The sequence below is a fragment of the Conger conger genome, chromosome 19 (assembly GCF_963514075.1).
Source record: "Conger conger chromosome 19, fConCon1.1, whole genome shotgun sequence".
NCBI classification, from domain to species: domain Eukaryota; kingdom Metazoa; phylum Chordata; class Actinopteri; order Anguilliformes; family Congridae; genus Conger; species Conger conger.
In genome coordinates, this window is record NC_083778.1 from 9,583,920 (window position 1) to 9,653,645 (window position 69,726).

Consider the following 69,726-nt stretch of genomic DNA (forward strand, 5'->3'; position numbering starts at 1 on the left):
TTGTCTGGAGGGGAGGGGGGAGTTCTTCATTCCGGTAAAATATATATATAATAATTTAGCAGTGTTTCTGTGTGGTTCGCCTCGTTGTACTGAAGTGTTTTATCCTCTGGCTTCACCCTGTGGTGACGGAGGTGAATTGCTGCGATGTCTCAGTGGTGTTGCTGCTTCAGCGATATTGAGGCCCAGTGGTCAAAGAGAAGTCATAAAAGAATGTGGTCAAACGTCAGAAAAGTACACTTTGAATTCACGGTTGATTTGACGAGCTACTCTGAACAGGTACAGAGCCCATTTGAGGTCTTTACCATACAGAAACGCTGCATCATTCGCCAGCATGTATTGATGACATTGTGACTCATGAGACATGACAATGAACTATTAATATTCTGTTCTTGCTCTTGCTCTCATTTTATAATAATCTCATAATCTGATTAGGATGTCATGTTCTTCCCTGTGGTAGGTCTACTCAGACAGGACAGACCTAGCTAGCTAGCTTTCAAGTCTAATGTATCCAATTACTTCATTAATTTATTTATATGTCATATCTTGCAAGTCATTGTGATTCAAACAGAGAACAAGCCTACATTTTTAGATATTGCTTTTCTTTGTACATAGGCTATAGTGTATTCAGTGTCAATGATGCTGTGACATGTAAGTTCTCTTATTAGCAGCGATACAATGAACACAGACGCTGAAGACTAAATTACAAATTATTTGTAGGCTTATGGCTCCACCTGGTGGCGACTTAGAGGTAATGCTGGGGGAGGGAAAATATCTTCCCTGAGATGAAGTGAAATTCTAAACCACTGAAATGGGGAACTATTTGTTCCTAATCTTCAGCGGTCACCCCCAAGTGTCCTGCAGCAGCATCTGTTCCACGGACAAATCCTCCATGAGCACCCTGCCCGAATGCAAGGGTGCCCACTCCCGCCCTTCGGAGAAGCTCCAGTTTCTCCGCTGCGATTATTTATCGGATGTTATTTGTATTTGTAACTTTTTTTTACTTTTGTCATTTTGTCATTTTTATGACTGGTGAATGCTTTTGTTGATAATTGCCACGCGCTGCACATTCCTAATCCATGTCAATGTGAAATAAAGTTGATTTGATTTTGATTTCATGCTAACACAGGCTGTGCGTCGCATGTTACTTCGCTGACTTTACAGAATCTGCTTATTTTTTCTGTCATTTTTAAATCATTTTCCCACATTATTATTATTATTGCTGACTTATACACAAGCCCAATTGTCTTGTAACCTGTAAACTTAATGTTGGTCTAATTCACCTGCGAGTCGTGTAACAATTTAGCTTTAGCAGTCGGTTTGTTGCGTCGAGTGCTTAACAAGTAATCGTGTGGCCAATTAACTCAAGACAGCTTGCTTGTCTTCATGTTGGCCTAATTCACCTACAGGGGACCGAAGGCTGGATTTTACAAGTACATAATTGGTCATGAATCGCAGATTACTCCAATCAAGATATCCATATAGGCTACACCAGGAACATGTAAATCTAATGGCCTCTTTTACAGCGATTTTAAAAGTTTGCAGCTTTGTTGATGAAGGCGTTTAATAGGTCATCTGAAAGGCGAGAGTAATCCTCTGATTGGTGAAGGAGTTCAATAAAGCCCTTGTGTGACTGAGCAGGTGTTCTAATTGTTGTTACATCGTTCTGCCACTAGATGGGGCTAAATGACCAAGAATTTGCTGTGTCAAGGCGGTTCTTTAAATTTCCCTTCATTAACTTGTTCCACTTGACGTCTCGAGTGCCTCGCTGGTGTGGTGTCCACGTTTGCCAATTACGGGAGTATTGATTCACCTGCGTCTGCTTGAATCAGTTTATGCCCCTTATCATTATTTGCTGTTTAGCGCAATGGGTTTTCGAAGCATTTTATTTTTCTGGCGATGTTGCTTCAGGGGGTAAATGCCTTAACCCAGGGCGGCTAAACCATGTTTCTAAGGTCCTATAGATTTGCTACGATCCTAATAACGCACACTTCAACCACCATCCATTACAATGCATCGAACTACCAATGTATCCAACTCCTCAAAATGATAAGTAATTGGAACATTACGTGATAGAAGTCAGTGCAGTTCAGTATTCTTTTTCCGACGTTGTACCTATAATTTTGTTGCTATGATTGCAGTTTTTTCACAATTGCTGAAAACTCCTTCAACCTCCTTCCAGTCCACAGTATTGGTAATACTCTGTACCTAGTTACGTAGAATGCCCTTGTTATCCTCCGGAGGTTATGTTTTAAATGAATCTACCTTTGTCATTTTGTGGTCGGATGTGAAATAGGTCAGATGTCGCCTTGCTAGCACCAGCACAGTGGACATATATCGACCACCAGTTGTGGTCTTTCTAAAAGTGTAGCCACTCTAAGCCATGAAAGGTGGCGTGCATGAAACTCAATATTTCTGCTCTCTGAGAAATAAGCATTTATTTATAAGCAACTCGCTAGTTTATTTTGTAAGCGGCCGCTTCCCCGTGTTCTGTTCGGATATGATTCATATGGTTCTGATTCTACTGTTGCCATATTATTGTAGCTGAGTTTGTGCTGAAAACAAAGATATGAAACACGTTGGAAAGTATTGTCTTTACATCCATTACAGTATTATAGTATTTCATGAAAAATGAGGAATTTGAACCAATGAGTTTGGAAGTGCAAGATTTCTTCAAAGGCATGAATGCACAATGCATGTTTTGAACAGGCGAACGGGCTGTGTTACAAGTGCTCACCATTTTGAGTGTTGCGGCTAAGGATTTGAAAATTGAACACAAGCTTGTAAAATTAAGGTCGAAGTGATTGTGAAAAACGGTAAAAGCTTTTTTGCCCAGCTCAATGATTCTGCAGGAATTTGCTCCAGCCACCTACTCCACCAACTGCTACTGGTGCACTGCCACAACCTTTCTTCCTGAACCAAGCAGGTAAAATTGGGCCATGTTGTGCATGGTTGGATCAAGTATTTGTAGACTGTGGGGCCCTGCTTTCTCCAATGGTAGCTCGGACAACTTGATTATCTATTCATCTAATAAACAGTGTAGTGTGAACTTGTTACTTGTGAGTTTGGCAATAGAGGGAGCCTGTAAATGCCTCTATGCCTTACAGCTGCTTTGAGTGTTTGTGAGTTTTGAATGGGGAAGGTTTCAATAATAAATGGAAGAATAGGGGTAGGCAGTATTTTGAAACACATCCTACTGTTAAAAGGAAGGAGAACAACAGAGAGTGGCGGAATAATCCAGTTCCTGAGTACAACCAGAGTATAGATCAGAATGGCGCAAAGGAGGAGTAGGGTTTCTCCAGACCGGTTGGGGGCAGCAATGCGCCGACTGCGCTTAGTTTTCCAAAGTAAAAGAAGAAGGCGGCCCGTCATAAAATATCCTGACAGCGCAGTCCAATGAAATTTGTGATGACGTGTAGCTGAACTTTGACCCGATTTAGCGGAACATCATGGCAGAGAAAAGAAATTCTTCTGGATGGCTTTTGTTGATTATCTTAATTTCTGTTGTCTTCGTGCATTTAATGCTATGCCCTTTTACAAAGGTGGAGGAGAGCTTCAATTTACAAGCAATCCACGACATTCTTTACCACAGACTTGATTTAGAAAAGGTAAAACGAAAACAAAAGCATTGCCATCTCACTAGTAAACCGGCTATCCACGTCAAAGCTCCCCCAGTCGTTCCCCTTGCTGTTTGTCTTCACTGTTGTTGGGATATTAATCTAATATGATGGCAAATATTGGATGTTGTCAGTTGATTTCTCATCGAGAAAACAGTAGGTGCGTGTTTGTAAGTTATGAATGCAGTTCGTTTTCGGATTGCCTACATGACAGTGGGAGCTGGGAGATGGGCATATAACATACGTAGCATACAACAGCTAATACGGTTTCTGCTCTCCGTTGCAGTATGACCATCACGAATTCCCCGGCGTTGTCCCTCGAACATTTATTGGACCTCTGTTTATTTCTGCGCTTTGCTCTCCGTTGGTGTTTTTGCTGTCCTGGCTGGATGTGTCGAAGTTTTACACGCAAATACTAGGTAAAATGATTGTCGTTGAAGTTTTTGTGTTTTGATTTGTATTAAAGATACATTTTCAAATGTAACAAAATACTGTAGAAGAAGTGCAAGCAGTCGTTGGATTACTTGGAAAATGTATTCCAGTAAAAATTTATGAGAAATTTAATTGATGACAAAATGTAATTGCTAACACAATATGTTGGTTATCTATTACCTTTTGGATTACTCCCAGTTTCATGAGCCGAGTATATTCGAGTATAAATGTGTGAGCAAAACATTAGTTTGCATGTGTATGTGTTTGCATGTGTGTGTTCATTGTACCTGGAAGTAATCCAAAACATAATCTTTAGAAAAGTAATTGTAAACAGATTATGCAGATTTGAAGTTGCTTATTTTTTATAATCTGGTCATCTACAGTACCGGTCAAAAGTATGGACACATTTTGGAGCCTTTTTCGTTATTTTTCTGATTAATGTTTTATTTTCTTGGTTTCATCAAACAATTCACATGTGGTCAATAAGAAGATTCTCAGCTTTTATTAAAGAGTATTTTTGTACATTTATACATTTTTACCATGTAGCTATTACAACAGTTTTTATACATTTCAATGTTTGAGGCAAATTAACTTGAAGTCAAATGAAATAGTCATGTTTTGTATTTGGTTGCATATCTTTGTATCCCATGAAATCTATCAACATCACCAGAGTCTGGATATCTCGAGTGATACTAAAACCACTTTGCTTTTCATTGGATCTCTATGGGAATTGGGGGTTGGGACTTGATTCAGCTGTAAATTATGCTGATACAGTATGGAACACATTTGTGGATTAAATGGTTTTTAGTCATCAAGGTTCTGAGGTATGTGAATTCACATGTGAATTGTTTGATGTCTTATTTCCTCTGTCATCAATCAGAAAAAGCAGAAAAGGGTCCAAACTTTTGACTGGTACTGTACATACAACCCCTTACTGTCCAATGCTGCCCGCATCTGTGTGGCATTTAAAATATCGTCGATGTTATTTAGATCTATTTTACGGCGATATATAACCCCTCCGTCATTCTCCTTGCCCAGTGCGGGGATGTCTGGGCTTGTGCGTGACCGGTGCACTGTGGAGTTTGCAGAGGGAGGTTCGCAAGCAGTTCGGGTCGACGGTCGCGTCGCTGTTCTGTCTCATCTGCGCGTCGCAGTTCCACCTGATGTTCTACAGCTCTAGGCCTCTCCCGAACGTGTTCGCTCTTCCAATCGGTAAGGACTTGAACACGCGACGCGCCTTCAGCCACTGAATGAATAGCGGAAGCAACGTTTACCAAGTAATACTGTGATTTACTTTTTTGTGGATTGGTATTTTTAGTTTGGCTAGGTAAGCAGTGTTTGGCTAGTTAAGTTTGGTCACTTTTGCTTCGTTGTTTGTTTGTTTGTTTGTTTGTTTATTTGTTTGTTTACAGGTAGCAGTTGAAATTGTACTTCCCTCTAGGGTCTTTCAGCGCACTTATCCCTGGTTATGGGTATGCACTTTGTTGTACGTCGCTCTGGATAAGAGTGTCTGCCAAATGCCATTGATGTAATGTCATGTAATTTGTGCTGCATTATGCAACCAATCTCTGGGCACATGCCAGCTGTGTACTTGTGTCATTGTCAGTCAGTTGATCTTCCTTCCTGTTGCAGTTTTGCTGGCCTTCACGTCCTGGATGCAGCAAAGACACGGGCGGTTTGTTTCTCTGTCTGCCCTGGCCATCATCGTGTTCCGCGGGGAGCTGGCCCTGTTCCTGGGGCTGATGCTGCTGATGTCACTGCTGACCAGGAGGATGGGCTTGTCTCAGCTGTTCTTCTATGGCCTTCCAGCCGGGATTGGCTGGTTAGGTGAGCGCTTGGCTTTAGTTACCATAGAAGAAGGGGCGACATGGCGCAGGCAGTAAGAGCAGTCGTCTGGCAGTCGGAGGGTTGCCGGTTCGATCCCCCGCTGTGTCGAAATGTCCCTGAGCAAGACACCTAACCCCCAAATGCACCTGACGAGCTGGTTGGTGCCTTGCATGGCAGCCAATCGCCATCGGTGTGTGTATGAATGGGTGAATGAGAAGCATCAATTGTACAGCTTTGGATAAAGGCGCTATATAAATGCCAACCATTTACCATTTACCAAGAAGGGCAGCCAAGTTGGTTTTGTTTATGAAGGATAAAAAGTTGAGGATAGATTTGGAGGCAATTTGATTGAGGCTACTACGAGTGATCCGTCAAGTTGAGTTATGTTTCGTAGAACGAGAGGGAATAAATGGAAATTAACAAGGTAAATTCTGCACTGACATGAGTGTATTTTTTTCAAACAGAGAGAGTAGTCACTGTGTGGAATAGCTTGCCAAATTCTGGGGGTTTTTCAAAACCAGGCTGGATACCGTCTAGGTTTTAGGTAAACTAAGAACTAGGTGTACGCATTATTGGATAGCAAATGGCAAGCGTAGTTGGCCTGAATTGCCTGATCTCGTCATTATGTCATTTAAAACCTGGCACAGACCCTCTTTATTGAGTTTAGAATTTTGGTGTATATTTCAGCATTCCATGTTTTGTTTGAAGTAGTTTTTGATCTTATTTTTCAGCCCTCACGGTGTGTGTGGACTCGGTGTTCTGGAAGCAGCTGCTCTGGCCTGAGGGGCAGGTGCTGTGGTACAACACGATCCTGAACAAGAGCTCCAACTGGGGAATATCCTTCAGAGCGCTGGGGCCAAGGCGCTGGGGCCAGTGGTGTCCTTCCAGCATGCCTGTCATTTCAGCCAGGGGCTCCCAAACTGTGGGTTGCTGGAAAAACATTGACCAAAAAAAGATACATTTTCGACAAAAATTTCGTCTATTTAAAATACGTGTATATAGATGATTACATCAGAACAACCCGACTACAATAAAGCAATGAGGCTTGTGATATATCGCCAATATAGCCAGGGCTGAACGCTGTTGTTAGGCACAAGGCCTGTATGCGGGGGTTGTGTACAGTTGTGAACATTTAAAGAAAAATAATGTTTGGGGTCACATTTGAAAAGTTTGGGAACCCCTGATTTTAAGGAAGCAATATGTGGGCATGTTTAAGTAATACGTAACCGGTTAAACGTTGGCATGTACTAGTTCCTGGTGTGGCTGTGGCAGTTTGTAATGTTTTTAAAATCGAAAAAAATTTCAAGCATTTTATAAAAATAATAATTATAATTTGTTAATCCAAAGGCATGTATGAAGAACAATAAAGGTAGGAGAACAAGATGAAGGATGAAAGAAGACAACAAAACGCAAAAGAAAGGGATTGTAATGTGTTGTGGGAGCGGCAGTCTGGGGGGGGTGGTGTGTACAGCCCAAAGCGAGCGTGGTGCCCCCTTGACGTGCGCCCCTCAGTAAACCTCCCCCTTCCTGTGGTACTGGTACTCGGCGCTGCCCCGCGCCCTGGGCAGCACGCTGCTGTTCGTCCCCCTGGGGCTGCTGGACAGACGGACGCAGGGCCTCCTGGTCCCGGCGGGGGGCTTCATCCTGCTCTACTCCCTCCTGCCCCACAAGGAGCTGCGCTTCATTCTCTACACCTTCCCCGTGTTCAACATGGCGGCGGCCCGAGGCTGCTCCTTCATGTGAGGGGGGGGGGCGCCTGTAGCGTAGTGGTTAAGGTGCATGACTGGGACACGCGAGGTCGGGGGTTCGATCCCCGGTGTAGCCGCGATAAGATCCGCACAGCCGTTGGGCCCTTGAGCAAGGCCCTTAACCCTGCATTGCTCCAGGGGAGGATTGTCTCCTGCTTGGTTTAATCAACTAAGTCGCTTAGGATAACAGCGTCAGCTAAATGACACGTAATGTAACAGGTGGGGGTATAGGTTACAATGTTTACTTCATGTGTCTTTTTCACGGTTTGCGGTAGCTAGTGTACACTCTACACCTCGTCCAAAAGCGGAGCTCAATATTTACTGAGGCGGGTCAGGTTTAAGCGGAAGTTGAAAGTCGCTGGCCGACAGGATTTTAACTTGTGACTTAGTTTGTGTGGAGGATTATCTCCCCTCCGATGTCACACAAAAACAGTAAACGTGGCCTTTTTCTTGCAGCCTGAACAACTACCACAAGTCCTGGATGTATAAGCTGGGGTCTTTAGTCGTGATCGGCCAGCTGGTGGCGAACGGCGTGTACTCGGGCGTGTCCCTGTACGTCTCCCACCATAACTACCCCGGCGGACGGGGCATGGCGGACCTGCACGCGCTGGTGCCGGCCTCGTCCGGTGAGTGCAGCGATGCGTACCGTCAACGGGGGCGATGGAGGGGCCGAATACAAACCTGTGTTCGTGTGATAAGCCTGGGCTAGGGGCCTGTGATTTTGACCTGAGAATAATGAATGGGGGAGGGGAGTTGGGGGAACAGTGGTTGTACATTATGCAGCTTGACATATATTTAACTTTTTTTTTTTTTTTTTTGTGACAGAAGTTTCAGTTCATATTGACGTTTCCGCTGCCCAGACTGGAGTTTCGCGCTTCTTGGAACTAAATAGGAACTGGAGGTGAGTCAGTCAATGGGCGGCCAGTCTGTTTCCCTTTTGTAGGACTGTGTTAAAAGAACAATCGGTAAGATTTTTGTGTTACAACATTGTTACAAGACCATTGTAAATCCCTTCCTATCATTGAAAAAGGCTCACTGACATGTTGACTCACCCTCTGCCTGTGTTTATAGTCCTTAAATTCGGGTTTCAAAATATACAGTTGACGGGCTGACACTCTGTACCAAAACATTGTATAACCGTACAATAATTCAAGCTCATTGGTTGAAAATTGGTTCGAATTGCCACAGCCAATGGCGTTTCAACGTCATTGCATTCACAGAGAAGGGGAGAGGGATAAACAGTGTTGTGCTTTGAAGGTGTTTGTTACCGCTACTCCTCTCTTGACCGTTAGAAGTCCGAAATTACCTATTTGTTCCCTAAATTGTACCTTTAAGACTCCAGTCAAATATGTTTTTGCCCCTTAGATACGACAAGAGAGAAGACCTGGTGCCCGGGGACCCGAGGATGGGGAACTACTCCCACATCCTGATGGAGTCGGACCTTACCCACGTGGCCCTGCTCCTGGACTCGCACCGACCTTTGACCTTCATTCGGGGGTTCAGTGAACTGGAGCTCCACCCGCTGCGGTTTCCCCCTCTCAGTGTCCGACTGAGCGACAAACTGGTGCTGCTCCAGGCTCTGAGCCTCTCCAGAGAACAGGACTGACGAGGATTTATTCCCCCCCCCTCAGCCCCCGCCCACCCAATGCGGCCTTTGGCTGTGCGTCGAGTCACCCGAGTCAGGTGTTCGCACTGACACTGTGCTGATAGGGGGGTGGTTGTGTAAAATAATATAGTTTCCTTTATAGACCAAAGATATTTACAGTACGTTCCATAATTTGGATTTTCTGCCATGACCTTTTCCATTGCTCTCGGGTTCTCAAGCAACCTTAACGGGAAAAAAAAAATGAAAACGACAAAATAAAAAAATTAAAAAACTGTGGATCTATTTTCCAAACTTGTATTTTTCCTAAATTTTATTTTGTTTAAGTTTATAGATTAGTGTGTGGTGCACTCAGATGGTCGATTCTCTAGCCATGTATTCTCAAGCCATGTATCAATCCCTCTGTGTGGCTGGGGGGTTCGATCCTGAAACAGCACATTCTGAGCAGTCCTTCCTGCTCCATTACTTTCTACTTCCTGCCAACTACAGATCACAGGATGTTCTGGCTTAACCCTTCCCACAACACATGAACATGAAACCTTTTTGAACCAGTGATCTTGGAAGAAAAAGTATACATTGCTGGTAAAATCCCATTCCATTTAACAACAATAAGCAGCCTTCTCTTTAATCAGGCAAATAACATTACTTAACATTATTGGCATTTGACATACAGTTGATTAGCAGGAGACAATCCTCCCCTGGAGCAATGCAGGGTAAAGGGCCTTGTTCAAGGGCTGTGCGGATCTTATTGCGGCTACACTGGGGATTCGAACCACCGACATTGCGTGTCCCAGTCCTTTACCTTAAACACTATGCTACAGGCCGCCCACGAGGAAAATAACTGTTTCCTGCAGAGATCTGAAATGTTAAACACAGAATCCACAGAGGAGACGAACTGGCTGGTCATATTCAAAACGAATGATGCAAATTTCCTTAGACCCCAAATACTTCTCGTCTGTTGAAATGAGCGATCTCATTTACACACAACCAAATTGCCCTGAAAGAGCTCTCACATGTTTCATCGAACATGTGAGAGCGGGTGTTTGTAACATTACATCATTGGCATTTTGGCAGACGCTCTTATCCAGAGCGACGTACAGTTGTTTAGACTAAGCAGGAGACAATCCTCCCCTGGAGCAATGCAGGGTTAAGGGCCTTGCTCAAGGGCCCAATGGCTGTGCGGATCTTATTGTGGCTACACTGGGGATTCGAACCACCGACATTGCGTGTCCCAGTCATTTACCACTACGCTACAGGCCGGCCCTACAACCTTACGAGCGAAGAGGAAGATCCGATTGTACGTTATGAAAGATGAGCCAAGGTGCATTACAAGTTTGGTTTCGTGACATATAAGGATACGCTGATCCAACCAAGGCAGTCTGACCTCTGGAATAACCTGTTGTCAAGTGTCAAATTTGACTTAACGTTCAGTTACCTTGAAATGTGAATTTGTTTGACTTTTTTTTTGTGACGACCTCAACCAGGGCCTTCATCCCATTCATTACATGTCATTTGGCTTATGCTTTGATCCAAAGCAACTTACAGTCGAGACTAAGCAGGAGACAATCCTCCCCTGGAGCAATGCGGGGTTAAGGGCCTTAAAGTGTGGATCTTATTGTGGCTACACTGGGGACTGAACCACTGGCCCAGTCACGCACCTTAAGCACTTCGCTACAGGCCCCTCCCATTCAATAAATGGCACGTCATACAGCACAATAACCCCCTGAACTGCACTGCACCTGCTCGGTCTGGTTGAGTGGCCGCCCATTATTTGCTCATGGACACCACTGCTCCAGGAAGCAGCCCGTTTTCCCCGGAAGTCTCCCCTCCTGGAGTCGCTGCGGCCGAGCCCCGGGTCTCTAGGACTCGAGGAGGCTTGGACGGAGCGGTGGGCCGATCAGGACGGACAGGTTTCGCCGACGCCGCTGTGCGAAGCACCCCCCCCCCCGCACCCCCCGCGCGCTGCAGTCAGAGCACTTCCTGTTAAAACGTGGCAGATGGCCTCCCGAACAGGCGCCGCAACGCACTCGTGTGTCGCAATACGATCATTTCCCACGTCTCGGGGAAAGCCGGTGCGGTGGTACATTCTTGCCCGCGTGGCCTCCGTGAAACTGAAAAATAAATGTGAAAGCAACGGACTCCTCCTTGGCATTTTTGCATCTTATTCGATGTCAGAAGACACGGGTGATGTGTAAGGTACAAGGGTCAGCAATGCAATAAAAATTAGAAAATACTCTTATCATTGCATCATGTGGCCGTTTTGCCCAAAAGCAAGATCACATCGGAGTGAAAATGCACACTCGGCCTCAGCACAGAGAGCCATGACACCCCTGCCCCCCTCGTCTGTCATGACATTTGGATCGACTCGGGTTCCGGTGCATTAAAACGAGTGTCAAAGAGAAGCAACAAACTGGGCCTCCCAGCAAACCACATCTCTTAAACACAGGAAGGGGGGGGGGGCTATAATACACACACACACACACACACACACACACAGGTTTGGAAACATAAATAACTCTACATTTGATAGAACATATCCAAAGGAAAGTTTTTTTTAATTATAATTTACCACAAAATTGACATGGTTCCAGTATGAATGCTTACACAATTATCAAATTCTGTAAAGAAATTTGTATTTATAAATGTACAGTACATTGCATTAACTCGCCAGTGACCCATAATTTATTCCCTCTGAAGTAGACTTTAATTGTGCTTAAGTATATTTCAGATTGCTTAAACTGTAAATAAAGCAATATATTACATTGTTTTTTTTTTTGAGAAACATTTTTCAGTAAATTTAAAAGAAGACTAGTTCTAACTGACAGTACCATGAGCCACAAAGTCACAATGAAACAACTAAAAAAAAAAAAAGAAAGAAAAAAAAAAAAGTTCAGTCACAGCATTTATTTTTGGGCCATGTACTCATAAAAACAGTCAGTGTCTAGGTTCTATTATACATCATTAAAATGTAAAGACTACAACTTGATGAACATCAGTTAAGTATTTACAGCACTTTGACCTGAAGTAGTTTGCATAAGGCACAAGGAGAAAAATGACAAAATACAGCAACAAATATTAATCCCACATACATCTAGTTAACACACACTCTCCCCTAAGACTCTCTACAATGGGATGCAGGCTTAATCCAGCAGTCAAGTGTTCCAACAGTAGTACACACAAGACATGATTCAATTTTCACTGAAGGCTCAACTTATTCAATGCTAATTGGCCCAAACTTTACACACAATGCATTTTTCAGTTGATCGGCTTCAAATGCATGTTTGCCAAATTGGGGTGGGGTAACAGCAATTCACCCCTGATGTTGGTACCCCAAAGTTTATTCCGATTCAGTCCATCAGGGACTGAATATTTTCAAAACAATTCAGTACTGAAAAAATATCAAGGGGAGGTTGACTTTTAAGAAGATGAGGTCCTCCAAGTTTTCTAGCAGTGGCCTGGACTGACTTTGGGAACAGTTAATACTTGCTGTGTTGAAGAGCATCTCAGCCGGGACAACACTTGGGGGGCAACCAACATACCTAACAGCTACTTTGGCCAGGTCTGGCCACAGAAACTTCTTCAAGTTCCAGTAATCCAGTGGATCACAGCTTTGATCGAGTATCTCTTCCTCAAGATACTCCAGCACTGCCAGCTCAGATGATCTGGGCCGTTCCTCTTGTTTGATCTTACTCCTGATGTCGTCCATGAGGGCCCAGAGGTTGTCCTTGTTACTGAGAATGCTGTTGGATGGAGCGGGGACCTCACCACATCCATTGGAAAGCGAAGACTTGGTTTCGGTTGAGGTAGATGAGGACACCTCCAGTTCTTGGATGAGGTCTTGTTTGCACTGCTCAGCCTCCTCCTCTGTGAACAGGGAGGTCTTGTACCGGGGGTCCAACATTGTTGCCCACGTGTACCTTGGATCGTGAAGTGTTGAGGACATCTGGCTAACCATGGCTTGCTTCAGAGATTTGAGCATGTTGTCGATGCCCATAGTCTCATCAAAGAGCATGTCTATTTTCCGGTTCAGAATGTGAATAAGTGGTATGACTTGGCCGAGGGTGGCGGTTCGATTGCTCATCTCCCTGCAGGCCACCTCGAAAGGTTTTAAAGCGTTGCACACGGACTGCATCACTTCCCATTGGTCACAGCTGATCAATTCCCTGAAATTGCACTCGATGGACATCTCATCGATGGCTCTCTTTTGTTCCACTAACCGTTCCAGCATGTAAAAAGATGTCTTCCACTTGGAGGGAATGTCCTGGACCAGCTGGTTTTCAGGCAAGCGGTACACCTGCTGCAGCTCTGCGAGTTTCTCCTTGGCCTTCGCAGAGCGGTGAACGCGTTCGCAGATCTTCCTGGCCATGCTCAGCAGGTTCTGGACCATCCGCTGGCTCTTTATGGCTTCGCTCACGATGAGGTCAATGGTGTGCCCGAAACATTGCAGGGCGGCGTCCTCCCCGGTGTTCCCTACGCTCCGATTATCGGTGACGGTGAATCCGATTTTCAGCCCCGACGAGCTGATCCAGGCATCCCAGAGGCACTCGAGCTGCTTCTGAACGTTCAGCACGTCGTAGTCGCAGTCGATGGGGGAGACGCTGAGCAGGGCGGTGCAGTGGAAGTCTTGGCCTTGGGGCCGTACACAGGACTCGTACGTCACCCAGTGGGCCGTCAGGGTCAGGTACTCCCGCGTCTGACTGCTGACCCAGAGACTCGCAGTGAAATGGACGGTACCGCCCTCTGCCTCTTTCAGGTGCGTGATGACGACCTCCTTCACCCGCTTGTACATCTCCGGTATGGCAGTGCTCGTGAAGTAGGAAGACGCGGGGAGGGAGTACCGCGGTTGCAAATATTCCAGTAAGCGATTGAGGCCGACGTTCTCCACCAGGGCGGAAGGCTGGAGGTCCAGTGCAAGCATTTCGGCAACAAGCTTGGTGATTTTTTTGGCAACCGGATGGTACTCGTCAAATTTTTCACTGTTTTCTTCATACGGAGAGGTGTCCATGGCCTCTTGCTTCACCTGAACCTCAGCGGAGGACGCCGCACCAGAGATGCTGCTGCTACCTTCAAGAACGTGTCCGTGAAATCTCTGCATGTGCCTGAATAAGCAGCTGGTGCCAAGATTTGTTGTCTTTTTTCCCCTACTTATTGTGCGGCTACAGTGCAAACAAACTACCTTTGTGGGATCTGCAGTGGAAATAGAAAAATGGTTCCATAACTTTGAAGTCTTTTTTCCAAAAGCAGGCAAAGTGTGTGGTTTTCTCTCGCGGGTAGGACTATTGGCTAAATTAGTTGACAGAGGCTCTGCGGCAGCATGGGAGGCATAGGGCGACTGAGGTGAGGCGGTTTTGTCAAATGTGCTTTTTTGGCTCTTGAGAACAGCAGGATGCCGTCGCATGAGATGCCTCATCAGACAGCTCGTTCCGAAGTCTCCTCGTTTGCCTCGACCTATAACGCAAGGACAGTACCGGCACAACGCTTTGAGATGATCGACTGGGGAGACAATAAAATGGTGCCACACTTCTGACTTTACCCGTTTCATAATTTTTTTGTTTTGCTGGAAAACCGAACTCAGGCCGACGATGAGGCTTGAACCTTCCGCGAGGTCGTCTGGCGATGAGGTCATCAGCAAGCCTTTGTCCCCTTTGGGTCCCAGTGACAAATCAAGCGAGGTATCTTGTCCTGACTGACACGGCCCTGTGTCAAGGTCCCCTCTGGCATCCACGTTCTCGCCGAAGGTTTGCGGCACCTCGTCGGACGTCGTCTCGGGAGACGACGACGCAGACACCGGCTCCTTTTTCACCTCGCTGGCCTCCTCCAGCTTGATGCGAGGCAGAAGGGTGGGAGGGTTTGTGTAAGGCAGCGGGATGTTGGAGCCCTGCCCGTTCTCCTCGATGACAATGTCACGGTGGGCCCGCCACATGTGACGAATCAAACAGCTTGTTCCCAGGTCCTTGCCGTTCTTCCCCCGGCTGAATTCGTTCATGCAGTGGATGCACACGGCCTTGGAGCTGTCCGTCGGGGAAAGGTAGAAGTGTTTCCACACCGCCGACCTCCGACGAGAGTTTGAGTTTTTGGGAGTGGCGACGGTCGCCTCGGAAACGCCGTCCACGGCGTCTTCGTTGTGGTTATTGCTGGAATGTGGGGAGGGAGCCATGCAGGTGTCATTTTTGGCACACTTCTCTACTTTTGGTGTAACTTGAGACACTTCTTTCAACGAAACCTCAGTGCTATCCAAAGAAGAGACGGGCGTCGTGGGTGTTGCGTTAGCTGCCGATTCCCGGTTATTTGGTGAGTTGATGGGAGGTATTAAGGACGATGTCTGGCAAGCGACAGAGCTCGCCAAAGTTTGTGAAGAAACCTCGCCGTCTTGTAAGAGCACAGTGGGGTGAGCCCTTCGCACGTGCCTCATCAGACAGCTGGTGCTGAGGTCTTTCTCGTTCTTACCCCGACTGAACTCCTTCATACAGTACAAACAGATTGCTTTGGTGCTGTCTCGTGGAGATATGAAGAAATGGTTCCAAGCCGGAGACTTCTTGCGAGCATTGACAGGATTTCTAATCGACGACAACAGACTCTGGGTCACAGCGTCCATGGCAACATCATAAAGAGTACTAGTGTAGCTACTAAGTAAATTCCCGTAATCGTCATTATTATACCTGGTTGCAAAGGGACCTACCGAGTTATCAAAGGTTGCACTTTCATCTTCCTGGATCCCTTCATCCACAGTATTTGGTTCCTCTTCCTCTTTGAAATGTGGATCCGTTTCTATTTCCAGTGGTTCGTGTGTCTTTTTGTCTTCTGACGAAAGGCTCTCGCCCGAAACCTCAGGAGAAGACGGCTGGTCACATGGCTCCTTGAGAGACGACAGTTCCCCTGCTGCTAGTGGATCTGAGGGGGGCGAGTCGTACTGTAGAGACGGGCCTTCCGGTGTCCTTTCGGGGGAAGGGGACGCAGAAGAGGAATCGTCAGCCAGCATCTCGGATGAGCTCCTTTCAGGTTTCGCCTCCGTAGCCTCGTGAGGGGTGAGGCTGTAGGATTTAAACACGTAACCATCTTGCCCTTCAATTTTCAGGCACATTCCTTTCGCTTCTTTTTTTTTGTCGTTTGCTGTGCACGGGTCGTTATCTTCTGGGCCCCCTTCGTCACTACTGTGAGAGAGGTCTTCCTCACCGTCCATTTTAGCAGACTAAAATTCTCCCTGGTGGGGGGGAAAAAAGGCCCTTTGCTTAACACCAGCCAGTTGGCTAACTGTGAGTCATGGGTGAGGGGCTGATGGGTCCTCGGTTTGTTCCTTAATATTGTCACCGGTCCCCACCAGTGTTTGGTTATTCAGTGTGCTAGTGTGCATGCCCAGAAAGACCAGTCTTGTTCAAATTTTCCATTCTTCATGCAAATGTGCCTGAAGTCCCTGAGAGGTGCAGTTATTGTCATACAATAAAATCTGAGTGGGAGGGAGAGGGAGAGAGAAAGAGAGAGAAATGTCAGTTTCATTTATTTATCTTTTCTTCTGATCTGTGTTGTAATTTAATACAATGCAACAGTAGAAAATGCATGACTACAGCAATTGCAATCAACCAAGTAAATTAAGTAAATCAAATCGCAGGACTGACATTTTTTAAATGACAGGGTGATCAAAATGACCCTAATATAAGCTTTTTGGAGGATTTGAGGTAAAAGACCAAAACAATATTTTATGTGCTTGGCATGGCACATTGGCATATTATGAGTTATGTTCAAATATTAGTAAATAACTGATATTACATCATAATAACTTATATTCTGAGTCAACATAGTCATGGGCATTTGCGCAAAAATGAAGCAACAACTGAAGTGCATATATTTCATTATGATTCAATTTGAAACCATTTAAATTGTTTGAAAATCATTTTCAAATGCAACTTTACCCCAAATGTGCTTTACACTGTATGCTGTGTTGTGCATGTTATAATGCATGTCAAAAAATGTTGCCTTCAGTTTATTCTAAAAAGACATAAAAACAATATAATTTATATTTTAGAAATACTGTGATGTGGTCTCCAAAAGTTTATGTAAGCACTGGCGTTTCAACACATGTTTCAATACATGCAGAAATCATATTCTTACGTTGGTCGCTGACCTTACAATTTCAACATAACTTGGCAATGCCAAGAAATAGTCAGATTGTCTTACTGCATAATTTAAACACTGTAACGTCCGCTAGCTGGACTTATAAGAAACGGTTCGGACAGATGAAAGTAAACTGATTTGCGTTCTATGCTAGGTTATTGGCTAGCTACTGTAGCTAGAGACCCGATTCTCCCTTCAAAATATTCAGTTGCTACTGAAATAAAGTGATTCAACTATATCGGAAGGCAGTAAGGTTTGTATCCTCTCCACCAGTTTCTAAACCAAAATATATTTAATTGTATTTGAAACATTCGTCACTGACATTTATGAAACGACAAAGCGAACGTGAACAATCACCAGTTAGCTAACTAGCTAGCATAATATATGAAGCTGATTAATGCAATTCATCAAGGCTAGGTCTGACATAATTAACCACTTGCCTAGCTAAGCTATATTTAAAACTCTCTGTTAGCCAAGACAGACCACTGAAACGGGACAAACTCGCGATTACTGTCAAGACCCTTCACAGTGTGTTCACAGTTGGCTTTATGAAGCTCACTTTTCCGGGTTTATGCAATTCTTCCAGTGTCTGATGTGCCCTATTTTTCCACAAACCACATGCTAACGTTGCAGCCTTGTGTTTCGCATGCCTGACTGTTTGAATGATCAGTTTTGCTTGAATTAACCTAACATTCAGTAAACCCATATTTTTTAACAAAGATTGCTCCCTCCACATTTTGTGAATTACAATCAAATTCACTGTTATGACCAAAATATTTTCAAATTCTTAGTATCCTATGCACAATCTGACAATCAGCGAGTCAAGTCTCAAAATTCTAAGCAGCTATATTTTTAGCGAAGTGGATATACAAACGTTACCAAGCTAGCTAATTAACAAATCAGTTTAGCTAACAATGGAGGCCTAGATAGCTGCTAGCTAGCTACGTAGCTCCGTCACATGTCAATACAACACAGACAAAAACAAGCAGGCAGGATCAAGCTAACGTATGCCTCGCTACCTTGCTGTCAGAGATCCAACAAGAGGGAAATCTAAAGTCCAGCAAACTTCTCCCTGACATTTCCATCTCTGATACGGAGAGAAGCGGTAATAATGTAATGTAATGGGTTAAAGACAAAGTCTCGTCGTAGCTAAAGTCCCTGCCACTGTAGCTAGGCCACACAGGAACTCGACCTGGTGAGGCAGAGGCAGAACCAGATCCTGGTAGAACAGTGGAAGAACCAGCCAGAGAACCGGATCAGCCCGACAACCCCAGGCATTTTAAGGGCAAGCCAACCGTCCGCATTTAATTTCACAAATACATTGTACATACCTGAAAGCCCTGAGATCAACTTCAGATCGTTTTGGTAACTAAACAGTTAAATAAAAAAATATATTTAATGGATCTGAAGAGGCAATTAGTTCGTTGCTTTGTCTCCTCTTGCAATTCGCTAGCATTGGACAGCAGGAGCTCCACACAGCGTTGGACGGAAGGAACGTGCTTTCGTGACGTCACAGGGTTTAAGGGTTTCCAAAATGGCGACGTAGTAATAAAAAAGAAAACAAAACACTCCTCGACTTGGTAGTTGCATTTCCTGTAAGCAGTCTCTCAGCATGTTAGGATATCCCCGATCGTAATTACAGCAGATATAAAAACAGTTTCGCTCTCCAGTACACTTTAATGTAATCAATTTAGTTTGTTCTGACGATAAAATAAAGAAGTATAAGGCAGCATGCTTTGTTTTTCTCCAAATGCTGCACTTTAAATTATACTTTACACGGGGTTTCTTGACCTGGACAGACTCTCAGGGGCAAGGAGGCGCCATAATGGGTGGGGCAAAACAAGGAACACTTTGGTATTTAAATACAGTGCGGGTCCAATTGTCAGGTGGATGTACAGTTAACGTAGGATACTAACAAGAACATCAGCAATTGTACTATAAGATCAGTGAATTACTGATAAATAAAATCGAAACGCTTATTTAAATTTTACAATTTACACTGTGTATCAAAGATAAACTGTGATGCACACACCACAAGGTTAGACAAATGAACGTGGTCATAATACCAATGAGCAAATATGAGTTCACAGTGAACAAGCAGATGGACTTCGCTAAATGTAATGAGTTAAACGCACGATATTCCATAAGCAAGCCAACATGGCAAGATAAATCAACCTGACTAGCTAAATATTGTGACTACATACTTCAGTATTTTTGTCAATGTGCTAACACTGGTTAGATTTTTTTTTTTAATTGCACACTCAAATCACAACTATACAATTCGTTAATAATAGCCCGTGTTACACTGAAACGTTGCAACACGCTCCATAAATGCATTGTACTACTGTGCCACTTAGTAACAGGAAAAACAGACGCCTAACCGAAAAGAACACATTTGACCGTTGGACCCAAGCTGGCTGTCTGGTTTGGGATACCAGCAATACAAAGGGAACACTGCATCAATAGAAAAAAAAGGGTTTGTTGAATATTAGGGAACTTCCTGACCCCCTCCGCTTCTACGCAATCACGCTGTACGAGTGGGTGGGGCCTCGTGTGTAACCGCATTGTTGTTGGGGGAGATAGCAGCCCGGAGCAGCTGCCGTTCGTTATTAGAAAGTGGACAGTTAAACGCAAGAATGGCTTTTTATACAAATACTTAAATGCCGCGGATATACCCGATTTCAGAATCCGGACGGTTGCCGTGGATACCTCGCTCTGTCTTTCATATTTTCAGTTGAGAGCTCGAGCGGCGTCCGTTGGATGAGAAGATTGTGCGGAATCTCAGGCGCTCTGCAGGCCATATCGCCATTGCTTTTCAGCAGCGCTGCTGTCTTCGGCAAAAGCTTGGGATCTCTGAGGTATGGGCTCCTTCTTTTCACTCTTACTCGTAGATCTGCTCGTCGGTATTGTCTAAATCCTGCCGGCCAACGCAGATTGCCGTTTGTGTATGAAATATAACTTTAAGTGGCGTTCGCTTCGGCTTCTAGTTTTTTTGGACGCCATATTTGCCGTTGTTAGCTAGGCTAGCAAAATGTAGCTAGTTGGACATTAGCGAGTTGTAGTGTGAACTGCCCCAGTTTCGTTGCCTCTGGCCGCCTAGCCACGGTCGCTGTTCACTCAACTGAGCGGTTCTCGGCGCTCGCATGGCACACAAAGCACCGTGTGTGGTTGGATATAATTTGTCTGGTAAGTTAACTTAGTTGGCTAAGTTAAATGGACGACGGCAGTGGGGTGATCAACTAAGTTAATTCAACTAATATTAGCTAGCCAAATAACGTGTTTTTTTAACTGGATAGCTGAACTGCACACTGACGTTAAGTTCTCAAACAAAGTTACATATTTTGCCGCCCGTAACACATTGATGTAAACCCACCTGACCTCTGTCAATGCAGCCAAATAACCAGACATTTTCTCAGTCATAATGGACAGCTTGCGAGCTAAATTAGTGTTGTTAATTACTAACGTTTGCTACAATCTAGCGTTAGCCAACTATCACTCATTTACATTCTTTGTTCGCCCTTCGCAAAGGAAAGGTATGGCTTGCTCGGTAATGTTAGTCACCCGTTCCTGCCGTATCTAGTTATCTAAAGTTAACTTAGAAAGTGGTTAGCTATCTTAGGAACTTAAAGAGACGCCCCCCCGCTCACAGTTGTGCCTTACGAGCAAGCTGGTCAGTGGATAGATTATGTTGCTTCGCTACTCAACTAGCTAATTGTCTAATCTTGCACTGCAGTTTTAGAAGACAATGTTCTTATTTCACAATATCTTGGCACCAGTAGTCATTTCATTATCCACAGTGATTGGAATTGGGTTCTGTACACACCCCTCGTTTACTTTATTAATGAGCCTGCCTATTAGAATTAACGTTGGATCCCAGTGTAAAATTCAAATTAACTTTCCTACCAAGTGTTCGATGTTTGATCGCGATCTTGAACTTCAGTGATAGTTCTGCCTATGTTGTCATGGGAACCCATTTTTCTCCCGCTATTACTATTTTGACGTACTATCATGCACAGTGCTGTCCTTGAGAAAAGATTGTATCGATAAGAGCTCACCCTGCAGGTACGTGCATACTATTATAATATATTAATGGGAAACTGACTGCTTTGGTCTGGCCTTGTTCAAAGAAGCCTGTCGAATGGGTTTGTCTAGCACACATGTATAGGTCCTCTGTTGCAGAATTTCTTTGCCTGAAGAATTGGAGACATGGTTTGACAACTAAGTCACTGGAAGTATATTTTCATGCAAGGCTCCTGTTGTGAAAGTCGCTTATAATTTGACACACTATAGTCCAGGGTAATCTCCAAGGTCGGTGTGGCATAAATTTGTGTGGCATTAAATATTAGGGCTAACTAGAAAAGTTGGACATAACAGCCAGCAAAGTAATAATGTGAACATTTAAATGTAGTTTTTTGGGCATTTAATTTGGAAACATTATTCACTTTATCAATGTGGCAAAATGAAGTCTGTGGACATGAAAATGAAACGGGAGTAAATGGAACATTGCTAGCCTGGAAAAAATGAAATCCGGATTATGGGAACAGTGCTTGTCGCACTTGTCCCCGGGATCGATTCGAATTTTGTTGTGCGTCGCTCTGGACGAGAGCGCCCGCAGAACGCCTGCAATGTAACGGAACTGTTACCTTTGTCTAGCTTATGCCAATGCATGCTGCGATTATTATTATTGTTACTTTGCCGTGTGCCTCCTTTATCGGGATCAGACGAGGCCCCGATTAAGCGTGTGCGATCGTTTTTCCCCGGACTCTCCCCAGGTTGCGGAAATGAAGAAGAAAGCCCGGACCCCCCGCGTGGCCCCGCAGAGACCGGCCTCGCCCATCCGGCCCTCGCCCAACCGGGAGACGCTGACGTACGCCCAGGCGCAGCGCATGGTGGAGCTGGAGGTCGACGGGCGCCTCCACCGCATCAGCATCTACGACAAGCTGGAGGTCCTCTCCGACGACGACCCCACCGCCCAGGAGATGGTGGAGTGCAACAGCAACAAGGAGAACCGCGAGAAGCCCCCGCTGGTCCTGGTGCGCTCCGTCCGCCTGAAGAACAGCCGGGAGAAGAAGAACGCCGCCCTGGCCCCCGCCGCCCCCGCCCCCGGCCACGCCCTGCCGGAGCCCAAGATCCACACGGTGGAGTACAACCTCCCCGCCGTGCCCCGGCGCCCGGCGGCCTACTTCACCTACCAGGAGAAGACGGCGGAGGAGCTGGACGAGGAGGTGGAGTACGACATGGACGAGGAGGACTACGCCTGGCTGGAGCTGGTCAACGAGGCGCGGAGGGCCGAGGGCTTCAGCCAGGTGTCTCAGAACGTCTTCGAGTTCCTCATGGACCGCTTCGAGAAGGACTCGTTCCGGGACGGGCGGGGCGCGGGCGAGGCGCGGCCGCCGGCCATCGACGAGGACGCCGTCTGCTGCGTGTGCACGGACGGCGAGTGCCACAACAGCAACGCCATCCTCTTCTGCGACCGCTGCGACCTGGCGGTGCACCAGGAGTGCTACGGCGTGCCCTACATCCCCGAGGGCCAGTGGCTGTGCCGGCCCTGCCTCCAGGCGCCGTCCCAGGCCGCCGACTGCGTGCTCTGCCCCAACAAGGGCGGGGCCCTCAAGAGGACGGACGACGGCCGCTGGGGCCACGTGGTCTGCGCGCTCTGGGTGCCCGAGGTGGGCTTCTCCAGCCCCGTCTTCGTGGAGCCCATCGACGGCGTGCGCGACATCCCGCCCGCCCGCTGGAGGCTGACGTGCTACCTCTGCAAGGAGAAGGGCGTGGGCGCCTGCATCCAGTGCCACCGCGCCAACTGCTACACGGCCTTCCACGTCAGCTGCGCCCAGCGGGCGGGCCTCCACATGAAGATGGAGCCCGTGCGGGAGGCGAGCCGGGCGGGCGCCGCCACCGTCTCGGTGAAGAAGACGGCCTACTGCGGGGCCCACACGCCCGGCGGGGGCGCGCGCAGGCCCCTGGCCGTCTACGGGGACGGGCGCGGCCGGCCGGGCGAAGGGAGCGACCGGAGGGCCGGGTCGAAAGGCAGCAGGAAGAAGAAAAAGAAGAAGAAGAAGAAGAGGCGGAGTCTGGAGGCCGCCGCGTGCGAGCCTCAGGCTCCCGTCCCGGCTGTGACCGCTCCCAGAATTTCCGCCGAGAGGTAAGCTCGCTTAGGGGTGCCTCAAGGGTCTGATTTATTAAGGACGTTAGCGTATTCACTATAATTTGGCAGCAGTAGTAATTTCATTATCCGCAGTGATTGGATTCCGGTTCTATACACACCCCCTTGTTGGCTGTGGAACTGTGTTTGCACTCTCAAAACAAACAGTTCCACAGCCAGTCATTGGTGCAAAACAAATGCTCGGACCATTACTGCGGTGCTGGTTTTGTGTGCGAAAAGGCTTAGGGCTAGCTAAGACCTTTAAATGCGCACCTGTCTTTGTAAATGTTTGCGCATTAGCGGTGTCAACAGCGACACGTTTGCGAGGCTCAGAAAATCGTCGAGCTTTATTTGTTCATTTGCTTGTCCCTCCGGTTGCCGCTCAGGTTAAACACCATCCTCGGGCTGGTGTCCGTGCAGAAGAAGAAGGTGTTTGTGGAGCGGGTCTTGAGCTACTGGGTACTGAAGAGGCAGTCCAGGAACGGCGCCCCCCTGGTCCGGAGGCTGCAGTCCAGCCTGCAGTCCCAGAAAACCGCCGAGCCGGTCAGTTCAGTCGCGACTCGTTTAGCCTTTAGGACGCTGGCTGAGGTCATTGACACGGCACGCCTGTGGATAAAGGCGACTTTAAACACTTTAAACTTGAGGAATTGCTCTGAACCAAATTTAAACTTCTTTCAAATTGTTTTTTTTTTTTTTTTTTTTTTGTGGAATAAATGTTGGAAGATCGAAGCAAGCATTTGTATTTGTCTGCATATTTTTATTTGAATGCATTTGGAAGTGTTGGCTTAATTAGAAATTTGCAAATTGATACAGGTCTGATCTTAGCCCAAAATTCATAATTCCTACTCTTTAGACTGCAGTTTGCCACCAATATTTGTGTTGAAAGATGGTTAACCCTTTAAGGTGCAAGATAACAAATGTGATTTACAGTGTTCTTAACTGAAAATTCTAATGTTGATGTAACATTCACTCCTCACTTGCGTTCAAGACGTCAAACCATCGCTGTTGAATGATTTTAAATGAACGTTCCATTTAATTTGCCAACGCATTACATTACATTATTATATTATTGGCATTTGGCAGACGCTCTTATCCAGAGCGACATACAGTTGAACCATCGACCTTACATGTCCCAGTCATTTACCTTAACCACAACGCTACAGCGCCTTTTTAATATCAATGGCTGCGACTGTTGCTTGCCTGTGATTTATTGTGAATGCAGGGCAGGGCGGCCTGTAGTGTAGTGGTTAAGGTAAATGACTGGGACTCGGCGGTTCTAATCCCGGTGTAGCCACAATAAGATCCGCACAGCCGTTGGGCCCTTGAGCAAGGCCCTTAACCCTGCATTGCTCCAGGGGAGGATCGTCTCCTGCTCAGTCTAATCAACTGTACGTCCCTCTGGATAAGAGCGTCTGCCAAATGCCGCTAATGTAATGTAATGTCATGAATATGTTTGAGTATGTCGGCTAACGTTTGCTGTCTTGAACGCACGTCTGATGTTGAATTGAAATCGGTGGTATTCCAGAACACTTCCCGAATTTTGAACAAAACCTTCCGAAAAAACCCCCTGCTCCTCAGCGGGTTAAACCGTTGGTCCCTCTGCAGGAGGAGACGGAGGAGGAGAGCCGGGCGCTGAGGGAGCAGCTGAAGGACTGGCACCGGCTGCGGCACGACCTGGAGAGAGCCCGCCTCCTGCTGGAGCTCATCCGCAAGAGGGAGAAGCTCAAGAGGGAAGAGGTACCGTCACTCTCAGCCAATCACACCGCCCTCTGCGGTGTCCTCAGCCAATCGCACCGCCCACTGCAGTGTCCTCAGCCAATCACACTGCCCCACTGCAGTATCCTCAGCCAATCACACTGCCCCACTGCAGTATCCTCAGCCAATCGCACTGCCCCACTGCAGTGTCCTCAGCCAATCACACTGCCCCACTGCAGTATCCTCAGCCAATCACACTGCCCCACTGCAGTGTCCTCAGCCAATCGCACTGCCCCACTGCCGTGTCCTCAGCCAATCATACTGCCCCACTGCCCTGTCCTCAGCCAATCACACTGCCCCACTGCAGTATCCTCAGCCCATCACACTGCCCCACTGCAGTATCCTCAGCCAATCACACTGCCCCACGACAATGTTCTCAGCCAATCACACTGCCCCACTGCAGTATCCTCAGCCAATCACCCTGCCCCACTGCAGTATCCTCAGCCAATCAGACTTCCCCACTGCAGTATCCTCAGCCAATCACACTGCCCCACTGCAGCTGCTGTATCCTGAACATGCTTTGCGGTTGTTATTTATGACGCTTTTCCAGAGCGACTTCCAGTCGGTTAGACGCCCCCTCCCTGGAGCAATGCAGGGTTAAGGGCTTTGCTCAAGGGCCCGACAGCTGCACTGATCTTATTGTGGCTACACCGGGGGTTGAACCACAAGCCTTCCTGGTCAAGTGCCTTCGCCTCGAGGCTACAGCCTGCACCATAGACAATACACTCTGTCTTTCCACACTACTGGCCGGCAGAGGGGAGGTGACTCAATCAACAGCCACTCCCACCCCCCCCCATGGAAACAAACCCCCCCCCCCCCCTCCCCCCCGCCCGCCCTTCCCAATGGGTAAAGTTACGAGAGAGGAGGAGGGAGGAGGGGGCGGTGGAATGTCCGCACACAGCCAGCCCGTCTCCCCTCCCCTCCCCTCCCCCTCCCCTCCCCGGGGGAGCTCTCCCGGCTCTCTGACGGGCTCAGCTCTTGTTGTTGTGAGCGTCGCCGCGGGGCCGCAGGGCCTGCGGTAACGCCAGTGAGAATGCAGAAGTGAGACGTGCGCTCCGCTCTCCGCTCCGCAGATGAAGCTGCAGCAGTCGGTGCTGGAGGTGCAGCTGACCCCCCTCACGGTCCTGCTGCGGGCCGTCCTCAGCCAGCTCCAGGAGAAGGACCCGGCCCGCATCTTCGCCCAGCCCGTCAGCGTCGCCGAGGTCAGTCGCCGTCCGGAACTTACCCGGAGCCTCGCGGCTTCCTGCGTCAACGGCCCCGCTATGTCGTTCAGGCGGCTAATGTAATGCTAACGGCTTACCACCGGCTATGGTATAATAGTGTACGTTACATTACATTATTGGCATTTGGCAGACGCTCTTATCCAGAGCGACGTACAGTCGATTAGACTGAGCAGGAGACAATCCTCCCCTGGAGCAATGCAGGGTTAAGGGCCTTGGTCAAGGGCCCGACGGCTGTGCGGATCTTATTGCGGCTGCACCGGGATTAGAACCGCCGACCTTGCGTGTCCCAGTCATTTACCTTAGCCACTACGCTACAGGCCGTGTAGAATTATTCTCCTCATAAAAATAACTGTAAAAGATCCTTGTAAAAAAAAATCACTTCAAAAGGAGGAAGTTGGTATTTAAAATGGGTATTGGACTCACGCTAGTTTTGTTTTCATCTCCGGCTTTCATGCTTCGTTGTTCTTAGTTTTTTGATGACCGACGTTTTTGGAGTCATTGCTCAACTTATCACCATGGAAACAAACTCATAAACGCACAGACATCAAGGGTAGTTAGCGAGCGCAGTCAACTGGTAAATAAACCGCGCCTCACTACCCCGGATGTATTTGACATTGCCACAGCAGGCTTCGGGAAACAGGCTGGTAGAATTCCGTGCGCTCTGCGAATTTGTTGCCCGGGTTTCACTCTCGGTCTCTCCCTCTCTCTCCCTCTCCCCCTCTCAGGTGCCGGACTACCTGGACCACATCAAGCGGCCCATGGACTTCTCCACCATGCGGAGGCGCGTGGAGGCGCAGGGCTACCGCAACCTGGACGAGTTCGAGGACGACTTCAACCTCATCGTGGCCAACTGCGCCAAGTACAACGCCAAGGACACGGTCTTCTACCGGGCGGGCGTCCGGCTGCGCGACCAGGGCGGGGCCCTGCTGCGGAAGGCCCGGCGCCACGTGGAGGCCGCCGGCTTCGACCCCGACAGCGGCTTGCTCCTGCCCGAGGCCCCCAAGCTGGAGCCGGCGCCCCCCTTCTCCTGGGAGGAAGGTGAGGGGCCGTCCTCTTCAGCTCGCCCTTTCTGCGTTCATCCCTCGATAAATATTCGAGTCGATTCCGTTTTATTTGTAAAGTGCGTTTGGCTGTGGGCTGTCACAGAGATACTTTACAGCGGTGGTTCCCAACCTTTTTTTGGCTCATGACCGCATTTTGACATCACTAATTTCTGGCGACCCCAGAGACTTTTATTTTTCTAGAATTAGTTCTTGATCATGTTTGTTATACTGTGTTGCAAATACAGAGTAGGCAGAATAGTGCACAAAGTGACATTTTATTTTCCCTTATCAGGAAATACATGTACAGTTAGGTAAGCTACAAGGCTTGATAAAAAAATAAAAAAATAAATAAAATGTAATCAATTACTACACGTATCAGGCGACCCCATTTGAATTCCGCGACCCCAAGGTTGAAAAACACTGCTTTACAAAGTAACAGAAGGAAAGGGAAAAAAAAGCCCCAGGGTACACGGGAGGTACACGGGAGGTACACGGGAGGTACACGGGAGGTACACGGGAGGTACACGGGAGGTACACGGGAGGTACACGGGAGGTACACGGGAGGTACACAGATGGTACACAGGAGATTTCGTGGGGAGAAATCTTAACTGTGGCGTGAGAGAACTTTCCAAAGGGAAGAAATCTCAGGAGGAACCGGGCTACAGGGCGATAGGCCCACCCTTCCTGGCCTATCGGTGGAATTGGTAGCAGTTGTGGTATTAAACTAGCAGATACAGAAAAAGGGTGCGCAGCATATTGCGTTTAAACATTAATTTGAGTGAGGGACAGTTTTTGAAGAGCGATTAACATTATTTTTAAAAAGCTGAAGTCCACACAGAAAAATGTGAGGTTGTTGTTCAGATCTGTGGGACAGGAGGAGGGAGGGATTTCAGACTCAACACTGCTCTCCTCATAAAAAAGTAGAATTACGGCATTACCCGGATAACTGCCCGGAGTAAAAACCCGGAGCCCTCCCAAATCTGGAAGATGGGACTGAAGCACCATGCGTTTCAGGTTTTACCCAGCGCAGTTATCCGGCTGACTCCGTAAAGTGACGACGCGGGCCCCAGTATGAACGCCGGTCTCTGACTCACGCGCGGTTGCGGTGTGCGTTGCAGTGGACCGGCTGCTGAACCCGGCCCGGCGGGCCCACCTGCCGCCGGGGGAGCAGCTGAAGCAGCTGCTGGAGAAGCTGGACCTGACGTTCGCCATGAAGTCCAGCCCGTCGCGGAGCAAGCGCCTGAAGCTCCTGAAGAAGGAGATCGCCGACGTCCGCTGCCAGATGAGCCTGAAGAAAGCCCCGCCCGCCCCGCCGGAGGCCGGCCAATCGGACGCGAAGGAGGCGGGTCCTGCTGAGCGGAGCGTCGTGGAGGATGGTGGGTGTTGCTCTCGGCTGCCTTTCTCTGGCCCGGCTCGACTGTGCGGCTGTCTTGTCCTTCTTCAAGTCAGGGGTCAGGACATTCGTCTTGTGGGAAGTTTGGCTTTGTATTTTCACCTGTGACTTGAACGAAAACCTTAAAAGAGTGCTTGAGTTTTCTGCTAACAATTTGTGTAAACTTTCCTTTGCGACTATTTAGGATGGAGCCCGTAGTTTAATAGCCCTTGGTGTTTGTTGCCATACCTTTTAAAATAGAGATGTTTTGGAATCCCTCTGTAGAACCACAGTTTTTGTCTGGTACTTTGTCTGGTGTCATTGTTTACCACAGGAAGCCAGGGGTGCGGGTCAGTTTCGGCAACGTTGGGTTCGTTTTGTTCGGCAGGTGACAAGTCCGTACCCCCGAAACTGGAGCCTCCGGACTCGCTGCCGTCCCCCGCGGCTGAGGACGTGCAGACCGACCCGGAGCCTCCCACCCTGAAGCCCGTGGCCCGGCAGGCCAGCCCGGAGATCAGGCGGCAGAAATCGGTCAAGTTCCACGGCCGGGACGCCTCCGCCCCGCGGCCCGAGGCCCAGGTGAACGGGCACGCCTCGGACGGAGAGGGCGCGGCGTCGCCCCCGAACCCCGCCGCCCCCCCGGAGCCCGTCACCCCCGTGGGCCGGCGCACGGCCGTGCTGTTCCGCAAGTCCAAGAGCCCCCAGAAGCCCCCGCGCGCGGGCGAGCCCCCCCCGCCCCTCCGCCCGCAGCTGGGCACCAAGACCTTCCTGTCGGTGGTGATCCCGCGCCTGGAGACGCTCCTGCAGCCCCGGAAGAGGTCCCGCAGCGCCAGCGGGGACAGCCAGCCCGAGGACCCGCCCCTCTGCAAGCGCCTGCACCAAGGTGAGGCCCCTCCCCTCGCGCTGTGCCGACAGCCTATCGGGAGCCGGCACGGGCCCCGCGGAAGTTCAACGAGAAATGGGCCAGATTTTGTTTTACGTTTTACTAAAGATAAATTATTTTATGTCTGAATCAGAGGTGCCCTTTCACGTGGCAGAGAGTATGCCGGTTTTAATTCCAACCGGTCACGACACTAAAAGATTTCACGAACGCATCTTCAACCGGTGACGAGGGAACTGATCGGTGAAATCAGGATGTGTAGTGATTGGTTGTAATTAAATCCTTGTCACCTCAGAGGAAACTGTTATTTACCCAGTTTATAGTGGAGAGCGGACAGGGTTGCCTGTCCTCAGACTGAGGTGGTGTGGAGGCGTTGTTAGTTTCTCGAGGTTGAATGTTGGCTTCTCCACCGTGGCGAATAACACGGTTATTCTGGTCGCGCTTGTTCGGCAAGTAGAATCGGTTTCACAGATAAACCGATGGAGGAGGCAGAAAAACCTTGGCACATCAGCGTGTTGAATGAAGTCGCTTCAGAGCCAGATCTCGTATGAAAACGGTAGAAGCAGGGGCCAAAGTATTGTGGGCAATACTTTCCGTATTGTTCGAGAACCCCTTTCGCTTTCCACTTTCTTTCCGCAAGGCTACATCCGTGAGCTCCATCTTTCATTCGCTAACATTTGAACGTGCGGGCGGGTTCATGGGTTGCAGGTTATTCAGTTTGCTCAGGCTTGTAAAAAGTTACGCATCTTCTGAGATTCTTTTGTCGCGGCGTTTCAACTTAAGAATATGCACAGACAAGAACGGGCCAGTCGGGGCAGCTAGCCTGCTGGTTTAAATGTGGACTCCAGCCCGTCGAAAATGGCCGTTGAGTCTGGGCGTGCTCCCTGCATGGGTCCGTGGCTCGTCTGCGTGCCCGGACAGGCAAACAGGACTCGCGAGGCTGCCCTGCTCCCTGTGTGGAATCCGCCCCGCCCTAAGCGCCGTTTGGAGCCCCCAGCGTTGGGGAGGGGGGGGTCTAACGCTCTTCTCTCGCGGTCTCCAGGCCTGTCGAACGGCTTCGTCATCGCCCAGGAGGCGGAGCTCGGTCCCGGCCGGCCGCTGGAGCCCCGGCGGAGGTGCGCCTCGGAGTCCAGCATCTCCTCCAGCGGCAGCCTGCTGTGCAGCCCCAGGTACGCGCCCTGAAGATCTACCCCTGTCCTGTGCCTGTACCGCTCTGCCCTGCACCCAGTACCTGCCCTGTGCCCTTTACCAACCCTGTCCTGTACCCAGTACCCGCCCCGCTCTGTCCTGTACCCAGTACCCGCCCCGCTCTGTCCTGTACCCAGTACCCACCCCGCTCTGTCCTGTACCCAGTACCCGCCCCGCTCTGTCCTGTACCCAGTACCCGCCCCGCTCTGTCCTGTACCCAGTACCCACCCCGCTCTGTCCTGTACCCAGTACCCGCCCCGCTCTGTCCTGTACCTAGTACCCGCCCCGCCCTGTCCTGTACCCAGTACCCACCCTATCATGTGTACCTGCCCTGTGCCCTTTATCAACCCTGTACCTGCCCTTCTGCCCTGTTGTACAGCACCAGGTGCCCTGGAGATACTCTACCTCCTGCCCTGTGCCTTACCCCCCTGTCCTGTGCCCTGTCCTGTGCCCTGTCCTGTGCCCTGTCCTGTGCCCTGTCCTGTGCCCTGTCCTGTGCCCTGTCCTGTGCCCTGTCCTGTGCCCTGTGCCTTACCCCCCTGTCCTGTGCCCTGTCCTGTGCCCTGTCCTGTGCCCTGTCCTGTGCCCTGTCCTGTGCCCTGTCCTGTGCCCTGCTAACCTGTCCCCCCCTGCTCTGTACCCCCCTGCCCTGTCCCCCGCCTCGCCCCGCTCCCCTGCTCTGACACTGAACGGCGCGCTCTGGGTCTGCTGCAGCAGCGGTTTAGAGGAAGGCCCCGTGGCCCCTCACTTCCTGCTGCGCGGTGTAGCTTTACTGCACAGGATGCACGGCCCAGCACAGGCCCTCCAGCCCCAAACCGCCCGCAGATCTCACTTCCCCTTCCTCTATTCGCTCTGCATTCTCTCCAGCGCGTTGCGTCATCGACGGCGTGCCTCACCGATGCCGGGCGCGCGCGATTGGTGCTTTTCTTGCCTTGGCCCACACCTGGTCCGCGTGATTGGTGCTTTTTTTTGCCTCGGCCCACACCGGGCCCGCGTGATTGGTGCTTTTCTTGCCTTGGCCCACACCGGGCCCGCGTGATTGGTGCTTTTCTTGCCTTGGCCCACACCGGGCCCGCGTGATTGGTGCTTGTCTGTTCCGCAGCCGCGTCAGTCTGCCGAAGTGCGGGAAGGGCCGGTCTGCGGCGGCGCGGAGGAAGACCACGGACGACCGGAGCGAGCTGACGGCCTGCAGGGAGACCGGGAGCCTGAGCCAGACCGCACGCAGGGCTGCTGGTGAGACCCCTCCCCACGCCACTCTCACTCCACTCTCACTCCACTCTCACTCCCTCTCCACTCTTCTCTCCCGATCCCACGTTCCTCTCCCCGATCCCACGTTCCTCTCCCCGATCCCACGTCCCTCTCCCCGATCCCACGTTCCTCTCCCCGATCCCACGTCCCTCTCCCCGATCCCACGGCCCTCTCCCCGATCCCACGGCCCTCTCCCCGATCCCACGGCCCTCTCCCCGATCCCACGGCCCTCTCCCGGATCCCACGGCCCCCTCCCCGATCCCACGTTCCTCTCCCCGATCCCACGTTCCTCTCCCCGATCCCACGTTCCTCTCCCCGATCCCACGTCCCTCTCCCCGATCCCACGTCCCTCTCCCCGATCCCACGTCCCTCTCCCCGATCCCACGTCCCTCTCCCCGATCCCACGTCCCTCTCCCCGATCCCACGTCCCTCTCCCCGATCCCACAGCCCCCTCCCCGATCCCGCGTTCCTCTCCCCGATCCCACGGCCCTCTCCCCGATCCCACGTTCCTCTCCCCGATCCCACGGCCCCCTCCCCATGGCTCTCCATTTCCCCGCTCTGTGATTGCCTGGGACGTGAGAGGGGTCAACTGTAGTAACCAGCTACAGGAGGTGTACAGCCTCATAATCTCAGTCCAGTGTTTCGTATTGAAGCAAAGAGTCGCAATCCCCATCTTCTCTTTCTCCTCATTCTAATTGCATGCCCGTGTGTTAAGCGTTAAGTGTTTGCTCCAGCCCTTCTGGGCGAGCCTTGGTGTCCGTCTTGTTCCGTGTCGTTGGAGGAAGTATCCTTGAACAGGAAAAGAGTCTCAGAGTTGATCTTGTCTGTTTGTCTCCCTGTGCGTTTGAATGCCAGTGACGTGCCGTGTGTTTGTGTGTCGGTGTGACGCATGGCTTCTGGAGGTATTTTTTCTTATCTGTTTGCAGTGTAGCCCGCATAACTTGATTGTCGTTATTCCTGCTTTCGTAGAAGTTGGCAGCAACAATATGTGGATGTCCACTAGTGCCACAACTGTTGCACTGGAACCTCTAAAACTAGTTTGGGCAAAATGTAGCGGATACCCTTCCTACCCTGCCCTGGTGAGTGTGCGTGTGAGAGTTACTACCCTGCCCTGGTCTGTGTCGGTCTGTGTGTGTGCTTCCCCCTGCCCTGGTGAGTGTGCGGGGAATGTGCATGTGCATGCGCATATGTGGGCGTGTGCATGCGCGCGAGTGTGTGTGTGTGTGTGTGTGTGTGTGTGTGTCTGAGAATTTTCATCATTCCCTCCTTCATCTACACACACACACACACACACACACACACACACCCACGATCGACGAGCAGAATAACTGGTAAATAACTAACAACTAACTAATTTAGAAGATCTACAGGCTTCTCAAAAGGTGTCAAGGTTTTTGGCTTGGTCATAGGTTCATCTGATAATTATGCAAAAACACGTCATGTCATGTGGGAAATCGTTGTACAGACCACTTGGAAAAAATAGCAGTCAAACACTAAAATGTGCATAATTCCAACAAACTGAAATATGATTCTCTTGAATCAGTATGGGATATGAGTCGAAAGCTCCGGGATGATACGAAAAGCTTAAAAACTGGAAAAATAGGTGCGTGGTTCTTCAAAAATATGATTGGATAGGTCTCTAGTTCAGCACCGTCCGATTCTCTGTTGCATTTGTTTCAGCCCTATACTCTTTTACTGCTTCGGTTTCTTTTCTACTTTACCGAAAAAGAAAATGGCCGCCCAGACTCTTCATCCACAGCTGAGGGTTGTCTTGTTCTGTTATTTACACTGTTAATGGGAAAACCAAATGGTGTTTGGGACAGGTCCTGCGAACAGCAGCCGACTTCATTCACATGTTTAAGTAGTTGTCAGCTTTTCGACTGATTGAAAAAGCCTTGCTTATTTCCTGGAAACTCTTTCACGAATAGTACCTATGTTTGCTCCATGGAGGGGGTTCTTTTTACGCAGATACCTGCACATGTTTCTGTTCCAGCACATTTTTCCACCAGCCGTGTGTGTGTGTGTGTGTGTGTACTTGTGTCTTGTATGTCTGTTTACTGTACACACGCATGTTAGTCACAGTGTCAGAATCTTACTTTCTCTTCCTTTATGTTGCTATCCTCGCTCCCTTTGCTCCCTGTTTCTCTGTTCTCTTTCTCCCTCGCTTTCTCTCTCTCCCGCTCTCTCTCCCTCTCCCTCGCTCTCCCTCACTTTCTCTCTCTCCTGCTCTCTCTCCCTGGCTTTCTCTCTCTCTCCCGCTCCCTCTCTCTCTCCCTCTCCCTGGCTTTCTCTCTCTCCCGCTCCCTCTCTCTCTCTCTCTCTCTCCCTCTCCCTCTCCCTCGCTTTCTCTCTCTCTCCCTCTCTCTCTCCCTGGCTTTCTCTCTCTCTCCCGCTCCCTCTCTCTCTCCCTCTCCCTCGCTTTCTCTCTCTCCCGCTCCCTCTCTCTCTCTCTCTCCCTCTCTCTCTCCCTCTCCCTCTCCCTCGCTTTCTCCCTCTCCCGCTCCCTCTCCCGCTCCCTCTCCCTCTCCCTCTCTCCCGCTCCCTCTCTCTCTCTCTCTCTCTCTCCCTCCCGCTCTCTCTCCGCCCCCCTCCCCTCTCCAGATAATCGACCCCAAGATGCCGCGGGCGGGCTGTCACCGCAGTGGAGCCGTGACCCCGACGGCCCCGCCGAGCGTGCTCAGGGCTGGGGAGCGGATGCAGTACAAGTCCGCAGAGAAACTCTTCCTCGTCCTCTTCTTCGACAACAAACGCAGCTGGTGAGAACGCGGCTCCGGCTCGCTCCGCTTTAAAGGCAAAGTCGTTCATCCGCCCGGGGTGCCAGAGAAACCAGTTTGTGTGTCACTGCGGTGTGCGGACCATTATTTAACGGCAGTGTGCGGTCTAATTTCCCTGTTAGCGTGACTAGCACAGAGGTGTGGTGTCCATTTAATCTCCTCTGCTTTGCCTTGAGAAGCCCTCGTATAAAACTGCCTTCGTCCTCCCAAATGACAAAGTGGCCTCGAGCGTGTTGAGCAGTTCTTAACCCCCCCCTCCATACCCTGTTTTTGTTTTGTTGTTTCCCCACAGGCAATGGCTTCCTAAATCTAAGATGGCTCCTCTCGGGCTGGACAAGGCCGCCGACGAGGTCAAAATGGCCGAGGGCCGCACCTCGGGCGTCCGCAAAGCCGTGCAGACGGCCTTCGACCGCGCCACCGCCTACCTGGCCCGCGTGCGGGACCGCCTGACCGACCTGGACTGAACCGCACACGCCTCACCCCCCTGGGATGCCCCCACCTCGCCACCGACCTGCCTCACCCCCCCCCCCCCCCCACCTCTCCCAGCCTCGCTGGACTGACGGCTGGCTACTCAGAGAAAGTTCCGGAGTTTCAGACACTCCGCAACCCGTGCTGCAGGACCGCTGGACAAACGCTGTAGTCCTCACTGCCATTTGACTCCATTTCCCATCATCCTCTCTGTCTCCACTAGTGAATAGCTCTGTATTTAATGCACTGTGTAAATACCTGTCCGTTGGCTGACACTAACTTATTCTATAGGGGTTTTTCTTTTTTGTTTAGTTTGTTTTGTTGTTGTTTTTTTGTTTTTTAATCGGGACTGTACATTGCGTTTCTTAATATTTATACGTAACGGTGATTATGTTCTCACTATGCCGCAGTCTAAGGTGCTATACAATGTCGAGTCCTTGTTGTTATGAACGACTTAAGCATGGGCTGATGCATACTGTACTGAAGGTATTTCAGTAACTTTTCCATTTATTATTCTCTAAGTTATTGAAGTTTATCTACATCATAAGCTTCTCCACGTGGCATTAACGTTTAAATATGATTTTGTACGAGAATGGTTTTTTTTTTTTTTTTTTTTTTTTTTTTGGGAGAATTTTAGTGTGTTTTCGTTTGTACATATTTATACAAATCTATATCTGTAAGCTTCCAATCGTCACATGCAAAATCTATCGTAGCTATGGGAACCGAAAGTGCGTCGTCCTTACGAAACCAAAAATAGTCGTTGCCCAGATATTTTTCGTTTTAATCTTAGGTGTGATTCCGTGTGGTTTGAAAGGTATACTGTCGACTCATCTCCTCCTCCTTTTTTTACTCGGTGGGTTTTTTTTTTTGACTGCGTTACAGGGACCTGTTATTAAACGAGAGGAGGATATTTTATTTATTGTACAAACAATATATTTGCATTACTTTATATCCAGAGAAATTGTAAGACCTGAAAGGAAGGGCACACTGAGGTCGTGGCTGTGGACCCTTTTAGTTTTATTATAAATGGCCGTGTGATATAGTGTAATTTTAATGCTTGAATGGTGCAGTCGGTGATGTTCATTTAGTCGGGTCCTGGGTAACAGTGGGTAAGTTTTTGAATACATTTTGTATGGTTTTGTGTGTACCATTTTATTTTTCTTTGGGGGGTGGGGAGGGGGAGGGAGGAGTGGTTCCTGGGATTGTCCAGTAAGTTTAATTTTTTATATATATAAATGACTGCATATTATAGCTCTGTATTCATATTCGTATATGAATACATAAATACACATTTACACACTGAAGCATTTCTGGTTGATCTTGATGTGATGCGGAAGGTTGAGCTGCAGAAGGGTAGAGGGAGAATCAGTACGCCCACACTACGCCAAAGTAGCCTCTTCTACCGAACGGAAACTTGAGTATCTTGAGTCGCAAGAGTCACACACACAGAGAAAATGCATCTTTGCCTTGAGTGTCTCACGATCGGTCAAAGAAAATGACTCCCGAGTCTGGTGCCATGATCTCTGCTGGGAGAAGGCCTCCTTTGATGTCGGGCCGCAGAACCTGACCCAGATGGTGCTCTGGCCTCGTTCCAAAATGGAGGGGGAAGTGCCTTCCTCCATTTGCATTAGAAAGAGGGCGAGGCCTACTGTCTCTGGCACAGATTTATTATCGGTCCCGAGGGATGTGCCGTCTTGTGCTACAAGACACCGTCAGCGCACGACGGTGACGACTTGGCCAGCTGTGTGAAGGCTTTTGAACTCGTAATTTGCCGGCAGCCAAACTACTCAGCAAGGCTGGGCCTGGTTAGTCCATGGTTGGGCCTGCTTAGTCCATGCTCGGGCCTAGTTATTCCACGGCTGGGCCTGGTTGGTCCACGGTTGGGTAGTCCTGCATACCAGCCTTCTATTTCTCAGCTATTGGCACGGCATAAGCTATGTAAGACGAGTAAGATAAACTGGGATGTCCCAGCTCTGACGTACATGGCTCGGTCCGTACCGTTTCGTAACACTCTCGAGTGCTGTAGCTGTTGTAGGTCAGGGGCAGGAAGTCCCGCTCAGGGAATTCGCCCAAGCAGCCGTGCGTCAAACACGTGACATTTCTGCCAACGCTCTTCCGGCGGTTCCACCAGCTTTCATTTCCACCTGGTGTGCCTCTCGCCTCTGCCAGCGGTGTCCCAGACTGTTAAGTTCAGCTCTGAGCTCTGGAGAAATCCCACTATCCCTCCGTGGAAAAAGGACACCAATCTTGACGTTTCCTGTAAGGGGTCAGTCTTCCCTCTCGACCAAGGGGAAACGTCAACGCGTCGTGACCGACTTGTTTTGCGGCCAATAACAATCTTGTGGTATTTAATGCAAAGAGTAGAGCTTTCGTTGGTGTCCTGGGAAAATTATCAACCCCATTCTGGCCGTCTTTAAAAAAATGTATTCTACAAGATTGGTGTCCAGCGTCACCTGTCTGTTGAGGGTGAGTTTCTGCCCCTTCAGAGGTTTCTGGGTATGAAAGGCGCTATATAAATGCAATCCCTTATGATGACCATTGTTTTCTGTTCTGAAATGAGCACACTGAAGTTTTACTAACCGTGTTCAGTGTGAATTTCTTTCAATGGTTTTTCACTCCACACCTTTGAACACAAAAAAAACAGTAATTTTTTAAAACGGTTCGTTTAGTGACACACCTTGTCAATCAACCGCAATACCTTTCCCATGTTTCCAACAACAGTGCAAGTATAGGCCACTTAGAATGACCTTGGGGGGGAAAATAATAAAATGTATGTGGGAGGATGAGCCCAACACACATTTCTGTGTATTTGTGCCCTGACAGAAGTACTAAATGTGAAATGTATGCAAGATTATGGTAAATTAGAAACAATGCCGATTGAATTGTATTCTGGTGATAAGGATTGGAGTTCTCTATGTGAAGGTCTGGAATAGCCCCTCCGTTTTCAGATACGTTTTCAAATTGTGATTGTAAATCAATCGCCTAATTGCCTATTTATGATAATCTAATCTATCCCCATTACACCAACCCCCACCCCCACCCACCCAAATAAAATGGATAATTTTATTTTTTAACCAGAAAAACTTTGCCAGTGGTTGTGACTGGTGTTTGAAAATGTCACTCTCTTGACTTGCAATATACTGGAATGACACAAAAAGTGTCTCGCAGCAACCTCACAAGGCGTCCGTCGACACATCACTGATTCACCGCATTGCTTTGACTGAATGGCGTGTCGTCATTAGCCAGCCGGGGCCGCGTGTTTTCCTCCGACATCCCGGCAGATGAGTCTGCACGCGACTGCTGGAATAAACGAATTTATTCTGAACTCCAGTGTCACCTTTTCTGCGACAGTTCAGTTAAAAAACATCACCTCATTTTATGTTTTCTTGTCCTGGTGTATTAATATGCAGAGAACATGCATGCGCCACACTGCTAATGCGAAAGTAAGGACTTTTGAAACTAAATAATAACAATAATAATATTTGGATCACACCTGACAACAGCGCCACTCCTGCTGCATAACATTGCATCATTTTATGCATGAAGATGATCAGAATTTCGTTAAATTAACGCCTAGTTACTTGCCCCCACGGTGGCTCCACTCCGGGTTAGATAAATACATTTTCCGTTTTTGTAGAAAGCGCCACTAGGTGGTGGTATAGAAGCGTGTAAGGCATACTAACCTCAGATTTTGAATGGTTACACTTTCAAATGTGCGTTTAATTTTTTTAACCCTTTAATGCACAACATGGGTCAAAAGTAATCCGACTGAGCTCTTATTTTCTATATCTTTGCATAGCTTGCGCATCAAAGGGTTAATAGGATAATTACAGAATCACTTTTTGCCACAGTAGTTAGAAATATCTTATTTGGCAGGGTGAGGACGTTCAATTGCTGACAGTGTTCATTATGATCATCGTTGAGACGCTGAGGTAAGTAAGGGCGTCTGGTCTTTGAGTTCACGAAGTTATTAGCTCAGTGCCACAGAAGCAGAAAATGAGAAAAAAAAGGTACAAAAGACAAAGGCAAGACATAATTATTAACGAATTTGACGTTAGGTGGTGTTATTTGTATGGACTTTGGGGCCCAGCGATGTCTCGCTACCACAATTGTGCTTATCAGGTGTTTTGGCTTGCTGAGGATTGTGTTTTAGCAAACATTTGTCGTGAATTTTTCTAATTTCGTCCAGAGTAAAGTTTCGGCTGCAGGAGAGCTTTGAGTAAAAGCAGGGCCATGAGTTTTAAATGTTTTAATGTGGCTTTCGGTTGAACGACTAGCCGCCTTTTCTCGTGGGAATGTGCGCGTGGTAGGGAAGGACTCCACTCATGGTTTGCACTTTGATTCCTTTATCGGATTAAAAGGTATTTCGTTTATATTTATATTTTTAACATTTTAAAATGGTAAAAATATAAATATAATCACGAAAATGTTGGATAGAATAGAGGGGCCAAGCCAGTGTTAGACTGAATGGCAGTGTTTAACTATTCTGTTTTTTTGGGAAAACATGAAAACTTTGTATTGGTTTATTTGCGCTCGTGTTTGCGAACAGTTGAAAGTAAATGGCCTCATTTATGGAGTAGTTTATAAAACAGCGGTTGTTATCGGGCCTTAGTCAGGAGAACCCACATAAATCTAAGAATATCCAAGAACAGAGGTCTGGATTCGCCTTGGTAAATGTTCTTTTGTTATTTTTCTTTTGTACAGAATTGGAGTATCCACCTTTGGTGTTCTCAGCGGGCATCGAGTCACGAGTACCCAAGTGAGTAATTGAAGTCATTGATTGGCTAAGGCAAGGACACTCAATCTTTCCCAGAAAGGGCCAATGCCAAGCATTAACGCACCTGATTCTATTCCTCAACCGCAAGTGTTGCTAAGCACCCTGATTAGTAGTCGTTGGTTGGAACAAAAGCCTGCGCCAATACTGGCCCTCTCTGGATAGGATTGAGTGTCCCTGGTCTAAATTCTCCTCTGGTTGTAACCACGAAAGACGACTCTTCCCGGATACAAGGCTGAGATTAAGCCTCACGTCCTTTTTCAGCCCAACACACACGTTTCAGTCAAGTGCTGCTTGCACTGTGGCGCTTACTTTGATACATGTAATGGTAATGTGTATATAACATTCTATAATTAACAAATGAGGCCAAAATGGGGAGCTCCTAAATTCAAGCCATTCAATGGATGGGCAAGGCGGGCCGTATCTGTTTTTGTATTTCGGACAAACGTCTGCTCTTAATTATTTAATTAGCCCAATAATTCACATGATCTGTCACGTTTAGCCACAATCCGCGATATAAACAGCAGCTGATAAATGTTCTTGTCTTATACCGTTTTATTGGGGTCTAATTTACGAGTGAATCGGTCATTGTGCATATGGCTAATTAGCTAATTGAGCCAGGGTAACTGGTGGCAGCAACATCCTGCGTGCGCACCAGCCCTCCAGGACTGGAGTTGCCCATCCCTGCTGTAGATGGATGGATTGGTAGTTGCGGTTATACGCTGCTTCTCACACTCAAAGCGCTTCAACTGAAGTGGCGAGGGAGAGATTATCAGGCGATTAAATCAGGATGATTGGGTTCACATGATTGGCTGGCACAGTGAAAGCGCCTGGCCTCTCGGCCGTCCAGGTGTCCGTTTCCCGCTGGCTCGCCCGCTCAAGCAGAATGGGACGCTTTCACCTCCTATTAATTTCTCACGTAAGCAGAATTCGTGAACGGACTGGGCTCTGGAATACAGACGGGGTCCGTATGCTCCTGCAGGCGTGAGAAAGCGCCAAGGCCGCCGGGGACGTTTGAGTGCTCGCCCCTGGAGCGAGCAGAGCGAAGTCATCACCCGCCTGCTTCCCGGAAAAGCACCAAACTCTCTCCTTTTCCCTTTCATCCTCGCGGGCAGGTACTCTGAAAGCCCACGAGGTCTAAATTACGTGTTTTGCTTGCAGACTCGGGGCCCCTGATTTGAGGCGCGCGGGTGCAGTTCCGTAAAGCGGCCACAGTGAGGCAGTGTTGCAGCGGCGCAGACCCCGAGGAGGAGCACTCCTGGAGAGCGGTGAGTGGGACGCACTGATTTGCATTGACTCAAAAATGGGGACCGTTCCGTTTTAGGGAAGTTATGTGAAATGAAGCTCACAAACATTCGCTGTTTCATGTCCATGAATATATTCCCTCGGTTCTCTACAGACATATTCTCTTGAACCTGTGATTGGGGGAAAAAGGCTTGACTGTATAAATATGTATGTTATTCACTCTGCTTAAAACAAACCGGTAGGTTTTCGAGAATAATTTAAAAGGAATTGATTTACATATCGCTGGAGCAAGCATTGCACGCACATTCACATGTGAAATTTGATTACTTTTTTTATTTTAATATTAGTAATTTGTTGACCTGGTTGTATTTGTCCCAGAAAGATCTGTTTTATACACTGTGTCTAACCGAGTCAATTATGCCTTGAAGAAATGGATCACCATTCCTCGTAGTATGTCTTCTGGAGCAGGTGGGGGGGATAATGCAGGCTATCAGACATGAACAGCTCTTGACAGTTGTCCATTACGACGGTGACTGAGAACCTCGTCCCGTTTCTAACTGACAGAACGTGAGAAATATGACTGTACTCATTTCTCATTGGTCCAATTCCAGCCTATTATTCATGAGGGCTTCTCTGGCCCCTCCCTCTGTGTCCACACCGTGAGCGATTAGAAAAACTGGCAGTTTGGTCCGCTTGTTATTCAAGGTGTCGGGTGGCCCAAGAGTGGATTAAAAGTGGATTTAAAGAATGTGTGTGTGTGTGTGTGTGTGTGTGTGTGTGTGTGTGTGTGTGTGTGTGTGTGTATGTGTGTATGTGTGTATGTGTGTATGTGTGTATGTGTGTGTGTATGTGTGTGTGTGTGTGTGTGTGTGTGTGTGTGTGTGTGTGTGTGTATACACACACATACAGTGCAGTCTAAGTATTTGGTCAGTGGTACAATTCCTGCTCTTTTGGCCCTGAACTCCAGCACATTGGATTTGACATGAAATGATGTACATGAGGTAAAAGTGTGGACTGGCACCTTTGAGGGTATTTACGTCCATATTGGGTGATCTGTGTAGGAATCGCCTCTCTTTTTCCCCACGGCAAGCGTACGGAGATCAGCCCCGGCCCTAAACCCACCACCCCTCTCCACCCCTCTTTGCCCTCCTCGCTCTCTCAGTGGGTGAGCCGTGCTCATCCACCTTAATTAATAAGGGTGTTAATCAGCCCCCCGTTGATATAATTACGGATCCTTCAGGATGTTAAACCAGTGGGGGTTGTGTTGAACCATTTTCCCCGCCGCCAGTAATGCCGTGGGCTCATTCTGATCGCCTAGTTCACCACCTCCTTCCATTCCTCGTGTCCTTTCCTCACTCCTAGCCTCCTTCCACCTGCGGAGGCAAGGAGAGGAAGCTGGAAAGGGAGGAGAAGACGGGGGAATTGGGCAAATGGAAATCCTCGCTCCTTGAAATGTCAGTTTGAAGTAAACATCAGTTACAGATGTGGCAGTTGGGGGGGGGCACCTCTCTCTGGCACCTCTCTCTGATCTCAATCCGTAGCCTGTCGGTGCCTGCCTCGTCACCAGGGGGCACTAAAGAGCGAGTGCCTCACAGGAACCTGCCTTCACGCCAGCACTCAGGAGACCATAGTGTGTTAAATACTGCAGTGTAAATGCAATATACGCTCAACTCATTATCACTCCTTCCTCTGTGCGTGTCTAGGAATTACTCCAGCTCTTGTATGAAAGTTCCTGATTTCACTGTATTGCATAAAACGTTTGCAACGGGAGATTTTCATTTTTTAAAATCAATTTCTAAAGGTGGGAATGGTTATTACAGTGAAGCTGTCGGCGTCCCGCCAGATCCTCATCAGTTGTCTGGGTTTCCGCGGTGTGGGAGAGGCGTTACTATCAGCCTCCAGCGTGCTGGGTACGCTACGCGGGAACTGACGGCTTCTCCTGGGTGAGGAATCGTGGCAAAGAAATCACCAAGAGCTAGGTGAGAGCCAGCCGTCTCCTGTGTGGGAACTAATATTGTCGTCTTCAGCTTCATCGTGTGTTGCGAGTGGTACAGAAACTTGCCCGAGTGGTTGTGAAGTCATATTTCCGTTTTTTCCTCTGCCCTCAGTTTGCATTTTGTTTGATTGTTTTCGCGATCCCCCCCCCCCCCTTATGACAGACATTCCGTTTTCAGTCACTCCCTTGAAGTTGTGTGTGGACCGCATTGACGCCAACTTGTCTTTGAAACTGGCTTATATATCAGAAGAAAGGAACGTGAGTTCAAGTGACCTACAGGTTCATAGCCTTCAGCCCTCTCCACCTCAGCTGGTGTGTGGTGAGCGCTCTGGCACAAAATGGCCGCCATTGGTGGTGGTTGAGGCGAGTTTCCCCTGGCACAAAATGGCCGCCATTGGTGGTGGTTGAGGCGAGTTTCCCCCTCATCACTGTAAAGTGCATTGTGTGAGATGAAAAGCGCGACGCGAATGAAACCATCTCGCCTCCCAATGCGCAACCAATGCTTTCCCCTGCATTACGCGCAGTGCTGCATCGTGCGTCTTAGAAAGCGCAGAAGTTCGGCCATTTTGTGGATTTACAACCTCGCGTCTGGTGGGGCCTGGACGTGGGGGCGACGTGGCTCAGGCAGTAAGAGCAGTCGTCTGGCAGTCGGAGGGTCGCCGGTTCGATCCCCCGCCCGGGCTGTGTCGAAGTGTCCCTGAGCAAGACGCCAAACCCCCGAATGCTCCTGACGAGCTGGTCGGCGCCTCGCACGGCAGCCAATCGCCGTCGGTGTGTGAGTGTGTGTATGAATGGGTGAATGAGAAGCATCAATTGTACAGCGCTTTGGATAAAGGCGCGATATGAATGCCAACCATTTACCATTTGCCATTTACCATGGTGGGAGGGTTTTGTGAAGGCAGTGCAGAGCTAAACCCGGCTCGCCCTCAGTCGGATGGCTGGGGCCTGGACTTGCACCCCTGGACACCCAGCTCAGGTGGGTACTCACCATTTTCACTTTGCATATAAAACACTCATGTTTTATTGCTTTGTTTGTTCAAAGCGTATGCCCCGGCTGTATGAAATCGGTATGAAATCGAATGTTCCACGCGGCAGCACATTGTGTATGTATGCTATCATTTGATGTTCACTCACGTTCCTTTCTTCTGATATATACGCCAGTTTCAAAATGGCGTATATATTTTTCAAAATTCAAGTTGGCGTCAAAGCGGTCCACACACAACTTCAAGGGAGTAACTGAAAACGGAATGTCTGTCATAAGGCAATGAGTGTGGGGGGGGTAAATTAAATGGGTTGTCATGTCTGCTGGTGTTTCGCGCGATATAAAAACATCTGTATAGTGCATGTGGCTGCATGCACTTTATAGTCATTGCCATTTCTAGGTTTGGAAACACTTGAGTTTGACCTGGTGATTTTGGCATAAATGTGTGCGTTTTCTCTTTATCCTTTCAGTGCTGGGACCCCCCTGGCCTGCTCTCCATTCCCCAAAAGAGCTGCTTCATGGATGCCCGCCTCCTTCACCTGCAAGACCAATCACACGCCAGCTCCTCCCACCGCAATGATTTTAGCCAATAAAGCCCTTCTGATTAAAAATGTTAGTAATAACGTTCCTCGTCTTGGGTTACTACCTTTCCATGTTGTAGCTGAATGTGCTATGCTGTCTGACGAATATGGAGTGACATCTGCGTACTGTCTGTAGGAAGATTTGTAGACTCGTGGTAACCAACCTCAAGAACATCCAACTGTTCCTGGATTCTATTCCCATCATACCCATTGCCCCCTTATTGGGACTATAGGCATAAATCAACAAAATGAGGTGTGCTTTGTTAGGAACCACGGTCACAGACCATCCCTTGTCTGGAGCGGAAATAAAACCGTGTGTATGGGAAACTCCATGAAGCATGAGAGAATCTTTCCTGTTCTCTTTAATACTTTATCACAACCTTGCGAATCCTGAACCCGAGATAAACAAAGCACACATGAACAGGACCTCCTGTGTCTGCACTGACTTATTTTATATTTATATATTTATCTTTAATATTTATCATTTTGGGCTTCTCATCCCTTCACATCAAGGAAAAAAATGTCTTAAAGTACTCCAGAGTGGCACATCAGGACCAATATGTGTCATTACTAATTATCCTTCATATATACACCATGCATCTGTTCATTTATGTCGATATATACATATATGTATCGTGTTTATATCATGTATATAAGGTAACCCCTGGACCCCTTGCCGTAAAGCTGACATAAAGCTGCCACACGTGACATAACAGCTGTATTGGACAAGTATAAGGTAAATTGAGTTTGTGGTGTGTCGTATTGGACAGTCCAGGGTAAATTGAGTTTGTTGTGTGTCGTATTGGATAGTGTAAGGTAAATTCAGTTTGTGGTGTTGTATTGGATAGTGTAAGGTTAATTCTGTTTGTAGTGCATCATATTGGATAGTGTAAGGTAAATTCAGTTTGTAGTGTGTCATACTGGATAATGTAAGAGGTAAATTCAGTTTGTAGTGTGTTGTATTGGATAGTGTAAGGTAAATTCAGTTTGTGTGGTATTGGAAGGCAAATTATTCAGTGTGTACTGTGTGTTGTATTACCATGTGTAGTGTAAAATCAGGATGTGGTTTGTGTTGTATTACGCAGTGTGCGGTGAATTCAGTAAGAGGAGTGTGTTGTTTGTGACTATCTGTGTATGGGGGCCCTCTGTGTATGATGCAGGGTGGGGGGGGGGGGGGGGGGGGGTACTTTTGATCTGCACTCCTGGGAAACCCTCAGTCTCATCACAATTCCTGTTTCCAAGGGCAGCCGTCTGAGTGACAGGGCTTAATGTGGATCTTTCCGGAATCGGCCCTCATCCCCGTTTCCTCTGCTGGGGACCGGACTGTTCTGTGCTCTTTTCTGCACGCACACTCGCTTCAAGCACACCCACCCAAGAAGTATCTGTATGTGTGTGTGTGCGTGCGTGCGTGCGTGCGTGCGTGCGTGCGTGCGTGCGTGCGTGCGTGCGTGCATGCGTGCGCGAGTGTGTTCTGTGTGTGTGAGTGTGTGAGTGTGTGAGTGTGTGAGTGTGTGAGTGTGTGAGTGTGTGTGTGTGTGTGTGTGTGAGTGTGTGAGAGAGAGTGTGTTCTGTGTGTGTGTGTGTGTGAAGTGGTGGAAATTGTATTTTTGGGAATCTTTAGGCCCGTAGAATGCGAGTAGAGTTGTACAGGTTATCCTGTCAGTCATGCGCTGTTCACTGATCAGGATTCGATTTAGGGCTGCTGGGCGGGTCCCTGATCTGAGAACCAGCACTGGGGACGGAACCCCACTGCCCTTCCTCTCAAAGCAGATTTTGCACAGTAACCCTCATGTCACTCACTTCAGGGGTCAGCCAGGCTCAGCCTATCAGTGCCCTGTGACTGCCGAAGCCACGCCCACGTGGAGAGGTGCGGGAGGGGGGGGGGGAACCTGGTTATTGTGAAACCATAGAAACCAAACACTGCTCCTGTACTGCAGTTGATGTGGCATGTGGGGAACCCCTGTGCTTTTGTGTGGCTCTTGCCATTAGCCTTGATTACCTATTTTATGATCATGAATTCACTTTTCAACAAATTTAATCAAGGTGTATCGTTTGACACATGGCTGCTTTGCACAGTGGCACTGTTTAGATTAAGTGCCTTTTCCCAAGTCAAACCTGTGACCTTCATATTATAGGGCGAGTGCCTCTAAGATCACACTGCTAACCTATTTAATTTTGACCGGTTTGTTTTACATTAAATTACATTTTATTTAGCAGATGCTTTTATCCAAAGCGACATACTGCATATCAAGGTCATAGAACAAACAACAGAACACGTGGGTTAAGGCACAATTCACATTGGATCAGTTGTGAAGCCATGAACATAAGTCTAGTACACAAGGTAGATAGGCCAAGTCTGTAACTACCATACCAAGACAACTACAACTTCAGGAACTACAGCACCAAGCCAAACACAAATTCTAAAATCCTAGATTAAGGTGAAAAATTAACTCCGGTCTAAAGATAGAGACTGGGGGGAAAGATTAGGGGATTCATTTTTTTATCGGGTTATTTTGAAGGGGCAGTGCACAGGTCATGTAGTGGAGGCAGAAAATCTGGGGATTTTGAAAACCAGGCTTGATACTGTGCTCGATATTATGGACATTGGCTCAGGAGGTAAGAACAGTCATCTGGCAGTCGGAGGGTTGCCGCTTCAATCCCGCCCCGGGTGTGTCAAAGTGTCCCTGAGCAACCGCCGTCGGCGTGCGAGTGTGTGTGTGAACGGGTGAATGAGAAGCGTCAATTGCACAGCGCTTTGGATAAAGGCGCAATATAAATGCAGACATTTACCGTCTACCGTTACTCTAGTTTTCAGGTGAACTGGGCATTAGGTGCACTTGAGTGGAGGGAGTGCAGGGAGTGCAGTGAGCCATTGTTGGGGTTAACGGCCTGTTCTCATCATTATGTTACCGAACAGCTTAGCATTGCCAGGGTTAGGTACAGAGCTCCTGTCCAGTCCTAGGCATGGGAACAGTGAATAGTACATGCAGCTAAATGGTAAATGGTTGGCATTTATATAGCGCCTTTATCCAAAGCGCTGTACAATTGATGCTTCTCATTCACCCATTCATACACACACTCACACACCAACGGCGATTGGCTGCCATGCAAGGTGCTGACCAGCTCGTCAGGAGCATTCGGGGGTTAAGTGTCTTGCTCAGGGACACTTCGACACAGCCCAGGCGGGGGATCGAACCGGCAACCCTCCGACTGCCAGACGACTGCTCTTACCGCCTGAGCCACGTCACCCCAAATAGTAAATAAAAAGCGTCATGTAAGATTGTTACGGTGCATGGAAAAGACTAAATGCACTCAAAAGTTTAGTGAACCTTAACTCTGCTGATGAACCACCAGTTCTCGTTCAATTCTCAATTTTTCCACGCCCCGTTTTTACTAAAGTGGTGGTCGTGGTGCAAAATTGTATATTAGCGAAATAAAAACGTCAGACGGGCATCTAAAAAGAACGTAAAGCTGTCGGGGGTCAATAAAGGAGTTATACTGCGAAGACAGTAATATTTTGGCGTGTTTTCCAGCGTTTCATGGTTTGTTTACTTGGATTTTATGCCGGCTTTAGTGCGGCAGCCACAGTTTACGACCGGTCTGTAATGCACTAAGAAGTGTGGGAGAGGGAGCCGCGGTGGCGCAACAGGCTAAGACGCAGCAGACTTGCGGTTGCAGTTGCAGTTGCTGCAGTTGCACACCGGGGACCGGGGTTCGATTCTCGGTCCTGCCAAAAAGCCAAGTTTGGCTGGCTCACGTGGGGCAGCAATAATTGGCTCGCTGCTCCAGAGGGAGGGACTTGGCAGGGTTATTAGATCGCCGCACAATAAGCACCTCGGGCGCTTCGGAATCACGGCAACGGGCACGAGATGAGACGGGACGGCTTGAAGAAGGCGTGTCGCTCTCATTCGGGCCGCCGAGGGACGGGGTACGGGCGGTACATCTAATACGACTACCTCCAATTGAATCAGACAAGGTACAATTGGCTACCAAATTGGGAGAAAAAGGGAAAAATCAGGAAAAAAAAATAAAAAAAGAAGTGTGGGAGAGATCTGTGCTGGTTGGAAGCAATTATTGGCAGTCGATTGAAAAATAATAATAATAATTTTCCTAAAATGTGATTTATCTCTTTAATCGTAGTGACAAAGCTAAGAAATTATCCCAGGGTATTTAACCTTAATCGCCTCTCTTTCGCTAGTCTGTCTGGCTGGTGTATTTTGGGTTTTTATTAACGGAGGGGTGCGTACACCGTTTTACGGACTTTTAAACGAGCGCGGGGCATTAACGTTTAGCATCGAGGGCATCAATAATTTACGACCTCATTCACAACCTGATTAGCTGCTCCAGGCCAATTACACTGCTTACTGAAACCAAACCAAACTCTTTTTTTGGGGAAATTCTATTCTCATGAGGACTGTTTCAAGGACCCTCGATGTAAAGTATTAATGCAATTATTAGGAATGACCGCAATTGAGGCCGAAAATACTTCATGTTTTTATGTTCTCACCTTTGATTCGAGCAATAGCGCTGGCACCAGAGATAAGTTGAGAAATATAGGTTATTGCTTCAGCGATAACTTCAGGGGGCAGCTTCTGCAGGTGTCTGGGCCAGTAGGTTTATTTGTGGCGTTACCTCTCAATGTTTGATGTAATGCCCTGTGTATTTGGGGCAGGGATTCAAACTGCCCTCCGGGCACCGGTAAATAACTCAACGCCGGTCAGGATCGTAATCGGGTCACCGGAGTTTTGGCAAAAACCAATCTCAGAAATTACAGCCTCTGTTCCGGAGTCTGTACCACTTGACGCGTGTGGATGAAGTACGTCTCTTCTTTGCATGTTTTGGATTCAGGTTTGTGATATATCACTTGACCGGCAATGCCGGAAAGACGTATTTGCGAATGACTACCCGTTGGATTGATCGCTGTCGTTATTTAAGTGCAAATTTCAAACGGCTGACGGAATGGGGCTTTGCCCAGCGTCGTCCGTTCTGCTAGTCTGGCGGATTCAGCAGGACTCCGGAGCGAAATACGACAGTTGTTCTCTCGCGCGCACTTAAGAATCTTGAGAGCGCACTTCATTTATAATCGCCATGGTAACATAACCGCGCTCGCCTGATGCCGGGGCAAACGTAGATACGGAGGGAAATGTGCGCGCTAACGATTGGCTGGCTTCGTGCCTGGGTTTACTGAAGGCAGGGCGGCCGCGGGCAACACTTTGTGTACGCCGAGTCGTCATTAGCGGTATTGGCTTGGCGTTCTCCTGCCCTCGTGCTGATAGGAGGATGGAGGTGGCAGTTTGAAACGCTGCCAGGAAACTAAATGGGTTTTAAAAGCATCTTTAAGCATCTTTAAGCCACTACGCTGCTGCGTTCCGTCCTCACTGAAACGGTGTTTATTTTGACCCTTTAATGTCCACTAACGCAGGGGGTAGCATCGCCGAATTAGCCATTTGGGTTCAGCATGTGTTGGAATGGAGAATTTCAGGACTGAAATGCACTTGTCCTCCGGTGAGCCGACTCTAAACCGTGAGTTTCCTTCGTCAGGAGGAAGCCTCGGACCACGCACGGTCCGCTGTGGCAAAGGCCGGTCCTCTCTGGGAACGATCTTTTCCAGGGAAGACGAATCAAACGATGGAGCACGTTTCCAGCTGTCGTTCCCACCTGAGGGCTGCCCCTAGCATTCCACGTTCACAAGGAAACCCGCTCTGGCACTTTTAAATGTTCTCCAAATCAGCCGTTTTTACAAAAGTGATATTCTTCAGGCAGGGTGACGTGTTAAAGACCAAAGTTAGTGAAAGGCGGTGCACCTCCTCCTCCCTCACCTCCTGTTCCTCCTCCACCTCCTCAGCGTCTGCCCCTCAGAGCTCTCCGCCACTTGGCTGGTGAAGACTCATTTCTCTCTGGCAGTAATGGAGAGGGGCCAAGACAAAGTCATGCAGTCGATTAGCTCAAACTTTGTTAGCCCACATCTCCCAGAATGAAAATTCGAGACACACCCCTGAAAGAGATATTAGACTTATTATGAGGCTGAATCGGCAGGCTAAATATCTCTATATTCAAATCTCTGATGATGCAGTCCAAAAGTGTGAGCTCACATAGTATTTCCCAGTTGTGGCTAATGCGCTAATGTGTGGGTTAAACTGGCAGGTAGTGGCTAATGCGCTAATGTGTGGATTAAATCAGCAGGTTGTGGCTAATGCGCTAATGTGTGGGTTAAATCAGCAGGTAGTGGCTAATACGCTAATGTGTGGGTTAAATCAGCAGGTAGTGGCGAATGCGCTAATGTGTGGCTTAAACCCGCAGGTTGTGGCTAATGCGCTAATGTGTGGGTTAAACCTGCAGGTAGTGGCTAATGCGCTAATGTGTGGATTAAATCAGCAATTAGTGGCTAATGCGCTAATGTGTGGGTTAAATCAGCAGGTAGTGGCTAATACGCTAATGTGTGGGTTAAATCAGCAGGTAGTGGCGAATGCGCTAATGTGTGGCTTAAACCCGCAGGTTGTGGCTAATGCGCTAATGTGTGGGTTAAACCTGCAGGTAGTGGCTAATGCGCTAATGTGTGGATTAAATCAGCAATTAGTGGCTAATGCGCTAATGCGTGGGTTAAATCAGCAGGTAGCGGCTAATGCGCTAATGTGTGGGTTAAATCAGCAGGTAGCGGCTAATGCGCTAATGTGTGGGTTAAATCAGCAGGTAGTGGCTAATGCGCTAATGTGTGGGTTAAATCAGCAGGTAGTGGCTAATGCGCTAATGCGTGGGTTAAATCAGCAGGTAGCGGCTAATGTTGTGGTGAATGCTGAGAGGGTCCTGAGCGCTGGGGCCATGGTAATTAGCTCTGCTCTGGGAATGGTGCTCTGCTTGGTGCATTAGGGACACATTTAGAGCTCTCTCTCTCAATTAAATTTGAATTTAATGTGTTTTTTGGCAGGAAATACGTGAACACATATCGCCAAAGCAAACTGTAAGAAGTGAAACATGAACAATAAGGTACACTACTAATTACGATTAGAGTTACTGATTCAGATCAAATAAGTAGAAATAATAAGTGTCGACAGTTTTAGTTACAATAGGTAATTTCAGACTTCTAACGGTCAAGAGGAATTTCAGCAACAAACACCTTCAAACCCCAACACTGTTTATCCCTCCCCCTTCTCTGTGAACGTGCTGACGTTGAAACGCCATTGGCTGTGGCAATTTGAACCAATTTTCAACCAATGAGCTTGAATAATGCTGGCCCGTTAACTGTATATTTTGAAACCCAAATTTAAGGACTATAAACACTGACAGAGGGTGGGTCAGTGAGCCTTTTTCAATGATAGGAAGGGATTTACAATGGTCTTGTAACAATATCTTACCTGTTATACCTTTATGAAAAAATATAAAAATACGATAAAAAAAAAAACTATTACAATGAATAAGATTAGTCTCCCTCCCTCCCTTTCTCTCTGCCATAATGTTGCTGCTTTTTAATGCAGTTTGCTTTTTGGTGAGGAAGAAAATGTGTTAAAAAAGAATAAATTTCCCCCATCAGTGTTATTTCAATGGGGCTTTTTTTGTGCTGTTCTCTCTTCTCTCTCAGAAGCCGTCTTGATTAAATGATATGAGTGGAAGCCTGAGTGTCTGGTTTCTAAACGCCTGACCCGGGATTAACTGAAGCGAGTTGATTTTGAGCGATGCGTCTGGGGAGGGAGGGTGCATGGGGAGGATTCGGTGGGCGAGAGTAGAGATATACGCAGAGACAGACATGCAAATAATGGTAAATGGTTGGCATTTATATAGCTCCTTTATCCAAAGCGCTGTACAATTGATGCTTCTCATTCACCCATTCATACACACACTCACACACCGACGGCGATTGGCTGCCATGCAAGGCGCCGACCAGCTCGTCAGGAGCATTTAGGGGTTAGGTGTCTTGCTCAGGGACGCTTCGACACAGCCCGGGCGGGGGATCGAACCGGCAAACCCTCCGACTGCCAGACGACCGCTCTCACCTCCTGAGCCATGTCGCCCCCAAATAATACACCGGGGGAGATAAAAACAGCACGTCTTGTCACGTTATTGTTTGAATACATTTGTTTCTGTTTCTGACTGTTCCCTGCCACTGGGAGCTGTTAATGAATGCTCCAGCCTTTTGAGTAGGACCCCTTCCTATTTACATGGCAGCTGATGATTAATCAGACGGCGAGATTCATTTAAGCTATGCGGTGTCCTGCTTCAGCTCAGAGGAAGTCTGCCTTGCGTCCGCGAAGGGTGAGTCACCGTCCTGCGCCCAGCCGCGGGGCCGAAGGGGCCGAAATCCACCAGGCCACGATGCACAGGTGTGAGAATCTTCACACAGGGGACTCATTCACTGCTTTTGACCCCGGATTTCCGCGAGCGCCTTGAGATTTGTCTTCCTCCTCCTCGAGACGTCGTCTCGCCTGAGAGCGGACGGATGGAGACGCGGGGGTGATCGTCTCGCCGCGAACCGTGAGCTCCCGAGGCCAGCGCCTTTCTGTGCGTCGGCGGTGACGCTCCGAAAGTCAGCGAACTCGAGCTGCGCTTCCCGGGGGCGGCGTCGGCTCAGGAGGTGAGAGAGGTCGTCTCATTGGCTCAGGAGGGGAGAGCGGTCGTCTCATTGGCTCAGGAGGGGAGAGCGGTCGTCTCATTGGCTCAGGAGGGGAGAGCGGTCGTCTCATTGGCTCAGGAGGTGAGAGCGGTCGTCTCATTGGCTCAGGAGGTGAGAGCGGTCGTCTCATTGGCTCAGGAAGGGAGAGCGGTCGTCTCTTTGGCTCAGGAGGTGAGAGCGGTCGTCTCATTGGCTCAGGAAGGGAGAGCGGTCGTCTCATTGGCTCAGGAGGTGAGAGCGGTCGTCTCATTGGCTCAGGAAGGGAGAGCGGTCGTCTCTTTGGCTCAGGAGGTGAGAGCGGTCGTCTCTTTGGCTCAGGAGGTGAGAGCGGTCGTCTCATTGGCTCAGGAGGTGAGAGCGGTCGTCTCATTGGCTCAGGAGGTGAGAGCGGTCGTCTCATTGGCTCAGGAGGTGAGAGCCGTCGTCTCATTGGCTCAGGAGGTGAGAGCGGTCGTCTCATTGGCTCAGGAGGTGAGAGCCGTCGTCTCTTTGGCTCAGGAGGTGAGAGCGGTCGTCTCATTGGCTCAGGAGGTGAGAGCAGTTGTCTCATTGGCTCAGGAGGTGAGAGCGGTTGTCTCATTTACCGTTTACCAAATCATTCATTTCTTTTTTCTTTTTTTTCTCCCCCCCCCTTCTTGTTTAAAGGGCCCACTTTTTCCCCCTTTGGAATGGACTGTGTGTATATATGTGTGTATATGTGTGTGTATGTGTGTGTGTGTGTGTGTGTGTGTGTGTGTGTGTGTGTGTGTGTGTGCGATGACGTGCGCGGCTGACCCCGTTCCTAACGTCGCAAATAGCATATGGCATTTAAAATTGGCAGTTCTCACACGCGGAGGTGTGAAACCTTACCCTTGACTGAAGGGACGCTTTGAGCTGAATGCGGTGGGCCCGGCACCCAGAGGCCACTTCTGGCTGTGACCGCTGTGGAGCGGAGAGCGAGGGAAAAAAACCCGAAAGAACTGCACTCTGTTTCCATGGCAGCACACCACAACAACACATCCTCTGTCTCTATATCTGTCAGATGCTCCTTGAAATAGAACAACCTTCACCCTCCCTCTCTCTCTCTGGAGATGTGTTAATTAAAAGTGTAATCTTACTGTAAATGTTCTTCGGTCAATTAAGCTTTCAACTTCTCCCCGTGTTTACGCGAAGCGTTTCGTACTCCCCGGAAAACAACGCCGTTTGCTTTTTTACATTGAGGTCATAACATTGGATTCGGGTGAACTTTTGAACGATTGTCGCAGAAAGTTCGGTCGGCGAAGAAAGTTTCTTCTGCCTCGGCTCCGAGGAGCGGGATTGGCGGTTGAAGTAACGCGCGTCGTCCAATCGCTGCGCTTGCACGGCTGTGGGCGAAGGACGGAATGGTTTCGCTCCCAGCATGCCTTTGCGGGGAGGCTACAGGAGTGCTAGTCTCTTGCTGTGCATCAGAGTGCACTCAGTTGCGAGACAAGTTGCTTTTATGCAGTTTACGTCTTCAGTAACGTCGGCTGAATGGCTCAAAGACTGCATCTCCAGTTGATCCTGAAGTGGCAAATGAATGGCAAAGCGTTGCAGATTGGCTGGAGTGTTTGTGGGTAATGTAGTCCATTAGCTGTGTTGTGCCGCTGCCCTGCATTGAAGCCGGTTTGTCGTCCTGTCAGTGCGAGCCCCTCCTGTTATCAGCAGGCAAACGGCCTGCGTTTAAAACTTCAAACCTCCCTGTATTTACCAAGGAACACCACCGTACACACGCACACACATATACACACACTCACAAGTACATCCGCACACATATACACACACTCACAAGTACATCCGCACACATATACACACACTCACACGCACACACATATACACACACTCACAAGTACACACGCACACACATATACACACACTCACAAGTGCATGCGCACACACATATACACACACTCACAAGTACACACGCACACACACATACACACACTCACAAGTACACACACACACACACACACACATATACACACACTCACAAGTACACACGCACACACATATACACACACTCAGAAGTACACACACAGGCATATGTACACACACACACACACACACATACACACACACACACACACACATACACACACACATACACACACACACACACACACACACACACACACACACACACACACAACCATACACACACATATACAGACGCAAGGTCGGTGGTTCTAATCCCGGTGTAGCCACAGTAAGATCCGCACAGCCGTTGGGCCCTTGAGCAAGGCCCTTAACCCTGCATTGCTCCAGGGGAGGATTGTCTCCTGCTTAGTCTAATCAACTGTACGTCGCTCTGGATAAGAGCGTCTGCCGAATGCCAATAATGTAATGTAATATTTGTTTGCACTCAGGCCCTGTCCCTGCCTTAATTACCCACAATCCTCTCCTGTGCTTCTCATTGGCCTGTCTTTCTCAGCAGAGCTTGATGCCAAACCAGTCATTAGTGGGCCTGGGCTCAAAGCGAGAGTCAACCTTAAGTCATGGAATATGCTAATAAGAGCCACTCAGGGCCATAAACGATCATCAGCCAAATTCACGTCCGACTGACAGCCATATTAACATCTCAGTCTGCAGTCACCTGATAAGGCAAAGTTTTTTGAAAAATATTAATATAAAAAAACGACATTAATGACCTCGTTAAAAAATTCAACACTTTTGTTCCGGCTAACGACTGTCCTGGGCTTCCGCTATGACAGTACAGCGGCCGCTGAACAGTCAAGGTCAAAGCCGGTGTTTATGTGTGAACGTGACCGGCTATGTTTGTGTGAACGTGACGGTCGGTGTTTACGTGGTCACGTAAATTCTTCCAAACATTAGTTCATGTATGTGAGCGTGCGTGTGTGCGTGTGCGTGTGTGCGTGCAGCATACGTACATATCCTTTCTGCGCTTTTTCTTTCCTGCCCTGCTGTTCGCTCAAGTGGCAGAGGAGCACATTTTTATGATGGAGTGAGACACGTCGTGTTATTATTTACGGTATGAAAGGCGCCTTTATGGACTCGGGCTATAGTGTTGAGGCCGCTTCTCCGGACAGCTCCGGTTATTTGGACGCAGAATCCCCCCCGGTCGCACTAATTGGTACAGGAATTTCATTTACATCTATTTCCTCGCCCGTAAATGTATTGTTGCTCCGGGCTTGCTTTCCTTTCCGAGTTAAATTTGAACGCAAATTCGAACATGTTTGCCTGCTTGGGTTTTCTCTCCCGGGAGGGTTCGGGAGGCGGGTTAAATTTATGCAGTGGGCAATTGGGAGGCCCACGGCCGAGAATGTAAACATTAAAATGCGGAATTTAATCAAACTCTTCTGCAGGGATGGCTGCAGTTTAATTGGGTCAATAATCAAAATGTGTCGCAGGGTAATCTCAATTTTTTGTGTCGCATTGCGCTGGAGGGCTTTTTAGCTAGCGCGCAGTCCAGGAGAGCGGAATAAAAAAAGAGAAAAAGGAAGCACTCTCTTCATTATATTATGTTGCCATGGTTTCAACCTTTTTATTTTTGTCTGTTTATTATAAATGTCTGAACTATAGCTTTTAAAAGCAGTCCATTATGATGTACATGAAATACAAAATCCTGCTTTATTTCTGGACACATTTAGCTCTAAGAAAAGTGAAATCTGACTGGGAAAGCAACTGTGTGGAGGTGTTAGAGTCCCCCTTCTCTCTGTCCTCCCTGCTCTCCTCTGTCACCTCCTGCTCAACCACCACTGTCTTCCTGTCCTGCTCTGGACACAGGGAGTTGTTTCCTGTCTACACACACACACACACACACACGCACATATGCACACACACACACACACACACACACGTGTCCTCACACACACACACACGCACACACACACACACACACACATACACACACACACACACACACACACACACACACATACACACACACACACACACACACAGAAACACAAGCAGGGCTGTATTCAGATGCTGCTCCACATTATGGTAATATGTATTTGGGAAGCTTCCCCTCAGTGCCCACAGATTCCCCTGGGCCTCAGTGCCGGCTCTATTAGAAGTGACCAGTGACCATTTCCGCACCTCCTCAGCGCACGGCCAGAGCCGCACCGGCACGGGGCCACAGCGACGGTAACTCCGGGCAACCGAAACGCGCGATCGATATCACGTCCCAAAATTCACATTCCCCCCCATCCTCCGCCGCTCCGCAATCCCCCGGCCCCGCCACGCCACGCCAAACCTATTTGTTAATTTATGAATTATTTACGGTGGCGCTGATTGCATTTTTTTTCCGCAGGTGAAGCTTCTCAGAAAGTCCTCTCGACAGTCCGCCTTAATTATTCAGGAAACATCGGCGCCGTCGATTCGGTCCGGTTTCATGCGGCGCGGCGCCACAGATGTACGGGACGTCTCCGCCTGTCCCAGGCTCCCTCCCCCCCTCCCCCCTCCCCCCTCTCCCCCTCTCCCCCCGTACACAACACAGGAGCTCAGCTAGCCCGTCCCGGCTCCATTACGCGTAACATCATTCCGCCCGATGTACATTTAACGAGCATTCTCAACGGCTAATGAGAATCGCAATTAGTCAGATGTAGCTGATTATCGCCGCGTAATTAGCTGTGTCTTTCTGGCTCAGTTAAGTTGATGGAAGTTGGGAGCCGGTAGTCCTGTGTTTCGTGAGGGGTGGCTATGCGGGGGCGGGGGGGGGGGGGGGAGTTTGGGTCCGACCCGGAACAGGGCGAATTAGGAATCCCACTTGTCTCGGGGTCGGGGGAGGTGAGAGAAAATTCCCGACTTCTTCAGCGTCTGAAATTTCTCTCCAGTCAGCCTGAGAGGGAGAACAGGAAAGCGGGCTTGGGATTGTGTTGTTTGCTCGCGTGCAGACTGTTTCGTTTGCCTCCTTGATCGCAATGTTTTATTACAGCACGTTTGCTTACATCATACGACGATGTCTTGAGTGTAACGCAGACGTACAGCTGTTGTTGTGGATAGAAATGCAACGGCTCGTTTGACCTCAATTTCCACATTTCTCCCAACCTTTAAAAACCTTCAGCGTTTCCCAAATTTGGATTGCCGCTCTCTAAATGATGAGTGTTGAGTTTAAAGGATCGTTTCCGATGTTGATCTTCAAATAAGCTTCAAATAAGTAGTTTTTTTATGTCTCCAGTTTATCAATATTCAATTTAGACGGCTTGTTTCAGTTCCCTACACGTCTCTCTGGAAACACACTTTTTGTGCATCTCTTCCAGTTTGATTTTATTATTCTTTAGGCAAAACTGGGATTCCCAAGGTCCCTAAAATATTTAGCTGTGCAAACCTTTAGTCCGATAGCATTAGCAGGTCAAGAGCGCTCTCCGTATTTACATAAAGTTAAGCTACAACTACATGTAGGCAAAGTAGCCCTCAAACCCTGCAGTTGGGTTTTCCCACTAGTTGCTCCTGTGCGGATCGTTGTTTCTGCTCACAATGCTCACAATGCAAATGAAATACAAACAGACCGCAAGGCGTTCACAAAAAAACAACGCTACCAGCGTATTTCACAGGAATTACGATGCAGAATGAAATGTGTATCCGGACAGTAGTGTGAGCTCCTGGAAGGATCGTTTCCGTCGCTGCGTTTATTGGGAGTCGGTCGAGCGCTACATCCACGACTCCCTTTAGAGCCGAGCCGCTGTAACCCTCCTGAAACAGGAGACAGAGCCCGAACAGAGCTGCAGTGAAAACACAGACAGTGACTCGAAATCACTCCCGTCTTTGAAGCGGGAAGCCAACCCGACTCACGTACGTAATTACGTTTGGAGAAAAGTTGATTTGTGACTTTAATCAACAAGGATACAAAGGAACTGACAATATGACAATTAGCTTGGGACAATATGCCGCCGTTGTGATTTTGACAGATTTTTTTTTTCATCCATAACTGGAGGAGGAGCTGTTGAGGAGATGCCCTCCCACACACACTGATTCATTGACTCAATGACCAGGCCGCCGATTCACTGACCAACTCCCCGCCTCTCTGACCAGCGCGCTGGTTCACTGACTCAATGACCAGGCCGCCGATTCACTGACCAACTCCCCGCCTCTCTGACCAGCGCGCTGGTTCACTGACTCAATGACCAGGCCACCGATTCACTGACCAACTCCCCGCCTCTCTGACCAGCGCGCTGGTTCACTGACTCAATGACCAGGCCACCGATTCACTGACCAACTCCCCGCCTCTCTGACCAGCGCGCTGGTTCACTGACTCAATGACCAGGCCACCGATTCACTGACTCACTCAAATCCCCGAATGCCCCTGATATCCGCCATTGTAAAGCCAGCAGGTCATCCCGAAATACATCACCCTACATAAAAACTGTCTGGGCGATTTAAAAAAAAAAAACAAACGCCGGAATTGAACTAATATCATAATAACTCCAGAAAACGAATGACCCCTTTTGTCCATGCTTCAAAGGAATAAGAAAAAGTATTGGAGTTATCTGGTAACCAAGTAGCCGATTTGAGAAATGGAGGAACGTTCTGACAGCCAGGGTGTAATTTCTCCGGGACCTTTCTTGCGCACACTATGTGTCTTTAGCAGGGTAATTATACCTGTGAGTGTGCGATAAGTGTTGTCGTGCTGTTGGCCTTTGTCTCGGGATGAATGGGTCCGTTCGGCTCCCGCTAGACGTGCAGACGTCATCAGTCAATGGCCTACGCAGTCGGGACTGCAGGGACTCCAATCTATTGCACTCATTTACCTGCCCAGATGACTGTCTGTTGAAGTGACGTTTGTTTAATTTAGCCGAGCGGGGCTTGTGTCTGTACGAACAGAGCGTCGTTGTCGACTTCGGAGTGTAACTCTGTTAAACTCTCCGTTCCCCTCCCTGCTGCTGGGACCGGCGGTGCCCTCCTGAGGAGACGGAGAGGGGCACCAGGCGATTTCAGACCCCGCACGGCGCCGCGGCCAATCACAGGCCACCCGCACGACGTCGCAGCCAATCACAGGCCACCCGCACGGCGTCGCAGCCAATCACAGACCACCCTCACGGCGTCACAGCCAATCGCAGGCCCACCCGCACGGCGTCGCAGCCAATCGCAGGCCACCCGCACGGCGTCGCAGCCAATCACAGCCCACCCTCACGGCGTCACAGCCAATCGCAGGCCCACCCGCACGGCGTCGCAGCCAATCGCAGGGCACCTGCATAACTGCACAGCCAATCACAGGGTGCTGGCCAGGATGTTGGAAGCCTGGGGGGTGTTTCGCAAAGCAGGATTACTGAGTTATATAAAATCCAGAACCCTTCAAAACCTGGAATGTGGACTGAAGTAAAAAGAGCTGCTCTGGGTTTTACTCACTGCAGTTATCCAGCTAAAGCAGTAATCCTGCTCAGTTATCTAGCTAACTCAGTTATTCAGCTAACTCAGTAATCCAGCTAACTCAGTGATCCAGCTTACTCAGTTATCCAGCTAACTCAGTGGAACTCAGCGGTTCCTGTCCGCGGTTTCCATGGAGACCAAGGCTGCTTTTTTTCGTCCGTTTTTCCAGGCCTCCAAGAGAGACTGGGCACATTGGGATATGAAGAACTGTTTAACAGATAAAGCTATACTGCCAGTCTTCTGAAGACACACACACACACACACACACGCACACACACACGAGCAGATACACACGCGTACAAGAACACACCCTGGCGCGCAGAAAAAGCTGGCCGGATCCTCGCCCCGAAAAGCAACGGTGGCAAGGACAAACCCTCATTGTGCTCCGAGAAGCATATATGACTACAAATACCACTTGAGTCTCAAAGCAATGGCTTCTGATACACGGACTAGCGTTCGGCGCAATTAAGGATCTCAATAGAGCGTAATTACACGGCAATTATCACTTTGTTATGTAAAACAAACAGACGCGCAGACGTTTTTAATGGAGGGAGGCAGAGGAATATGTTTCTTTCTCTAATGAGTGAGGCTCCTACAGCTGCGTTGCTGGCGTCTCTCTCGAGCGGCGCGGTGAATTCTGTGCAGCCACTGACACCAAGCCAGGAGAGGCCCACCTGTTCTCTCAGGTTCCCTGAACTCATACACCGTGGCTTCAGAAAGTATTCGGACCCCTACGCACTTTATTAAGTTGTAGATTTAGTTTTAAATCCGTTTTTGCCGCCCATCAATCTACAGTACACTCGATAACCCATAACGACAAAGTAAAAAAAAAAAAGGTTTTTGGCAATTTTTGCCAATGTGTGAAAAATCTAAAACTGAAAGCCACTGTGCAGACGCAAAATGGCGCACGTCCCAAAAGTTTGAGAGGTGCAGACTGGCGGAGTGTAGAAAATCAGAACGTCACGCGCTGAAGTTGAAGTTGCTTTGTTTTTATTGAAGAGGATTTCGGAGTGGTTCAGTGAGCAAGCAGATGCATTATCGGTAGCACGTCCTGCTTTGGACACAGCGTCTCCCAGGGAAGAAGGGTTTCGGTTAGCAGGGACTGAGAGGTACTTGCAGGAGTAAACAAAAGCCAATAGCAGGAAAACTAATTGGATAAAAAAGGGATTTAGTGAAGATATGCGAGTGTTAGGGAAAAATGCCCTTTTTAATATTTCACCGGTGAGCATTGTCTGATGAAACAGATCCCAGTAAAAACTACGATAGCTATACTTGAGTTGAACTTTCGTATTTATTTGCAAAGAAATAATAGATAGTGAGAAAGCTTACTGTCTGATTTGAATCAGACATAGTAAGACTCTAATACACACTTTTCCAGAGGGGGGGGGATTTACCAAAACACCAAAGCTGGCCACAAACATTTATCAGTATTTTGTCTTCCGAGTACCCCTTGCTGACCTTGCTGTAAGACCAGAATGTGCTAGCTACCCCCTTCTAGGAGAAGCAGAGACATTAAGGTCAAAGGCTGTCTGTCTGCTGGGAAAGAGACTCCGAGTAAGCACTTAATTCAGAAATAGTAATAAGGATTAAATATAAAAGGTTCTTTTTAATCACATGATTGTCTTTTTGTTAACACACAATTACATGTCAATTAAGAATCAATTAAGAAAACTACCCTTACACGAGCTAATGACATATTAAGGCAAGATTCCTCTCACTGCTTTATTGCCATCATTACATTGACATAAAAAAATGTAAGTTTGCTCTTTTGGTTCTTTTACAGTTCTGTCATTGTACGGCAACTGGTTCACAAATAGTTGGCATGCGTGTAGTTTCCTTGGGAGCAATTTTGTCTTATTATTGCCCATGGAGTTTGATCAAATATATTTAATTTCATTTATTTGTATATTCGACTGGGACATTGCACATTAATGACATTTCTGTAAATGCGCTAATGAGTTAGACATCCATCCATCCATCCATCCATTATCTGAACCCGCTTATCCCGATCAGGGTCGCAGGGGGGCTGGAGCCTATCCCAGCATACATTGGGCGAAAGGCAGGAATACACCCTGGACAGGTCGCCAGTCCATCACAGGGCACACACACCATTCACTCACACACTCACACACTCATACCTATGGGCAATTTAGACTCTCCAATCAGCCTAACCTGCATGTCTTTGGACTGTGGGAGGAAACCGGAGTACCCGGAGGAAACCCACGCAGACACGGGGAGAACATGCAAACTCCGCACAGAGAGGCCCCGGCCGACGGGGATTCGAACCCAGGACCTCCTTGCTGTGAGGCGGCAGTGCTACCCACTGCACCATCCGTGCCGCCTCATGAGTTAGACAGGAAGGCTAATTTTCATCTGTAGTTCCTGGGCTAGAGTTGGCCAGGAAGGCTAATTTTTCATCTGTAGTTCCTGGGCTAGAGTTGGCCAGGAAGGCTAATTTTTCATCTGTAGTTCCTGGGCTAGAGTTGGCCAGGAAGGCAAATTTTCATCTGTAGTTCCTGGGCTAGAGTTGGCCAGGAAGGCTAATTTTCATCTGTAGTTCCTGGGCCAGAGTTAGCCAGGAAGGCTAATTTTCATCTGTAGTTCCTGGGCTAGAGTTGGCCAGGAAGGCTAATTTTCATCTGTAGTTCCTGGGCTAGAGTTGGCCAGGAAGGCAAATTTTTCATCTGTAGTTCCTGGGCCAGAGTTGGCCAGGAAGGCAAATTTTTCATCTGTAGTTCCTGGGCTAGAGTTAGCCAGGAAGGCAAATTTTGTTTTGGCTGTGGAAAGGAACCGGTGCACTCCTGAGGCAAACACGGGGAGAATGTCCACACCGAGAGGATCTCGGTTGGACTCGAACCCGGGGCTAACCGCAGTGCCACTGCGACGCCCAACAACCCGTAGTGTTGTCCTGCTGCCAACTGAGGACCTATGCAGTGGTAGAGTTTGACTTAACCCCTGTGCACGCAGTGAGTGAATTTGCAGGAGAAATGAGCCGGTGAATCTGTGCTTGTGTCTGCGCGTGTTGTGTCGACACCGAATTGGTACATTATCCTCTGAATTCGAAACGCTGAAGGACTAATCGATCGTTCAGCACGCGCTGACCAATAATAATGGCATTCTGGGCACGGAGGTGAGGTCAATACACACGGACTGATAATAGCGGGAGGCTAGGCGAGGAGATAAGCTTTTTAGTGTCTTTCTTTAGCCTGAGAACAATCGACTGGAAAGGAGGTGTGCAAAGACAAAAGGGTTACCTGTACGTTCAGTGTGACTCTATGCAGAACCAGAACCTGATCTCCCTGGAGACCGAGTGAAATATGTCTCTTTAAATGTTTCACCTCCTACAGGCCACACAGTGCTACAGGAGATCCAGCGACTCTTTTACACCTTACAGGCCACACAGTGCTACAGGAGAGCCAGTGACTCTTTTACACCCTACACAGTGTCGAGTAGTGACAATAACTCCTGAAAACTTGCATATGATAAGGCGGTCTGTAGCGTAGTGGTTAAGGTACATGACTGGGATACTCAAGGTCGGTGGTTCTAATCCCGGTGTAGCCACAATAAGATCCGTACAGCCCCTTGAGCAAGGCCCTTAACCCTGCATTGCTCCTGCTTAGTCTAATCAACTGTACGCCGCTCTGGATAAGAGCATCTGCCAAAAGCCATTCATGTAAAATGCAATGTAATAAGGCATCAGTGTTGACATTTCCTTCTTCCAAAACCACCAGTTTTCAGCCACCAGTAATTCACTTGGGGAAAAAATGGTTAAAGTATGTAGATTCTAAAAATATTTTCAGAAAATGAGATTTTCAATTTTTTTTTTTTTTTTTTACCACTTTTTTTTTTTCAAGGCATTTTAGTATGTTCTCCTGATGATAGATGACATTTGACAAAATGAAAAGTGTTCCAAAATCCACAATGTCATCGAGTGTATGGAAAATGGATAAAAAGGAAATCACAAGTGCATTTGAAGTTCATTATTCATTCTGTTGAGCCCAAAGAACCTCCACTTACTTATGAGTGCTTCTGGAATCCATAAAATGCAAGAAAGATCAGAGCCGTCTTAAAATAAAAACACTTTTAGCCGGTGAGTTGTCTTGTGGATGTAAGCTACTAGCCCAAATTACATGCCTGCTTTGAAAAGGGTCAAAATTCTTTCAGAATGTTTCATGTCTTTGAGAATGTTTACCCTGGCTAACTCTAATGCCTGTTCAGACTCAGTCCAGGTTCACTCTCAACATGGCAGCATAAGCTGTCAGTTCTCTTGCAGTATGTTTTCTAACAGTGGTATCTACCCATGTTAGTTCACCCCTGGAATTGACCACGGTCAAGCCTGTCCTCCAAATCTTTGAGGTCAATAAAGGATTGAGCTTATTAAGTACAGTAAATATACAGTACACCTCAGATGATCCACTGTCAAACCACACGCCATATCGATTGCGGCTAGTTTTTCCTTTGAGAGATTGCTGTAAAATGTTCTGACTGACTTTGACTGGAAATCGTAGAAATAGCAGAGGCTATTGCGTGTTAGGCTTTGAGCGGGCTTTTAAGCTGTTCAGTATACTCTGGGAATTCGGGAATACGTTCCGATTCGTCGGATTTGTAAGGAAAACGTTCCCCTCGGAACGTAGCAGAGCTCATCGTTTTGACAGTTCCATGACGTTATTGGGGAAAAGAGGAAATAGTCTGTGGGTTTTTATTCTCTTGGAAAATCATTTTTAATAGCAAAAAATGCCCATCTCATTAATTCAAAACAACTTCCTTTACTAAGACATTCCTCTATCAATCACATCAAGACCGTATTTTTATTCCTGAAACTTTTGCTTTTCTGATGTCTGGAGAAAGCTTTTCCTGGAGGCTTTGACTGGTTTCACAACATTACACGAGGCTGAGTTTGCAGCTTTAAATGGGAAAGCTGTATGAAGCTGGAAAAGGTGCATAAATTGTTAGTGCCCTTCGCAGTTAGAATACCGATTCAACGTCCAGTCATATCCATTATAGTGTGCACATGCGTATGTTTAAAATAATATGGTGGGGTAATTCTCAGTCACAGTTGTGTGTACAAACAGATTGTTTACGGTCTACACACAGTCTGAAAAGTAACTTACCATTGGGGTAAAAAACGGCTAAAGCGCATGCGCATATGCTAAGTGTACAGTGGAGCTTCCGCTCTCCCATAATACCTTCCCAACAGGTGGCCTGCTATCGTCGCACAGCGGCGCGTAGCTGTTATTGATAACTAATAACGACAGTAATTATTGCGGCGAACCGAGTGTGTGCTGAACACTGAAAGCGCCGGAGCAGCCGTTTGTCTTATTGAATTCAGCGCTCTGCTAATTATTATTTCTGAGTGCGGAACAATGAGAATTTTAAATGTCAGCCCATCTTCTGTTGTGGCACGCTGTAATTGGGTGTAATATACTGTCTAAATGTCTTTCCTCCGCTGGAAATTAATAGACTTCGCTTTTGTCTCAATGCTTTCATGTTATTAACGCTGCGCCTTTACGCCCTTTTCAGCACCGTGAGCAATAGTGTTAGTTCCTCCGACTTTTCAATAAAAGTAACGCTTATTTTCATGGGACTTAATTAAGTGTGAAGACAAACACAGAAAAAAGCGCATCCCGTTCGTCTCATACGGAGGGAAGAGATTTATCCGAGTGCATTACTCTCAATTACGGAATATTGTGACGGAAAACGGCTGGCATTCGTAACTATTCTTTATTCCATTCTCAGAAACAATCATTATTAATGCAGTGAATCCAGATGAAGCTCATGTGCTGATCCTCATTGCGTTGCTTTCTAAAAAACTGAACTTGATCAGTGATATAGATGTGCTATGGGGGAAGACTGGATCTCCAGTGTAACTTGGCTTGGGTTGACCCCCCCATAGTTACCATCATTAACCCTTTGAAGAGTAGTGTTTTTGCAATGTTCTATTTTTTCCTCAAAATTCCGTGTTCTAGAACCGTTCTAGAATTCCTGTCAGTTACCAGTTGTGATTGTGACATCAGCATTGGAATGTTCATTGAGAACATTCTACTCACATGTTTGTGACCTCACACCTCAAAGGGCGAATAACTGTGTGGATCAGGGCTTGTGGATTTAAGGGCGTTGATTCCAGAAGCAGAGACAGACGGCCCTCCCTCCTTATTAAATCAGGAAAAACCCCTTTGGTTGTGTTCCTCGGGAGGTTCGCAATGCAGGGACTGCTGGTGTTTTCCCCCCGGGGGAAACGGGCCTGGCTCTGCCCACCCTCCACCCAAACTCACGCCCTCCCTTCCCGAGCTCGGCACAGATGGAGCACACTCTTTTATTCATAAGGGAACTTTGATCTCCTCCTGAAAGCATGCGCTGAAAGAGTGGAAATGAGGGCCAGTGCGGGGGGAATCGGCCTGCTATCGGACTCACCCCCAACCTCCTCTTTTACCTTGGGGTCCCAATCCCATTTCACTCGTATTAAAGGGAAGGGAGCCTGTTGTCGAAATGGTTTCGTAAGGTGGCGGTTACTGTCAGCCCTGCGGAATGGGCGAGTGGAAATCGAATGGAGTTGGGGAATAAGGGTTTAGTTTTCATTTATGCGCGCAGATGCCTATCACCTCTGTATTGCACCATCCGTTTGCGGTCTTCTGACGGTTGGGCATTGAGAGCATTTCATCTGGATAAGTCAAAGGACAACGTATCTCAACCAACCTTTTTTTTTCCAGACATTTTTTCAGCGACAAACGCTCACCTCTCTGCGTTCAGTCAGTTGGAGCTACCGGCCAATCACAGCAGCCAATCAGACGTCTTCTTTCCAGAGTGAATATGTACGCCCGTTATGGATGATAAAATGGTTGTGCGGCTATGGACGCATGTGATGGCGACTGAAATTATGGCTAGAACAGCAACAACACGCCATCCCTTGTCTTTTGACTTGCATTTGATGGTACATCATTCTTCACTTCATCAGTAATTCGGCACTCTTCCTTGCTGGAACGCGTTGCCACTGACAACAGGACTAAATATCAGGCTTATACATCTCAGTATCTGCTAAAGTCGTATAAAAAAAGCTGTACGTTATGGAAGTTTTGTGTACTGTAAGAAAAAAGGTATCTGACAAGCGTATGAATAAAGAAATACAGTTATACATGTACACTTGCTGATCACTTTTTTCGGAACATTTTTACTTTATTACACCTACTTATTCATGCGATTATCTAATCAGCCAATGGCAGCAGTGCCATGCATAGAATCATGTAGATACGGGTCAGGCCTTGTTAATGAGAGACGTCAGTGGTGAATGGCCAGAATGGTCAAAGCTGACAGGAAGGTGACAGTAACGCAAATAAGCACACATTACAACAGTGGCATGCAGAAGAGCATCTCTGAACACACAACGCGTCATAACTCTAAGCGGATAGACTACAGCAGTAGAAGTAAAAAAAAAACAAGTCTCAAGAAATACTCGGTGAGTATATTTATTAACATTATTACATAAGGGCTCCCTTTGTTGGTTAATTTAAGCACATTAAATTGTGCGTCTCCCTCACACTGACCTGGGTCAGGCGTCCTGTGAGTTGAATGCGAAGGCAGGGGTCCCTGGAGGTAATGAACAGCTCTTCATTAAGACAGAGAGGGAGACCGGGCGCTGAAGGGGGGGGATCGCTGGAGCTGCAGAGCTCTGGGCTCGGCCTGAGAGCTGGGGATTAGCCTGGGGGCGGCTTCCCCGTTCATCCCCGCTCACAAACCCCTCACAAAATGTCCGCCCCCCGCTGGGCTGTCCCTGTCGAACCTCCATCTCCCGGCTCCTCGCATCAAACGCCGTTCCGAAACGGGCGCCGCCAAAAACGCCCTCGCTTCTCATGCAGAAAGCCCTCTTGTTCCATCGATCTCTCACCTCGGGCTAAATACCCGGGTCGCTCTGAAGGCGGGGGGGGGCCGCGTCGCCGATTCTGTGCGTCGCGTTTAAATGATCCCCGCGCGAGGTGAAGGCGCTTCCTGTGATGACCGCTGTGATGGAACGTGTCGAGTCAGGGGACCGTCCCGCGCTGTCAGTCACTGAACTGCGAGCCGGATGCAATTGTGTTTGGTTCAACTCGATGAACCTCGAATAAAAGGTAAAGGCTGTTCTGTTTGGCATTCGGTCTCACTCTCCCAACACAAACGACGAAAGAAACGCTGTTGCGACCTGCTTTCATAGGGTAGATGGCGAATGATGGTGACAGATGGCGGTGTTGGGTTGCCGGTGAGGTTGCCGGTTCGATCCCCCGCCCGGGCTGTGTCGAAGAGTCCCTGAGCGAGACGCCTGACCCCCAAATGCTCCTGACGAGCTGGTTGGTGCCTTGCACGGCAGCCAATCGCCGTCGGTGTGTGAGTGTGTGTATGAATGGGTGAATGAGACGCATCAATTGTACAGCGCTTTGGATAAAGGCGCTATATAAATGCCAACCATTTACCATTTACACTCGCACACCAACGGCAATGGGCTGCCATGCAAAGTACCAGTCAGTTCATTGGGGGCAATTGGGGGTTATGCGTCTCGCCCAGGGACACCTCAGCACACCCAGGGCGGGGGATCGAAGCAGCAATCCTCCGACTGCCAGACAACCGCTCTTACTTTCCACTAATGTCACCCCATACAAGTGCATGGCACCCTGCCCATATAGACCGAATAGCCTGGTCAGAAGCACTCATTTAATACATGGAGCTGTGTGCTGCATGTTTATCATGTACGCCTGGCAGGATTGGTGACTGGGTCATGCCAGGACTTTGTCATGTTTCTTTGTCACAAGCTTAAATCACGAGC

The 69,726-nt window shown here is 48.2% G+C and overlaps 3 protein-coding genes and 1 long non-coding RNA gene across 14 annotated transcripts; 3 read left to right on the forward strand and 1 right to left on the reverse strand.

The window, feature by feature from the left end:
- The first annotated feature begins 2,377 nt into the window (after positions 1-2,377).
- alg12 (ALG12 alpha-1,6-mannosyltransferase) lies at positions 2,378-9,518 on the forward strand. Of its 3 annotated transcripts, none has more exons than XM_061229509.1 (10): positions 2,378-2,464; positions 3,540-3,605; positions 3,901-4,033; positions 5,085-5,258; positions 5,679-5,873; positions 6,605-6,707; positions 7,388-7,612; positions 8,078-8,247; positions 8,447-8,522; positions 8,987-9,518. In XM_061229509.1, the coding sequence occupies exons 1-10, from the start codon at positions 2,381-2,383 to the stop codon at positions 9,225-9,227; spliced, it is 1,467 nt and encodes a 488-aa protein (XP_061085493.1). In that variant the 5' UTR covers positions 2,378-2,380; the 3' UTR covers positions 9,228-9,518. The 3 variants fall into 3 exon arrangements, with proteins under 3 accessions (XP_061085493.1, XP_061085492.1, XP_061085491.1); XM_061229508.1 differs by lacking the exon at positions 2,378-2,464 and having other exon boundaries at positions 3,416-3,605; positions 8,987-9,258; positions 9,310-9,518; XM_061229507.1 differs by lacking the exon at positions 2,378-2,464 and having other exon boundaries at positions 3,416-3,605.
- Positions 9,519-11,760: 2,242 nt separating this feature from the next.
- Positions 11,761-19,093, reverse strand: zbed4 (zinc finger, BED-type containing 4). The gene is made up of 2 exons (XM_061229392.1): positions 18,665-19,093; positions 11,761-16,668 (listed from the first exon to the last, which is right to left on the reverse strand). Exon 2 carries the CDS (start codon positions 16,402-16,404, stop codon positions 12,607-12,609), a length of 3,798 nt encoding a protein of 1,265 aa, XP_061085376.1. The 5' UTR covers positions 16,405-16,668; positions 18,665-19,093; the 3' UTR covers positions 11,761-12,606.
- Positions 19,094-19,912: 819 nt separating this feature from the next.
- Positions 19,913-38,473, forward strand: LOC133119017 (bromodomain-containing protein 1-like). Of its 6 annotated transcripts, XM_061229387.1 has the most exons (13): positions 19,913-20,191; positions 22,106-23,478; positions 23,865-24,021; positions 25,084-25,215; positions 26,307-26,435; positions 27,182-27,494; positions 28,618-28,875; positions 29,260-29,754; positions 30,794-30,920; positions 32,042-32,172; positions 33,157-33,266; positions 34,789-34,943; positions 35,254-38,473. In XM_061229387.1, exons 2-13 carry the CDS (start codon positions 22,115-22,117, stop codon positions 35,423-35,425), a joined length of 3,543 nt encoding a protein of 1,180 aa, XP_061085371.1. In that variant the 5' UTR covers positions 19,913-20,191; positions 22,106-22,114; the 3' UTR covers positions 35,426-38,473. The 6 variants fall into 6 exon arrangements, with proteins under 6 accessions (XP_061085371.1, XP_061085367.1, XP_061085366.1 ...); XM_061229383.1 differs by lacking the exon at positions 33,157-33,266 and having other exon boundaries at positions 25,057-25,215; positions 29,206-29,754; XM_061229382.1 differs by lacking the exons at positions 33,157-33,266; positions 35,254-38,473 and having other exon boundaries at positions 25,057-25,215; positions 29,206-29,754; positions 34,789-35,210.
- A 636-nt stretch (positions 38,474-39,109) lies between these two features.
- LOC133119018 (uncharacterized) lies at positions 39,110-45,049 on the forward strand. 4 transcript variants are annotated; one of them, XR_009706474.1, is made up of 5 exons: positions 39,110-39,361; positions 40,134-40,188; positions 41,365-41,471; positions 43,269-43,427; positions 43,969-44,289. It is a non-coding gene; the product is annotated as an uncharacterized LOC133119018 (long non-coding RNA). The 4 variants fall into 4 exon arrangements; XR_009706473.1 differs by lacking the exon at positions 43,969-44,289 and adding an exon at positions 44,331-44,420 and having other exon boundaries at positions 39,111-39,361; XR_009706472.1 differs by lacking the exon at positions 43,969-44,289 and adding an exon at positions 44,897-45,049 and having other exon boundaries at positions 39,112-39,361.
- Positions 45,050-69,726: the final 24,677 nt, after the last annotated feature.

What these genes read in the sequence shown, in the direction of transcription:
- zbed4 (XM_061229392.1), bottom strand. Translation starts at nt 16,404, where the DNA reads ATGGACGGTGAGGAAGACCTCTCTCACAGTAGTGACGAAGGGGGCCCA.
- LOC133119017 (XM_061229387.1), top strand. Translation starts at nt 22,115, where the DNA reads ATGAAGAAGAAAGCCCGGACCCCCCGCGTGGCCCCGCAGAGACCGGCC. An exon ending in CCCAGAATTTCCGCCGAGAG is followed by an intron (nt 23,479 to 23,864) that starts GTAAGCTCGCTT and finishes GTTGCCGCTCAG; the next exon opens with GTTAAACACCATCCTCGGGC. An exon ending in CTGCAAGCGCCTGCACCAAG is followed by an intron (nt 29,755 to 30,793) that starts GTGAGGCCCCTC and finishes CGCGGTCTCCAG; the next exon opens with GCCTGTCGAACGGCTTCGTC.
- alg12 (XM_061229507.1), top strand. Translation starts at nt 3,447, where the DNA reads ATGGCAGAGAAAAGAAATTCTTCTGGATGGCTTTTGTTGATTATCTTA. An exon ending in AGCCGGGATTGGCTGGTTAG is followed by an intron (nt 5,874 to 6,604) that starts GTGAGCGCTTGG and finishes CTTATTTTTCAG; the next exon opens with CCCTCACGGTGTGTGTGGAC. An exon ending in GAACTAAATAGGAACTGGAG is followed by an intron (nt 8,523 to 8,986) that starts GTGAGTCAGTCA and finishes TTTGCCCCTTAG; the next exon opens with ATACGACAAGAGAGAAGACC.